Source organism: Cajanus cajan, chromosome 10 (assembly GCF_000230855.2).
Source record: "Cajanus cajan strain Asha chromosome 10, NIPB_CcT2T_4, whole genome shotgun sequence".
Taxonomy (NCBI): Eukaryota; Viridiplantae; Streptophyta; class Magnoliopsida; order Fabales; family Fabaceae; genus Cajanus; species Cajanus cajan.
The window spans coordinates 43,537,725-43,609,813 of NC_138526.1; the positions used below are offsets into that span (position 1 = coordinate 43,537,725).

At 29.6% G+C, this 72,089-nt stretch overlaps 6 protein-coding genes across 6 annotated transcripts in view; 4 read left to right on the forward strand and 2 right to left on the reverse strand.

The window, feature by feature from the left end:
• LOC109791578 (coumaroyl-CoA:anthocyanidin 3-O-glucoside-6''-O-coumaroyltransferase 1) overlaps window positions 1-1,586 on the forward strand; it is a 1,725-nt gene extending 139 nt beyond the window's left edge. Inside the window, exon 1 of the mRNA XM_020350885.3 lies at window positions 1-1,586. This exon is cut by the window's left edge and continues 139 nt beyond it. Within this exon, the coding sequence (XP_020206474.1) occupies window positions 28-1,437 (1,410 nt within the window). The 5' untranslated portion in view covers window positions 1-27 and the 3' untranslated portion in view covers window positions 1,438-1,586.
• A 19,979-nt stretch (window positions 1,587-21,565) lies between these two features.
• Window positions 21,566-23,218, forward strand: LOC109806589 (transcription factor MYB74). The gene is made up of 3 exons (XM_020369041.3): window positions 21,566-21,845; window positions 22,087-22,216; window positions 22,305-23,218. The coding sequence occupies exons 1-3, from the start codon at window positions 21,710-21,712 to the stop codon at window positions 23,014-23,016; spliced, it is 978 nt and encodes a 325-aa protein (XP_020224630.1). The 5' UTR covers window positions 21,566-21,709; the 3' UTR covers window positions 23,017-23,218.
• An 8,192-nt stretch (window positions 23,219-31,410) lies between these two features.
• LOC109806590 (putative GPI-anchored protein At4g28100) lies at window positions 31,411-32,912 on the forward strand. Its single transcript, XM_020369043.3, has 2 exons — window positions 31,411-32,157; window positions 32,414-32,912. The coding sequence occupies exons 1-2, from the start codon at window positions 31,579-31,581 to the stop codon at window positions 32,729-32,731; spliced, it is 897 nt and encodes a 298-aa protein (XP_020224632.1). The 5' UTR covers window positions 31,411-31,578; the 3' UTR covers window positions 32,732-32,912.
• A 6,156-nt stretch (window positions 32,913-39,068) lies between these two features.
• Window positions 39,069-42,105, reverse strand: LOC109806360 (equilibrative nucleotide transporter 3). The gene is made up of 9 exons (XM_020368733.3): window positions 41,942-42,105; window positions 41,748-41,852; window positions 41,425-41,580; window positions 41,196-41,339; window positions 41,005-41,110; window positions 40,278-40,450; window positions 40,019-40,179; window positions 39,578-39,836; window positions 39,069-39,436 (listed from the first exon to the last, which is right to left on the reverse strand). The coding sequence occupies exons 1-9, from the start codon at window positions 41,972-41,974 to the stop codon at window positions 39,329-39,331; spliced, it is 1,245 nt and encodes a 414-aa protein (XP_020224322.1). The 5' UTR covers window positions 41,975-42,105; the 3' UTR covers window positions 39,069-39,328.
• A 3,592-nt stretch (window positions 42,106-45,697) lies between these two features.
• Window positions 45,698-48,350, reverse strand: PETC (photosynthetic electron transfer C). The gene is made up of 5 exons (XM_020368389.3): window positions 48,191-48,350; window positions 47,851-48,092; window positions 46,839-46,956; window positions 46,180-46,362; window positions 45,698-46,002 (listed from the first exon to the last, which is right to left on the reverse strand). Exons 1-5 carry the CDS (start codon window positions 48,227-48,229, stop codon window positions 45,901-45,903), a joined length of 684 nt encoding a protein of 227 aa, XP_020223978.2. The 5' UTR covers window positions 48,230-48,350; the 3' UTR covers window positions 45,698-45,900.
• An 18,917-nt stretch (window positions 48,351-67,267) lies between these two features.
• CYCD6;1 (Cyclin D6;1) lies at window positions 67,268-69,580 on the forward strand. Its single transcript, XM_020368873.3, has 6 exons — window positions 67,268-67,586; window positions 67,676-67,756; window positions 68,066-68,161; window positions 68,260-68,476; window positions 68,591-68,721; window positions 68,886-69,580. The coding sequence occupies exons 1-6, from the start codon at window positions 67,410-67,412 to the stop codon at window positions 69,129-69,131; spliced, it is 948 nt and encodes a 315-aa protein (XP_020224462.1). The 5' UTR covers window positions 67,268-67,409; the 3' UTR covers window positions 69,132-69,580.
• The last annotated feature ends 2,509 nt before the right edge of the window (window positions 69,581-72,089 follow it).

Genomic DNA, 72,089 nt, shown 5'->3' on the forward strand with positions numbered 1-72,089 from the left:
CTGAAATATTATCGACTGAATTAATTAATGGCAGTTCTTAGAGAACACAAACTTGTTGAAACATGTCGGGTTGGTCCAGCAGTGACAACAACCACCTCTCTTCCCCTCACATTCCTGGATTTGCCTTTGGCAGCAGGTCCTGTTTATGTGAGACGCCAATTCTTCTATCACTTCCCTCATTCCACTCTCCATTTCTGTGAAACCACACTTCCTTCTCTCAAAACCTCACTCTCTCACACCCTTCAACACTTCTTCCCTCTAGCAGGAAACCTCCTCTGTCCTCCACCACCTCACAAACCCTTCATTCGCTGCACCGATCATGACTCTCTCACCTTAACCATCATCGAGTCCAAAGATGATTTCAACCATACATCTTCCAACCACCCCAAAACTCTCAAAGACTTGGATCACTTGGTTCCAAAGTTAACATACACATACACACATGATGACACGTTCACTTTCCCTTTGGTGGCCTTGCAAGCCACGGTTTTCCCCAACCATGGCCTTTGCATCGCGATCACGTATTGCCACGTGATGGATGATAGGTGTTGCAGCCATTTCATGAAGTCTTGGTCTTCCATTTGTCGAAGCCGTGGCGTTGACTTGACCCTTGTGGAGAAGTTTCCACCTTGCTTTGATAGGGAAGTGTTGAAGGACCCCAAGGGACTCGAGGCCATTTTCTTGAGAGACTATTTTGAAGACAGGTCAACATGGAAGGACAAACTCGTTGGTAAGAAAACCACTACTTCTGAGATTTCCACTGGAAATAACGAAGATTATGCCAAAGCAACGATTGTTTTCGGAAGAGATGACATTGAGGGGCTGAAAAGATGGGTGCTGAATGAGTGGAATAAAAGTGAGGAACTCAAAGCGCCACAATATGTATCGACATTTGTGGTGACGTGCGCTTTTGTGTGGTCTTGTTTGGTTAAAACAAGATGCAGAAATGATGATGGAGATAATGAGAAAGAGGAGTATTTTCGTTTTGCTGCAGATTGTAGAGATCGCCTTGAATATCCTGTGCCAGAAACATACTTTGGAAATTGCTTAACTTTTTGTTATTCAATGCTCAAAAGAGAGGACCTCAAGGGAGAGGGCGATTTTGTGAATGCGGTTAAGGTCATTGCAAGGGCAGTGACTGATATGAAAAGTAAACTCTTTAAAGATGCAGAAAATTGGAGGGAATCTTTCATGAAAATGTTTGTGTTGGGAAGTACGTTGGTGGTTACAGGGTCACCCAAATTCACTGTTTATGAGACTGATTTTGGGTTTGGAAGACCTAAAAAAGTGGAAATGATACATTCCTTTAAGGGTATGTCTCTAGCTGAAAGTGGAGACAGGGAAGGAGGACTTGAAGTTGGTTTGGTTTGCAGAACTGAAGAATTTGAATATTTATTTTCTGTCATTCAACAAGGACTTCATGTTTCAAAATCCTAATGTTATTTGTACGTTTTACATGAAAACCGAAGCTAAGGTTAATGGGAAAAAATTGATTCAACATGTGAGGGTTGATTTTAGCTTCCCCAATTGTAATATGGATCTTTGGATTTTATTTTTAGTATAATTTGGTGACTTATCTTGTTTCATTTCTAATGAATGAATTTTAAGAAGTGTTCCGGTATTAGAATACACACCTTGCTTATCATTGAATTATCATGATCTTGGTTCTTGGTCGACGTCTTCACATTCCGCTCTAGGTAGTCCGAGGAGGGGGGTGCTTGCAAAAACACTCTGACGCTCAAGTAAGTGATCAGCGTATTAAATGCAGTAGTTCAGAATCAATTATATGCCTTATTGAGGGTCTATTTATAATAGTTGCTGTTGGGCCGTGATTAGGGAATGAGCTCCGGAAAATTAAGGGATTAAACCGGTGTATTATGTAAATTAATCTCATCTTAACTCACCTGACCTAATTTCGTATCGTCGAGTATGTGGATCTTGTTGACCGAGTCGGTCGATCCCGATCTTACCGAGCCGACCGGGTCGACCGTAGTAGATGTACTCGGCCGGGTCGACTGCATTAGCTGTATTCGGCTGAGTCGACTACCTTCCAGTATAAGAAGTTTTCCTAAAGGGAATTATATTGATTGGTTAGTTAATTAGTTGCCACAAACATAATTTTTTTATATCACATCCCTCCGACCGCTCGTGTGCCTATTTGTATTTGGTTACTTGATAAACTTTGAATGAAGTGTATGTAAATTAATTAAATTCACAAATCTTATATATAATGTACCTTTTTTTAGAGAGAATGTGGTATTTAATCACTCACATTTTATATATATATATATCTTCGTCACTCACATCTTATACATTGCATCATTGTTTATGAACGAGGAAATCTTTGGACCCTCTATATATCCAAATTATTTTTTTACATGAAAAAGACAATTTTGTTAAATTGTGTTCTACTGTGTTTCCCACCTTTCTAGTAAAACAAAGTTCGTGGACATTTGCGTTTGGAGCTAAACCCCTACAATCAGTATCAACCACAGATTTGAAAATTAGAATAAATTGGCCGGTATTGTTCGGTCGAATTGGAAACTGATTTAGAAACCAGTCTGATAACTACCGAAAACAAGACAAAACCGGTCAAACATAACTAATTTGAATCGGTCTGCTTCAATTTTTTTTTTTATAAAATTTTTGAAATTTAATTTAGATTTTAATAAAAATAAAATACTAAAAACCTATTTTGGTCTCTTATAATAATTGTTTGTTTCAATTTAGTCTCACTTTTATTTTTTGTCTCAATTTGGTCCCAAATAAATTAATTGGTCTCAATTTGGTCCCTAATAAATTAATTGGTTTCAATTTGGGACTTCCGTCTAAATTATTTAAGAGAGTTGCTACTGTACCCCCGATAAATGAGGGTTTTGGTACTGTATCTAATGTGTATGTACACATTATTTAAATGTTATGTCAGCTTTTTAAGTAAGAATTATTTTTTATTTAAATTTTTATATTATTTATTTTTAAGTTTTTATTAATATTTTTATAATTATACGATGAGCACCGTGATCTCTCCTCTCCCCTCCGTCTCCCTCCTGTACTCACAATCGTCTCTCTGTAGTCTCTCTACTCAGTACTCACTTCCCCTCCTTCCTTCCTTCCTTCTCTCCCTCACTTTCACACTTCTCCTTCTTTTCCTTTCTAATCCAAACCCAAACTTCACTTTTATTCCCTTCTTTCTGCGTTGCAACTTTTACTCATCCCTGTTTGGCTTTTGCTCTTTTTCTCTCCCATCACCACTCTCCTCCCTCTTCCTCTTCTCTCTACCCATCGCATCTTCCTTTTGCTCTCACTGTATAACCATTTTTCATTCCCTTAGGGTTTCCAAAACACATTCTCCAATATCGCACTGCGCTACCCAACCCTGCCTTCTTCCACTTCCTCCTTTTCGCATCAAGGTCTCTTCTCTCTCGATTGCGGTATTCTATTCAACGCTTGAATCACCTCGCTTCCTATTCTTTATTATGCCCTGAAATCTCGCCGGCCCGCAAAGAGGGAAGAAACACGAAGCAAACATTCCGAAAAAAAATTAAAAAATGTGAACTTCATATTAACTGACGTGGATGTGAATTTTAAATAATTAAAAAATTATAAATGACTTGGATTTACACGTAAGTGACACATCATCAACAGTACCGATACCTTTTTTTTATAGAGGGTACCGTAGAAATTCTCATTATTTAAATGGAGTTAACTGTGTGGCCACGTGGATGCCACGTAGATGCATAGGTGGATGCCAATTTTTTTGAAAACACCTGGAACCAGAACGGCCCGTTCTGAAACCAGAATGAGACGTTCTGGTTACACTTTTGGTGTGTTAATTTTGCATCCGGTCGGAACGGCCCGTTCTAGGTGCAAAATTTACATACTAAAAGTGCAACCAGAACGGGCTGTTCTGGTTTCAGAACAGACCGTTCTGGTTTCAGAACAGGCCGTTCTGGTTTCAGAACAGGCCGTTCTGGTTCCAGACTGCTAAGCATAAACGATCAATGATTATAGTTCACAGTTGTGAATCATGGAAGGAAAAAGACCCAAGATACAAAGCATTTCAAACACTGAATTTGGAAATATTGTCAATGGAAATTGATAACTTCAATTGCTAAATAGTTAGGCTATATAGTGTATTATTAAGGACAATGCAATGTATCACTAAAGACAATGGTAGCAGATTTTATTTCATTTGAAACTAGAGTGAACCACTTACTACCAAATTGACACTATACAGTAAAGGATGAAATGACATAGTATATTTTCTTGAAGTCATTAACGATGTACCCCAACAACAACAACCTGTTCTTGAAGAGGTAGAACCTGAAGTAAAGGAAGAGGATACACAGGACTAACATTTCACAACAACCATATGCAGGGACATATCTAAGTTAATCATAGTAGGGACACTTGTTCCTACTAAAATTTTTTTCATTCTTTTTTTTATATATATAAAATAATAATAATTTTATAAAATATATATTATTAATTATATTTTAATTATGTTGTTATATCTAATATAATAAATATATTAATATTTTTTATTTTGTTTTATTGTTTAATTATTTTTTATTTTGTAGTAAAATTATCTTCATTTTTAATGAAGAAAAAATTTACTTACTTCAAGAGTAAGTCTTGATAGATTTATTCTATTTAATAATTAATGTTCTATATCAAATTTTTAAGAATTTAATTGTTAAATTAAAAAGTTTTTCATGTATAGATCAAATTTATAAAAAAAATTAAAAAATTAAAAATCATATGATACTTCGTTAAATTAATTCAAATTAACATATAAAATATTTTTATTTTAAATGAATGTAAAAACTTAGAGGAAACTAAAAGAAAATAAATTAATAATTTTATTATATTTATCCTATTAATTTTTATCATTTTATTCTTCTAATTTTAAATAAGTTGCAAAAAATTATAAAGTGACACTTAAATATTTCTTCAGACAGAAAGAGAAAAAGAAAAAGTTATTACTCTATTTATAAGACAATTGTATTTTATAAAAATAAATAATTTTAAAATTTTTACCATAAAAAAATATTTTTCAAAATTATTATATTTTTTAATAAAATTAATAAAGAATATTTTATTCTCAGTCTTGGAACGGGCCGTTCTGAATCCAGAACGGCCTGTGTTGCAACCAGAACGAGCCGTTTTGGTTTCAGAACGGGCCGTTCTGGTTCCAGGTATTTTCACAAAATTTGGCGTCTGCGTGGTATCCACGTATGCATCTACGTGGCATCCACGTGGCCAACAGTTAACTCCGTTTAAATAATTTGGATGGAAGTCCCAAATTGAAACCAATTAACTTATGAAGGACCAAATTGAGACCAAAAATAAAAGAGAGACTAAATTGAAACAAACAATTATTATAAGGACCAAAATAAATTTTTAGCCAATATTTAACGTACGTTGTTATAACTTAATAAAATTTAAACTTATATATAATATTATATTTAGTTGAGACTTTTATGTATACATTGAGTGTTAAAAAACTTATAAATAAACTATTTTAATTTTTAATATTATAAAATTATGATATTATATATTTAATATTACTTTCACATTAATAGTAATAATTATTATTATTTTATTAATATCGATTTAATCGCATGATTCAATCACAGTTGAACTATTGAACCTTAATTAGGGTCTAATTTTAAAAATATTAGTATTAATATATATCTGACCCAATATTAAAAATAACCAAGAAAAATATTAACATATTAATTGTATTTATATATTAAAATATTGAAAAGGTAATTAAAATATTATAAATAACAGTAACGCAATAAAATATGTTTAAAAATAATAAAAGAATGTTAATTAAATATCTTATACACTAATATTTTATTAGTTAATATTAATAAATAATCATAAACAACAACAACGGATTACTCCCTAATCCCTCTCCGTACTAAGCCTACTTGCATATATGTTTAAGGAACATCGTCCTATTAAAACCTTTTTGCCAGGATGTGGCCCTAATCTTTTTGGCCCAGTACAGCATGACAATTGACACCGTTATGAAGCAACACCACACACGTAGGTTGCAATGGAGGCCATGCAATAGCCCACGGGCTTACGGTTGTAGCAGCGGCCCAAGTTAGTCTCGTTAGCTTTAACTCTATATTAACATGAATAATAACTTCCATACCTATTCTTGTACCTACTATTTTTTCTTTTACTAGAAAAATGGTAGATAGAGGATAACACTTCCAAGACTATCATGTAGGAAATCAATGACATGCTACATTTTCAGACTAAGTGTTACTATCCACTTATGATTAAAGTTGAATAGTATTTAATTTAATTCGAAACTTTACTTAGTGAATTCGGGTCAACAGTGTTACCAAAGAATTTTTACCTCTAATAACAAACGAACTAAAATTTATCATTTAATAGATTTAATATCAGATAAAATTTAAACAATTTTAATTTTAAAAGCTATACATTTGAAACAACAATAATTATAAATCTTGTCAATAATATTTTAGAAGAAATATAAATATTTATAAAAATAATATAATTCTTATATATATATATAATATTTTGTATATTATTGAAATATGAATCATTTTTTAAAATTGAATTTACATACAACATTAGGGCATAATTGTTTAGCACAAACATCTAATAAAATTTGAAAATTTGACTATTTTATCGCATTTTTTTATTTATTAATATGATGTTGCAATATATAAATTATATAAATTCTTATTAAATATGAATATAAAAATATTTCACACTACTAATTTAAATAAATTATACTTTTATATTTTTATACTTCTTGCAATTTTATACAATTTTTACCATGTTTGTAACAATTTTTTATTTGATCTTCAATTACTTTCAATAGTTTTTATATAAGTGAATTTAATGAAAAGTTTCAAATTTTGGATTAGTCAAAAAATGATTAAAAATTATGTCTCAAAATTGAAAACAATATTTGTTTCAAAAGCATCAAATTAGTCCAAACTTGATAAATAATCAATCAAAAGTATTCAACAAGTCTTCTTATGTAAGAACTTGGAAAGATCTCTTTACAAAAGTCATTGACAAGTATAAAGTCTTAAAGATGATTTTCTGTATGAGGAGGAGACATTTTACACTCTTTTTTCCTTCATCATGATTTTGTCCCACTGGGTTTTTTTTACAAGATTTTTAATGAAGTAGTATATGATATTGTATTAAAGAATGGTGTACTCAAGGAACCTCAACAAATTTGTATTGATTGCATGAATGAGAATGATCAAAGAGATCCAATCTTGAAAAAAGAGCTCTTAGAGAACTACAAGGAGACTAGAGCTTATCCATGTAGATATTTATGGCCCAATTAAGTAAGAATCTAATAGAAAAACGAGGTATTTCATAAGTTTCTTTTATGAATTTAGTAGGAAAACTTGGGTTTATTTTGTTTAAGAAAAGTATGTTGCATTTGATTTGTTTAAAAGATTCAAAGCTCTAGTTAAAGAGAAATCAAGAAATTTTATTAAGTGTTTAAGAACTAATAGGGGAGATGAATTTAATAACTTCTTATGAATTTGATAAATTATGTGTCGATAGTGGAATAAAAAAACAACTTACTACTTGATAAGTGCTATGATTTCATTAAGTTTATGGCCTAGTTTGAAGCACTTATATCAATTTTCCTTGCTTTAGACTTTGTTTTTAACTCAAAACATATCTAAATTGTTAGGTGATCACATTTTGTTTTTGAATCATGTTTTTAGGTAACTTACAAGTATTTGGTTGTTGTTTTGTAGTTTAGGAGAAAGCTAGGAAAGAAGGAAGGAAGTCAACCACAAAGTGGTGAATTTGAAGTTGAAGAAATTTTTGGTAAGTCCCCAGGCTAAGCCCTAGATCTAGACTTAGCCTCAGCTTGACAGAGAGTCCCTGGAACAAAAATTCAATCCTCACGCTGAGCATGGAACTGAGGCTAAGCGTGGGAGTCCCAGAACCTCATTCCACTCCAAACCTATCCTCAAGCTTAGCGTGGCTTCTCACGCTTAGCGTGGATTGTGCTGACATGTCATTATTCACATAAGACAAAAGCTTTTATGACCTAAAACTGGGATTTTCGAGGAGGGAAGCAAGGATGATCATTCTTGGAGTTTGTGTGGAGGCTAAAGAGCTTTGGAACCTTCAAGATCAAGCTTCTCCCTTTCTTCATCATTTGTAGAGTTCTACATGTCTATGTGTAGCTAAACTCACCCTTGTTGGGGTTTGATGTAACTAAACCCATTCTCATGTGTAAACTCTAAGCTATCAATCTAAGTTGTTATTTAGTTTTATTGTTCTGTTTCTGTGCATAATGCTTGTTATGGCTTGATCACCCTTAACTTGAACTTGAGGTTTTTAAGAGATTGAGAAATGATTTTAAACCTTTGACTTGAAATGGAGCAGCTAATGGTGCTTATTGCTAGAGATAGAGTAAATGTCATTGGTCTTTCTTAAGCTCTGGTTTTTAAAGCTAGTTTCTTGTTTAAACTATGCAAGAGATTGATAGTTTAAGCTAGCAACTTAGATATGCCAACTTGTAAGAGATTAGGGTTGGTTACTTTTGAGAGTGATTGATAAATTCTAAATAATAACTATTGTGAGCTTAGTGATAAACATGAGAGGAAGGTTTAGTGAAGTCAAACCCCAACAATTTATTAATATTGCATTAGAATCAAGTTTTGCACTCTAAGTGTTTACCAAAATACCAAAAAGAATTGTTATTGCTTGTTTACATTATTTATTGCAGCAAATCAAACTCTTATTGCTTTTTGGTAGTTTAGTTAGTATAACATAAGTGAAATTGCAAAGTGTTACGCAAGTCCCTTGGGAGACGACACTCATACTTTCATTGAACTACTTATACGATTTGGTACACTTGCCAAACGAGATAACACTACTACCTACACTCCTTAGCAAAATGGAATAGCAAAAAGGAAGAATATGATTATAATGAATATGGTAAGAGGTATGATGTCAAGGAAGGATGTTGCTAAAGTATTTTGGCTTGAAGTTGTGACTTGGACCATCTATATATTAAATAGAAGTCCTACATTAGAAGTGAAGGATCTCACACCTAAGATGGAGTGGAGTCAAACCCTCTATATACCATTTTTGAATATTTGGTTGCATTGTGCATGCTCATGTTCTAGATGCATAAAGAAAGAAATTGGATAATAAAAGCATTAGATGTGTGTTCTTGGGAGTTAGTGAAGATTCCAAGGCATATAAGGTGTTTGGTCCTATCTAAAAAAGGTGATTGTTAGTAGGGATGTGGTATTTTCAAAAACAAAAAATTGATATTGGGAAAATGAAGGAAAAAAAATAATAAGGAGCAATTATATTTGATTTGGGTGACAACAATGAAGATATTGATAATGCAGGAAAAAAAATGGTAATAAAGAGTAGATAGATTCTACAATTGCAACATGTTGGAGCTCAAGTGTAAAGTGAGTTCCACATCGGTTATAGTTAGGCATGTTAAATATATATAAGTGAGAAAGACCTACCTACCTAATATTTTAAGTTTTTGGGTTAATTATGTTGGGTGTTAAGCTTACTTATATGGTTTACTCACTACCCATGGATCGAGTGTTTCCTAGTGCTTAAATCCTCGACCCAATAGTGGTATCAAAGCTAATGGTTCGACCAAGTGACTGATGGTCAACTAAGATGAGTATTGACTAATAGAATTGGTGATGGATCCAAGAGTGGGATCATCCCTTGGTTGAAAGTCTTCTTAGAGTGGGGAGGACGTGTTACATTAAAGTAAGCTAGCATTGATGCAAGTAGGTCACCGTTGAATACTCGTGGATGAAAAAGACTTCTGCTAGAGGGGGAGTATGAGCATGTGAAATAGATTCACAATTGTGTTGGAGTTCAAGTGTGAAGTATATCCCACATCGGTTAAAATGAACACGTTGAGTACGTAGTATATAAGTGATAAAGACCAACCTACTTAATGCCTTAAGATTTTGGATTATGTTGTGGTGTTGAACTCACTTATATGATTTACTCACTATCCATGGATTAAGTGCTTCCTAGTATTTAACTCCTCGACCAAACATAGTAGACAATGAACTAGGTATAGAACAAGGTGCAAGCACAACTACTAGTTCAAATCAGAATCATGGGAGAAATAAAAAATAACTTGCATGGATGAGTGATTTGTCATTGGTGATGAGGAAATTCATATGAAGATTTACTTAACTTGGCTATGTTTGGTTCTCCCAAAGGTCTTGCCATTCATGAAGAAGTAGTGAAGCATGAGGTGTGGAGAAAGGCCATGGATGTTTAGATTAATGCCATAGAAAGAAAAAAAAACATGGGAATTAATGTCATTTCCATCATGTGCAAAGAAATTTGGAGTGAAATGGGTACCGAAAGGGTATGCACAATAACATGAAATTGACTATAATGAAGTCTTTGCCCCTGTAGAAAGGTGGGATACTATAAGGTGCATTCTTGCTCTTTCTACTATAAAAGGTTAGTGTTCCAACTTAATATTAAGAGTGTTTTCGTACATGGAGAACTAAGCAAAGTAGTCTACATAGATCAACCACAAGGATACTTGAAGAAGGACAATGAAGACAAGGTGTACAAATTGAATACGGCTTTATATGGCTTGAAACAAGTCCCTCAAGCTTGGAATAGTGGAATAGAATGTTATTTCAGTATGGAAGGTTTTGAAAAATGTCCTCACAAGCACACCTTGTTTGTTAAGACAAGAAATGAGGGAAAATTATTGATTATTAGTCTATATGTTGATGACCTCATTTTAACATGAAATAATAAGGAAATGGTGGTAAATTTTAAAGAATCTATGAAGAAAGAATTTGATATGACAGATCTAGGGAGGATGAGACATTTTTTGGGTATAGAAGTAACTTAGTTTGATTAGGGGATATTCATTTGTCAACACAGATGTAACACCTCGATTTTCACAGATTATACGAAGGCTCAAAGCCCAATAAGAGTGATTTAGTAATCTAGAATGAGTCATTCCCAAACTGAAACGGGTCGTTCTAAACTACTAAAAAGACCTATTTTTGGTAGCCCAGAATGGACCGTTCCCAAAATGGAACGGGTCATTCCAAACTACTAAAAAGACCTATTTTTGGTAGCCCAGAACGGGTCGTTCCCAAATTAGAACGAGTCATTCCAAACTACTAAAAAGGCATATAACCCTAGTTGGGAACGAGTCATTCTGGTTTTAAGAACGGGACGTTCCAAACATGGCTGTTATGTGTTAAAATGCAACCCCAGAATGGGTTGTTCTGGTTTAAGAACGGGCCGTTCTAGATGTAAATTTTACACATGACGAATGAGTCCAAAATGGGCTGTTTTGGATCCAAAACGAGTCATTCTGGCCACTCTTGACATCTATAAATAACAGACTCTAGCACTATTTCTGGACACACTCTTTGAAGACTAAGGAGAACCAAGAGAAGGAGATCAACCAGATTCCGCTCTAGCTTCGTCTTCTGCTTATCCAGGTAAGGGGGGAGTGAGAAACCTCGCTCGGGGGTGTGGGAATAATTGTTGGGTAGTAGGATTGACTTTCAATCCCTTGCCTGATGCATGCTTCTAGGAACAGGAAAAATATGAATATTTTATGTTTTGCTTTCTAATTGTTCTGTTGTGTTCCTTGTTGGATGTGATGTGTGAATATGTGATTGATTTTGAGAATAAATATGTTTTGACATGATTTAGAGCGCTCTATGGGTTCCTATGGGAAACCCTATGAGAAATAGGAAAATTTTATATGTTTTTTGTTTTGACTTCTGAGTATTTTATTGTGTTTCTTGCTAAATGTTGAGCATGAATGTATATTTAATTTTGAATATGAACATGTTTTGATATGAAAGTGTTTTGTGGGTTCCTATGCGAAACCCTATGAGAAACAATTATGAATATGATTATGAGGCAATGTGAGAAGTGAATATGACATGATGATGATAAGAATCTCCAAATGATAATCTTATGGGTATGACTATGTGAAATATGAACAAATGACATGAGACATGATATGAATGACGTGCTATTGTGAGCACTATGACTATGAAAATGTGAAACGTGATGAAATGAGATAAGATATGAAATGCCATGACAAGTAAAGTGATGAGTCCATGAGTTTGTGAATGTGTGACATGCATCATATGCATCTATGTGAAGGGTACGATGTGGAGTATACCGTTAGAGAAGGCCCTCCTTGTGTAACAACTTGGGGGAGTCCTAGGGGATAGTGCGGTTTGGATGTTTCGATTATGCTCGTTTGTGAGCACAAGACGTAACTTGCGCAGTTTCACTATCCCGACCAAACCCTAGTAGTACATCCTTGTAGTTGAGAGTGTATGAGTAGCTCCCTACATGTACCCCTAGACTACCCTAGGTGTGTTGTTTAGGCAGCACATCAGTGATATATGATTATGAGACATGTGACTGGCGCCACATGCATACATTTATGAGTCGAGTCCATGACATCATTGCATGATGAATGATTATGTATGTGTTACTGTTATATGTGAAATTTGAATTTGCACATGATTAATGAGTAGCTATGACTGTGCTTGTATGATTTGTGTGTGTGTGTTGCCTAACTGTTATTTCTACACCTGGAATCGAGTGAGATGTTTCTCACTTCCTCGTTGTTATTTGTATATGTTTAAATTGTGTTGTAGGTAGGGATGGCAACGGGGCGGGGCGGGTACGGGTTTCATGATACCCGTCCTCGTCCCCGCGAGCCAAATTCATCCCCGTCCCCGTACCCGTACCTGTCGGGTATGTGATTTTCATCCCCATTCCTGTCCCCGTCGGGTATCGGGGTATACTTGTACCCGTACCCATACCCGTCAAATTTTTTATTTTTTATTTTTTCTAACAAATATAATATTTTTAAATTATTTTTTTAATTATATTATAATTATAATTAGGTTATTTTTTTATTTCATATTATAATAAATAATCACACATAAAAGTATATTAAAATTCTTTAATATAATTAAATTGAAAGTGGGTATTAAATTAAAAATGGGAACGAGGACGGGTACGAGTACGGGTAGGTACGGGGCGGGTAAGTACATACTCGTACCCGTACCCGTACCCGATTTAATATGTCGGGTTTTACCTGTACCCGTACCCATACCCGGTCAAACCGGGTATTCCCCGTCAAAGTCGGGACGGGTTCGGGTATTACCCGCGGGTACGAATATATTTGCCATCCCTAGTTGCAGGTGATCATCAGCATGAGAATGTTGGTGATGAGACTTAGGCTTCAGTTGGACATGCTATGATAGGATATGTGACATCAGGGCATAGTTAGGCTTATTTTAGGATGTTATTTCCATTAAACTATTTGAAAACTCAGTTTCATTTCTTTGTAATTTCGCTGACATGTAATTTGGATTAAGTTTATAAATGTGAACTCTTTACCCTTATGTGGTTGGAGATTTAGTTTTTAATGATGAAGAATTTTATTTTTATAATTATTGTATATGTATGTTGGAGTAGAGGGTGTCACAACAGATATACAGTGGGAGTTATGGAGAGATTTAGCATGGAAAAAAGCAACATGGTGACAAATCCTATTGTTCTAGGAAACAAACTGTCTAAACAAGGAGAATGAAAACTAGTTAATGTCACTACTTATAAGCAAATTGTTGGAAATTAAGCTTGATGTATTTGACTACAAGACAATGAGATTTTATGTTTTTAGTGAACTTGATAAGTAGATAAATGGAGAGACCCACTAAATTGCATTTAGCTATTGCAAATAGAATCCTCATATTTGTAAGGAGAACTCCAGATTATGGTATTTTATATAAGAAAGAGTTGAAACAAGAGCTAATTGTGTATTCAAATAGTGATTATGTTGGTGACTTGGATGATAGAAGAAGTACTTATTGATATGTTTTTATGCTAGGGTTTGGAGCTATTTATTGGTCATCTAATAAGAAACAACCGGTAGTTACTTTGTTAACTATTGAGTCCAAATTTATAGCTACAACCTCTTATGCATGCCAAGGTTTGTGGCTAAGAAGAATTTTGAACAGTTTGGGGCAAGAGCAAGTAATTTGCATGACAATTTTAGTTGATAACAATTTTGCTATATAATAAAATTGTCTATGAATCTAGTTTTGCATGGGAGTAGTGAATATATTGATGTAAGGTTTCACTTCATAAGAGATCTTTGTAAAGAAGCCGATACATTGTATCTCTCAGGAGCAATTATCTGATATCATGACCAAATTACTAAAGCGGGAGACATTTCAAGACTTAGAAGTCCATTGGAGATGTGCTCTTTGACTGAAATAAACTGATTGTAGTGTAATTCAATTTAAGAAAGAAAATGTTAGTTTTATTAATATTGTATCAATTTACTGTAACAAACTATTAGTTAGTGAAATTAGTTATAGCTATTCTTGACTCTTGTATTAGATATACGTACTGCATTGAGATGAATTGAATAAAGAATGCCTTTTCAAACTTTCACTTTATAAGATTAAAGTTTCACCGGTAAATAATGTACATGTACCGTTTTGGAAACAGTACAAGTAATATCCCGTTTCTAACTAAAAATTATTGTATTATGGGAACTTTGGGAAAGATCCACGTTTTTTTTTTTTTTGATGAGCTAGGCAATGATCGACAATACGTGTACATTATGTGAAGCGCCAACACTTAAGTTTTTATTATTAATCAAGTTCCGTATAGTTCCTAATTGATAAACATAAGCGCGTCATTATGTAATCTTGAAGCTCTATGTACCAGCGTGATCCTCCTACGTGTAGCTCTGCCATGCACTGCGAACCCCACCAACACAATACCAAATTAATATATTAACGAAACAAGACCATGCAAGAATCAAAGTTTGTTGGAGTTTTGAAAACTATACAACTAGCATAATAATATTCACATTGTAAACACATATATGTTATTCAATTAATTAAGACTTTAAAAGATGTTAGGTTACTGTTTAAGGTAAGGCATAGTCGTCACCCAATTTTCATTTGCGAAAGTAATTACCAAAAGCAGGTGTTCCGCGATCATCTATGTGGCTATGTCTATGATATGTAAAGTAAAATATTTTCCTCATCACCTTTTGACTAAGATTACGTGTGATGTGTTAATTAAAATAAATAAACTAAAGCGGTATATTAAAAACGTATATAAAGATATGGTGACGCATGGTTGTTATCCTGCTCTCCCACAACACTAAGATTCGGAATCGGATCATGCATCTAGTATAGATCTAGGCACCATGGATGAACATTCACGAAACGCAAAGGAAAACCTTGCTAAATTGCTAATATAATTAGCTTTTAAATCGCATTATAACTTTCATATTTTGTTGTTAAGAGAATGCAACTCTAGCTGCATCTATTGTTTCTTAATTTTGTTTAATGCAACTGACTGCAAAATAAATTAAATATATATGTCTTCAAGACATCAACCAAGGAGACAAGTCAGACAACAACTTCTATATCAACTTTATACTAAAAAATGTTGAAGTAAAAAGTGTCTAAGGTGAAGTACAAAGACTTCACAAATAACAAGCAACAACATTAAAGTGACATCAGTGTCAAGCTTTTCTCCTTCTGCAGGTTGTAACTTAACAAAACAGGAACCACAATAATCGTGTGATCTCCGAGGGATGTATAATAATATTTTCTAGGTAGAAAAAGTAAAAAACTAAGAGGAAAGAAGGAACTAAAATACCATTTGACTTATAAATCTCACGTTGTTAGATGGAAGGTTGATGAATTTTGGCACCTGATTTTCAATGGATTTTGAATATAAGGCTACGGATGCTAAAATGGATGAAGCAACATGCTGCAAATCACAAATGTCATGAACCTATGGCCTCATTGACTTCACTATTAGAGCAAAAATGGACAACTGTCATATAAGATGGTTAAAAAGCTCCCTGCCACAAAAATTTGGCCACACATAAGTAGACATGTGTCCAACAATTTGGGGTTGACCATTTGCTAAAAAGGTAAGAGTTGTAGTTGACACATCATCGAAGCCAATCAGTTTGCAAGAGTTTTAAATTTTAGAAAACAATATTAAACAATAAACACTAATTTTGTTAGGCTTATCAGAACAACCAAACACAATAATCAATAATTTATTATATTGTATTTAAATTTGTATAATATTTTTATTTTATTATTTTAATTATATTATTAATATTAAATATCTGTGAATTTTGACAATGATTAATCTCCGTAAAAAAATATTGAGAAATGATATTTAGTGGAATATCTTCACTAAGTCATGAGTTTAATTATTTTTTAATAATTTTTAACTTATTTATATTTAACATATAATTATACACAATTTTAATATTAATTTTAAATGAGATTTAATAACTTATATTATGTATAAATTATAATATATTTTTTTAATAATATATAATATATATTATATTTATAATATAACTAAAAGTGACTTTTAATAATAAATATTGTGTCATTAAAATATATATTACTATATAACATTTTTTAATGAAAAGACACATTTATTACTTAATTACTTTAAATGTAAACTTATTTTTAAAGTTTTCTTATCCAAAATTATAATGAGAGCCTCAGGCAAGTAGAGTAACATGACGAAAGAGTAGAACAAATTTTCTCCAAATATTGATAAGGGAACTGAACAACCATACCGCCCGATCATTCCCCATAATACACCTAAAGCTAAGGGTCAAACTCCAATTCAATGATCATCTTCTTACCGTGATCCCAACACAACAATTTTACAATTTCAACTCAAATAAAACAACCATACATTAGTTATTGACCACAAACTACTTGTTACTTTGATAATAACACTAAATTTGTTAATAATTTGTATTTTTCAAATTATCATTAAAATTATTGGACATAAAAGGACTTAGAAAAATTAATATAAAATAATTAAGGGTATTTTAATAAAAAAAATAATAAATAATTTTTAAAAAAGTCCTATAAAAAGAAATAAATAATTTTTTTTAAGAAAACGCCTTACATGTGGAGAGAGTATAAGTTTTTAACTAAGGTAAGAATAAAGAAAAAAAAAAAGGTAGCGTCTCAAACAAATTATTTTCCTTCAACCTAATGTACGTGGTGATTCATATAAATATACGGGTGGGACCAGAGTTCCAATCCACGTAAAAGTGTATGCAGTATATGTTTACATTGACAAATACAAATATCGGAGATTCTATTTATTCGTCTATTTACACAGTATATGCAGTATAAGCTGTGTGGACTAATAACATCCAATCCGAATTAATTATTAAATATGTTCGTTCATATTGGATCACTTAATTAAAAAAAATATCATAATTTTAAAAATTTCAATATTATTGTTTGCGGGAAAAATCGTTTATGGACTCTTTTTATTTAAATTAGCAAAGTTTCAATTGAGATATGTATAACGTAGTAAGTTCTTACAATTTTTTATGGATGAATCTCATACATATAAACTACTAGTGACTTTAGTGAAATAAGCAAGCTAGCTAGTTGGGGTCCAGTTCTATGTTATTTAGCATGCAAAGATTTTCAAGTGTTTATCGACAGTTATCACAAAATAAGATTTATGTATATAAATATTCAAATGAATCGAATGAATAGTGTATATGTTAATGATAGGAATCATAATTGGTTTGCTTCCATTAATTGTTGAATTACAATACATGAAGACTCAGAAGTAATAGAACTATAATATACTAACTAAAATAGACCTACTCTAAAAGATAAAGAAGAAAGGTGGTCAAGAAATTATACTCAATAGTCTCGTACACAAGAGTCATACACGTGAGTAATAAGTGTTGAGAAATTTCATAAGTATAATGTTTCTGACCCTCTAGATGAATAAGGTTTGTTTATTTATAGAAACGCGGGGAATGATGGTTACTTCGCATGATCTTAATGTGACGTATAACTGCTTTGCACATTAGGCATCGTGGGTCAACTTCTGTTAATCCACAATAACCTCTCGTAACCGTTCTTTTTGATTTATTGTTTAGTTTCACCTTCGAACCATCTCTGGGATTATCCATGTTAGTCGCTTCCTTGCTTGAGTAGAATTCGAGTACCTCCTCTTACTCTTCACTAGTAATATATATATTTCGATGTGCGTCCTAGTGCAATTGAAATTGAACTTCTCGAATAACATCTATAAAGGAGTCAAGATATTGAAAAGAACTATACAATTTTGTGAATTAATTTTGCTATAATATTATTGTAAAAATGTTTTTCAGATTACCATTAGTTCAATAATTAATTAAAATCTCTCAATGTTTTTGTTTTTTCAGTTAATGGTTTTGATGATGTTCCAACAAATGTAATAAGCATGAGGATTAATTCCTGGACCAAAATAAATGTAAGTTTTAGTCCCTAAAGATCTTGTTATGTGAATGTGTAGCTAATTAACATGGCTAATGGGAATAGACACCTGCAATTCAAGCTGATCCATTGTCTTCTTCCACCTTGGAAAGCCTGACATAGGTGCATGTGCATGTATATGTGTTCTATGCATATGCTCGTCTCCGTCGTTTTTATTCTCCATTAATGTGAAAGCTCTAAGTTATTGATAGTTCCAACTTCCAATCAGGTAATATGAGCCTCTTCAGGAGACATTTGTCTACAATGAAAACAAAAATATTTAGAGGATAATTTAACGTAATTTTTTTCATGGCTGCTCGATCAAAAACATTTATGAATACATGCAACTATATATATATATATATATATATATATATATATATATATATATATATATATATATATATATATATATATATATATATATATATATATATATATATATATATATATATATATATATAATTTAGATTATTTTTTGTAGTTAGAAAATCAAAACAAGGACTTGTTACTCAATTTTGTATTTTATTTTAGTTTTAATACCTATTTTAGCTTAGAAAATAATTTTTAATAAAATAAAATATTAGATTAAAATAAGACATCATTTAAAGTAATTTACATTATTCAATAAAATAAAATTAATGATTAAATATTGATTTTATATTCTATAGTTTTGATGTTAGTTAATTTCATTGGAAAGGAAAAGATTAATGTCTTAAAAAATAATTCCAATATCTATACTTTTAAAACTAATAAAATCATTTTATATTTAAAAATACTCCTACCGAAATAAACAATGAAGGAATTAAAAGCCCTTTTTTTTATACATTTCAATACTTTAGTCTTTAGCTTATGTTAAATTAAATACATTATTCAAACATACATAAAGAAACATATGAAATTGATTTTAAAATTTATTTTCTACTTGATTTATTATTTTATGAATAACTACAAAATTTTTACTTTACTAATATATATTTGGTAAGTATACCAATTGACATAGTAATAAAAAATGTACGGGTAGGGGCGTTCGGCCACTTCTGGTCGGCCGTCGAATGGCAGTACTTGGTGGCCGAACGGCAATCGGCCACCAGGATCGAACTATCATCACTCATTGCTCTTAACCCATGATTAGGGGTTAATCAGATGATTAAGGTGTATTACCTGATACGGTAAATACGTTGCAGGACCCATGGGATCAAGGGCCCATAAATGTCAGTATAAATAGCTTAAGTCAAAAGGTAACGTCACTGTTCATTAGTTATCCTAGATATTTGTGCTTGTCCTGACTTGAGCCTTGGAGTGCCTTCTGCAGGTACCAACCCCTCTAAGTATCGAATCCATAGAGACTTGAATTTATAATTATTTAATATAATATTCGTATCAAACAAGCAAATTATTAAGAAATTAAAATTATTCAAACAGAATTGTTTAAATGTAATAAAATAATAATGAAGTCGTAAATTATAATGAAATTTAATTAATAATAAAAGTAGTTAGAAATTGATTCATTAGTTATTCCTATGTAAAATCTTATTATTTTTCATTTAACATTGTAAGTATATAGTTAATTTGACAATTCACAATTTTATTTAAATCATAATTTCTTATGTGAGAAATTGTAGATTGTTTAAAGAAAATCTCAATTTTTCGGTAATTTTTATTAAATAATCTCGCATTAAGGTCAAGAACCAAAAGCTGACTAATGAGATTTATCTCAATTTCTTGATAATAAATGTCATCAATATTTTAGCTAGATTGTAATTTGAAAAAGGATTTTTACAACCTCAACTAAAAATTATAAAATTGTGATGAGGTTGATTGGACCACAACAAACATTATAAGTATAAGACTAAAATAATTAACTAAATAAATACTTTATTGAATAAAAATTGGGGAGAAAATTATATAGTTCAAGTAACTACCTCAATCCTCAACAATAAAGAAGTTAATCACTTATGATTAAGGATTACATCTTTAGATGAATCTTCAAACAATCTATGTTTATGGTGTTGATATTACAAAATCCTCTTTAATCTTTCTAAAATTGCACTAATAAAAATGTATTATAATATGAACTAATACATACACATATAAAAATCTTAATTTTATAATAACTTTTGATAGGCTTTAGAATTGGATTCGGTCACACAGAATGAATTTTTGGTAACTCTAAATAGTAATAATTTTGATTAAAACTTTTAGCTTTTCAGATTATTTTCTCTCTATGATATTTCAACAAAGAAAAATATAAAAAAAAAGATAATTAATATTTAAACAATTAAATTAAAATTAAAATTATCTGTTGACTAAGTATTTTGTAGGCAAAAATAATTTTAAAAGCATATTAATATTTGTCTAAATTAAATAAAATATAAATGCATATTTTACAATTATCATTTACTTTAGTGAAAGTTTGTAATTATTTATAAAAAAATATTAAGTATAATAATAGTAAGGGGTTGATTATTTTAAATTTATAATTAAAACTAAAACTTACTATTATCATTATAATTCTTATAAATAAAAAATAAATAAAAGATATATTAAAGAAAATTAAAAAAAAAGAAATATTTATAAATTAGTGAAAATAGATATATAAAAATAATAGTAGATCATGCAAATCATATATCATATAAAAAATCATAATATTTATTTTTTAATAATTAAAGGATAATTTTTCAAAATATTAAAATTTATTTAAATAATTTACCCCTAAAAGCAAAACCTCACTTAAATTATATAATAGCATAATATATATCATCTATAATTTTTCTCGTTGTCAAAACAGTTATCAATATTTTTTCATTAATAACTCTAATTTTTTAAAATTCGTAGAACTTTTTTTTAAAATCCTAATTCAATACAACTCAACAAAAAAATTAAAATAAGGTCCGAGGAAAAAGAGAAGTATCGCATATAATTAATTTCATCGAGTCTCAAGGATTTTTTTTTTTTTTTTATGAGTGATCAAGTCTCAAAGATGAGTATAATTTATCCTTTTCAATGCAGTATAGGTACACTTGTATGCATGTATTAGCCATATTACCGTGTATAATTATACGTAGAGTAGAATCACGTGTATACGTCTGCTGATAAATACATTGCAGAAGGGCGGCACCAAATCCTTTTGACTTCCAACAAACAGCCCCACTTTATTTTGCTATAAAGGTAGGGGTCGTCTTTGCATTGTATTAGATCCAACCAACGTTTACTTTCACCACAAACCTCTTCCTTTCTCTCTATCTTTCGTGTTTGAGTGCACTTTGCGGCTGCACTTTTAGAAATCATTCGCCCTATCACTGCACCACTCATCTGCTTCCAAAATGGGAAGAGCACCTTGCTGCGACAAGACTAATAGTCTCAAGAAAGGTCCATGGACACCCCAGGAGGATCTCTTGCTCACCAACTACATTCAGACTCATGGACCAGGAAATTGGAGAACCCTCCCCAAGAATGCTGGTATATATGCTATCTACCATTTTTATGTTGCCTTTCCCAACTCAGTAAATTTGGATACAACTTTAGAAGAGTTTTTCAAGACTTCTTTATCTGAAATAAAGTTTTTTTTTTTTAGACAAATTCTGGTAAACTTGCATCCAACTAGACTATTATCATAATTTTTGTGTGTTCATGTTCACTAATTGTTGAATATCAAGTTGTTAAAATATATTGGACTATTTTGAATGATTAAATATTACAGGTCTACAAAGATGTGGCAAGAGTTGCCGTCTTCGATGGACTAATTACCTTAGACCCGATATCAAGAGAGGGAGATTCTCATTTGAAGAAGAAGAGACAATCATTCAGCTCCACAGTGTCTTGGGAAACAAGTACGTGTTTGATTTCACTTCCTCAAAAATGTTTAAACTCTTTTTTTTTTTTTTGAAGAATCCTGTGCTTATATGCGTTCATATTTAGGTGGTCGGCTATAGCAGCTAGGTTGCCAGGGAGAACCGACAACGAAATAAAGAACTATTGGAACACCCACATTCGGAAGAGATTGCTTAGAATGGGAATTGACCCTGTTACTCACACTCCACGCCTTGATCTTCTTGACATGTCATCGATTCTCAGGTCAGCAATTGGAAACGTTAACCCATCGTTTCTGAATTTGCAAGGGTTATTGGGTGCCCAAGCGTTGATGAACGTTAACCCAGAGTTTTTAAAGCTTGCTGCCACTGCCACTTTGTTATCTTTGAAGAATGAAAACCCATCAAACTTTGTTACACAACAATTAAATTCTGGGAATTGCCAAGTACAAAGCCAAGTTGCTCCTAGTGATCAGTTTCATACACCAACTCAAAGCAACAACGTTAACGTGAATGGTTTATCAAGTTCCCCAGAGAATTCAACTCCTTCTAATTATCTTGGGGAGAATAATTACCTGATTGCTCAACAAAACCAAGTTGATAATTTGCTACATGATCCGGAATTGATGCATTATTTAAACAATGCAAACCAAAACATGGGCTATGAATCGGTTCTTTCTACGCCTTTATCGACTCCAACCCCATTGAATTCATCGTCAACGTATGTGAATAGCAGCACAGAGGAAGAGAGGGACACCTATTGCAGCGATGTGTTCAAGTTAGAAATTCCAGAGAGTCTGGACATTAGTGATTACTTGTAAATAATGTGTGTCAATGTGGTTGCGTGCGTTTGTAAACTGCTGTTTACTTTGCTTTTAATCATTTATTATTCTTGTTACAATTTAAATATTTGGGTCGAGCAGAATTTTGTAGTGGGGTTGGTTTCTTCTTTGTTGTCAATATTTCTGATATGATGACACCAAGTCTTTGTAATTTTTATCAGTATCTATCTTTTGAATGCTTTCTGTTGGAGTTTAGCAACTTAGCTGATTACACTCTCTAAACTTTAATTAGAAAAGAATGATTCGAGAATAATAATGAACTGAAAACATGCACTTAACAGATTGATTAAACTTTTGCTGATATATAGAAGAGTGAACTCAATGATAACCTTTAGAATTTAGTACAAAGCGGGCTATTAATTACTGATAGTGTTTTGATAATTTACGAAACATCATTAAGTTCATCAACACTATGTGCCGTCATATAGTATCAAAGAATACGAAGCTTCGTTAATTCTTTTTGGAATAATTTGATGTGTTAAATTTTCAAGATTCAACCTAATAATTTAAATGGTTAGATGAAGTGTAAATTGAGATTTGAGAGAGAGAGCGGAAAGATACCCTTGGAAGCAACCATTTTTTAGCTTAAAAAAAGAGAGGAAACCACATATTTATGTAGTACAACTATTAAGAAAAGACAAAAATTTAACTTAATTTTATAAAATTAATTTATAAGATAGATGATTTTATTTATAATTGATGTAAAATTTTTAATATATTACTCGTATCAAAATTTAAATATTTTAAACTTAAAATTTATAAAATTAAATATTTATAAATGATTTAACTGTGACTTAATATCATCTTTAAAAAAAATATATTAGAGTCTAATTTAATTTTATAAAACTGACTTATAAGGTGAAGATTATTTTTATTTTTTTATATTATTATAGTTTTATTTTTAGTAGTCATGAGATTCCCATAAATTAGTAAGAGAAAAAAAATTATAAAAAAATCATAAGAAAAAATTTGTACTACAAGTTTCAACAATAGAATTAGTCTTAGAAATTCGGTGCATATTTAGATTTTAATAAGAAGAGTTTAAAAGTATTTTTATTTATAATTATTTTCTCTTTTTTATTTTTTGTATTGGAATTTGAAATTCGACACTAAAATTCATAAGAAAACTTTTTCATAAGTTATCGAAGCGTAGTTTTAATTTGTACTACGAAATCATAAAGGTTATTTTATCTTTTTTTTAATATTTCCTTTGGACTATTTTATAAGACTTAACTAATTGAATATGATTAATCAAATTAATTAACTTGTAGCATTAATTTATTAAATTTATCTTAAATTGACATGTACATTTATAAATTATTTTTTCATTATTGTTGTTATTATTAACAATTTCACTATTATTTATCAATTAATAAAGTTGTCATCATTATTATTATCTTCAAAACTATTAAAATCATTATCACTATTGTGAATTTCTCTATTATTCATAATATTGTCACTACCATTATTATTATTTGCATTATCACTACTACCAACACTATTGTAACTATCACTAACCCTTCTAAAATTACCATCACTATACAAACATACTCTTAAATCAAATTTGATAGAATATGAGACTTTCAAAATAATTTAAAAATTAGAAGAAAAAATACTAAAACTAGAATTTTGTTGTATACGTAGTTTTTAAAATTTTAAAACTTGAAACTAAAAACAAGCCCTTTATTAAAAATAAAATGAGTTTATTATTATTTATTTTTAAGATTGAATTAGTAGATCAGATCATAAGAAAATGAGTTTATTGTTATTTAATTATTTTTAAGTTGTATTATTAAAAAAATGTTGTGGCCTATTAGCTCAATTGGTTAGAGCGTCGTGCTAATAACGCGAAGATCGATACATTGCAATTTTTTAATTTTTAAAAACTTGCATTGGAAGATATTAAAGAGAAGTAATGTAGATGGAAGATATAATTTTCTCATCACAAATCTCTCTTTTCTTTCTATTTTTCTCTTGATTTGAAAATATTGTTGTAAAAAGGAACTGTGTAAGAAGAACTATCATTTCGTAATTTCAAAGAATTTCAAAGTTGTAACTTAGAAAAGGAAAATGTTCGTGTGACACAAATTTGTATACAAAGCCAACTGTTTTTAATCTGTCAAAGTTCCAATGTTCTATATAACATGTAAACACGTGGATTGGGAACTGGCTTGTGCAAAACCCTTTGATGCCATTGCCATGTAATGTATAGCACGTGACCGCTTCGAAGAACATGATAATTGGTAGGGATATGCAAAAAATCTAAATTGATCCGAACCGATCCATAATCGATCTGATTCATATTGAAAAATTTGATCCATTTTGAAAAAAAATCCGAACCGAACCACTTTATAAAATCGGTTCAGTTATCCAATCCATTTTTACAAAGTGGATCGGTTCGGTTCGGTTTGGTTTTCTAGAAAAACCGATCCATATATGAGTAAAAAAGTGGATAACTGCACCGCACCGAACCGATCCAATTTTAAAAAAACCGATCCATATGTTAAAAAAACCAAATCAATCCACTTTATAAAAAAAGGATCGGTTAACCGATCCACTTTTATAAAACGGTTCGGTTCGGTTTGAATCGGTTTTTTGAAAAAAACAATCCATGAACACCCCTAATAATTGGACATACGAAAGCAAAGTAATTCCAACATAATGTTTTAATGAATCTATCCATCATCTTTGGGCTTATCTTATCGTATTCCCATTGTTGGCTATTCCTCTACTCAACACCGCCCATACAAAAGTGTTTGAACTTTGAACTAGAGAACCGCTAGCCACGTTTATCACCATGCTAAAAGAGAGACATATGCCATTTGATTAATGTTCATCTTTTCAGCGATCAAAAGTGCGTTCTTGTCCTTTTCTGTGATAGTGGGAAACCAAATGACGCGTTAATTATTCAACTCCAAGCTTTTAGATATGGTAGAAGTTGTTGTGGCTAATTTGTGTCCATACTTTACTTGGCATACAAAATGAGTTACTTTCATATTTTGATGAGACATAAGGTGCATTTGTTCCTTACGCACAACAGAAAATTCATCTTTACACTTACAAGGTTGAAATTACAAGTTTTACAAGTTATTTCCTCTGAAATTGCTGTTGGGGAGATTTCAAACACGGAAAGCATCTTCCACAAAAGTGGAAGCAAAACCCGTGTAATGCATGAACCAATTATCATCGCTTTTGTGCAAATTAATTATCCCTTGTGTGGCTTAATTTTCTAGAAAAGGAGAACACGTCATACATGCTACTGTTACGGTGCTAATCTGAATATCTTGGCTTATCTTTCTGTGTGTAATTTCTCTCCGAGTCCTAAAGCAAATTAACTTTTATATATATATCTTGACAATAATATAAACAAACTATAATGGAATCACATATATCCATCAGTTACAAAGAGATTAACCACTTTAAAGTACAAGCAGATTGGTGAATTTCCACGCATTTTTCTCAGGGAACAAAGACTTTGCGGAAATAAATGTTTTTCTTATACTAAGATATTGGTAAAAAGGAAAAAAAAAAAAAAAAAGTAATAAGCATAGATAGATTGAATGTTATATCATGTGAACCATATGACGCTTAGATAATTAAATTATAATAAATGGTCTATATATGTACTGTACTAACCATGTAAAGAAAAGTTACAAAGTCAGCTAATTATATGTTAAGTATCTTTGAGCGTAAAAATTAAACCATAAAATTTTGGACTCTAAAGGGACAGCTGGAAGTGTGGCGATGAACGGTTTGAACACGACATAATCTGCAACGTTTTTTTGTGTGTTTATGTAAAGTGCTTTTGGACTTGAAAGAAAAGTGGGCCATAGATTCTTTTCCGATTCCTTGTGGTTCATGACGCACCAAATACGGTACAATTACATCACCGCTTATGAGTTATGATATATATATATATATATATATATATATATATATATATATATATATATATATATATATATATATATATATATATATATATATATATATATCAGTTAATCATTCATATATTGTCAGTGTAAAAATTTTATACTGGTAATTAATTATATCTTTTAAATTATTTTATTTTATTTTTATTTGATTAAATAAGAAAATGATATGATACTATTAAAAAATATGATTGGTTGTCAGTGTAAAAACACTTTACACTAACAATGTATGAGTGGTTAACTATATATATATATATTCATTTATTCTATGAATAAGTTTATTTAGATTTATTTCGTTTAATAATTCATATTTTATATCAAATATCAACGATCTAATCATTGGATTTAAATTTCTTAATGCATATATCAAATCTGTAAATTTTTAAAAAATTTAAAAATTATTTGATACTACCTTTCATTAATACAAATTGACGGATAACATGTTTTATAATTATCCATCAATTTGAATTAATGAAACAAAGTGTCAAATGATTCTCAAATTTTTAAAAAATTTACAGATTTGATCTATATATTAAGAACTTTAAATTCAACGGTTGGATCGTTGATATTTGATATAAAATATGAGTTATTAAACGGAATAAGTAAACTTACTCCACGGATCACTCCTCATATATATATATATATATATATATATATATATATATATATATATATATATATATAAGATTATAATTACATCGGTGTAACTTTTACTAAGTGTTACACTGCTCAATAACTTTATATTAAATGTAAATTTTGCAAATCCAACCGTTAGATTGAAAGTTCATATCTCTTAGATCATATATACAAAATTTTATATTAATCCAAGATGATTTGATATTTTATTTTTATAAAACAAAATTGACGTAATATATTCATTTCAAAATACATTAAAATATGAACATTTTGATTACCTTCAAGTTGTTGTTCAATTTTAACAAAATTATATATATATATATATATATATATATATATATATTCCCCTTTTCTTTTCTTTTAAAAGTAAATTATTTTGATTTTAGTTGCAATTTGGAATAAGGCAGCCCAAGTTGATCCAATTTAGTTAGGAATGAAAAATAAAATGACTAGAAATAATTATTATAAGCTTTCAAAAAAGAAAAATAATTATTGTGTGGTTTAGAACAAAATTATACAACTAATTTGATGTGTTCGGAAACTCATTGATTGGGAAATAAGAAATGACATATAAGTATAACTACTAGTTTTTCAATAAACCTGACCAAACATGTTATTAGAATTTCATTATTTTTATATCCATTATTTTAAAATGAATAAATTATATTTCAATTGCATTTCCTTGAGCAAGAAATGATTGGTTTGAGAAAGTATTCATTTAACTTTTTCTTTTCTTTCTGGTTCTTCTATCGCCCACGCAAAAGGCTTGAGCTGTTTGAATTTGAAAGCTATGGTTTCACGCATGCTATTAAGAGCCCAAAAGTGCACCTTTGTCCTTGCTCTTGCTCACGCCACTTCTCTTAATTTGCTTAATAATCCCAATGTTCAATTTATCAACGAATTAGAGCACCATAAGAATTATATTCCACATGAGAGGTGCGAAAGAAACCTTCACCACGTTAGCCCCATCATAGCTTTCAAAAGCAGACGAAGTTGTTGACCCTTGTTTTGCAATTTGTTTGTGCGTAATTGAATGGCAACGTTTACTTTCAGTACATATTCCTTTACTTTTCTGTTTTTTCTCCATATTAATTATTATACAAAAAATATTTATACTAGTTATGTAATCCATGCATTGCAATCATGTGAGTTGTTCTATACTTCTATTGACACTCTCATTCTTGACAAGATGTGTAACACATGCATTGACAGATTTTCACCTAAAATAAAATCACTGACAGATGAAATTTTCATTTTATCAACAAAATCATTGACTTCACTCTGTTGCCTTTATGGAATTAGAAGCGCCGACGAATTTCAAACAAGGAAAAATTTAATGTCACTGACCAAAGAAAAAAATTATATTGATTTGTCGTGAACATGTTAAACAAATAAAAAACAATTAGCTATACTTGAGAAATTGTATAAAAACAATTAGCTATACTTGAGAAATTGTAGATTAAAAGACGACGAAACTCATATGTATATAGTACATACGTAAACCATAACTTCCGTAATAATCTTTTTCTCTCTAAAAATTCTCTTCAACAAATTTTCATGTGCAAATTTTATAGATTAAAATTATATTAATTAAAAAATATAATGACACATTAATATAAAAAATTGTAGAGAAAACATAAAACATTAATTATATTAGAAATATTTATCGTATATATTTTGTATTAATTTATATTTATATACATGAGTATATTTTAATAGTAATATAATAGATAATTGTATCATATATATTTTAATTTGTATGTTTTTCTTTATTTAGAAGAGTTCTAAAATTACCTTATGAAACTCTATTTTAAGAATTTTTTAAGTTGTGTTTTAGAATCTTCATATTTTTCTTTATATTTTTAATTGAACAAAACAAAAATATTTTGATCGTCATTGTAGGTACGTAATTGTTGGTAGTATTTATTCAAAAACATTTTAAGTGGGTTTTCAAGTTTCATCCATGAGATTTATGAGTAAAAGATTTTCAAGTTTCACCTCAAAACTTGAAGAGAGAATTTTCAAATACAAATATAGTACTTTTTTAGATAATGAATACCCTTATGGATGTATGCATGAGAGGTTGAATCATGTTAAAATAAAATTTTGTGTGGTGATGTTTTTAATGTATTTCTCATCATTCTTGCATGTAAAAAGGAATAGAGCTTTTTTTTCTTCCAACAATGATACTAAAGTTCATGGTTCGTACAATATGTTGACCTGTCTTTTGAGTATTGAAGATTGACACAAGGCGATTCAAATATTCACATAATGGAGATAAGAAATATTGTAAAATAAAATTATGGTTGAAGATGATTGTGATGATCATTCAAGACAATAAGAAGATAAAGTTTGAAAATTTTAATTGAAGGATGAATTGTTGAAAAAAAAAATCAAATTTTCAAAATTGAAATATCTAAGATACTGTTTAGATTTTAAAAGATTTTAATTATTTTAGGATATTGTTTAGAATTAAAATTATTTAGAGCAACACAATAAAAAGAGAAAAAATGTTTTTAGATTGTTAGAAAATATTATTAGAAAAATAAAATGAAAGAGAGTACTATGTTGTAACACTAATTACTACTGACTTAAAAACAAATTCTTATGGATTTTCAATGCAACACAAAATTCTATTTTTCATCACAAGGTTAACACATTGACATGTCTAAACATATGTATTCGAGGTGAAATATGTTAGAGTATCTGTAATGGAGCTGCTTATAAGCAATTCCTGTGCCACATCACTGTCACATCAGCTCTGATCCACTTTGTGAGTTGCTTAAATTTTAGCAGACTTAAATTTTAGCAAAGTTGGTTGTAGAAGCAACTCTGCTAAAATTTAAACAACCCATAAAGTGAGTCAGAGTTGATTTGACAGTGATGTGGCACATGAGGTTGCTTATAAGCGACCTCCATTTGAGATGCTCTTAGAACCTTATAAACAATACCTATAAAAAATATAAAGAGAAAAGATGGAGTGTATAGATTATAGAATAATTATTATATGTAAAATGTGATCCTTGTACCTTTTATAGTGCAAAATATCTTATTGTAGGCAATCAATTAAGGATAGTTAAATGTTATCAAAATCAATATTGCGTCTGCATGCTCTTAAATGTATTAAAACTACAGACAAAGAATTAATGTAAATCAAATGTTGCCAACAATCATAAATTTGATATAATGAAAAAAATGAAATTAAAGGTCAATGAAAGAAAAATTAAATATCATTACACTAATTATAATAATAATAATAATAATACAAATACTTAATATATTAAAATCTATTAATTTAATTTAATATAAACAAATTAAAAATATATATTATCTCCACTTTTCTTTTACTTCTCTCTTATTAAATAATATATTTTTTAAAGGTTTAGGATTTGATCAGAAAAGAGAAGGTTTGTCATGTCAGGCCTTTTGTGGACTAGACCACAGGCCTTCAATAGGTAATCTGGCATATTCCTACTCCTATTGTTTCATAGTAGGTTGGTTAGTTAACCTTTCAAAAACAAAAAAGACAGAGAAAATAGAATACCTCGATGAATTAACTAAACAATAATAAAATAATAAAAAATTAAAAATTACTTAAAAGACATTTCTTATCACTCATTTGTTAAAATTATGACTAAAAATAAAATAAAAAATAATTAAATAGCATCCTCTATATATGCAACAAAATAAGATGCACATATTTCAGTTATCTGCACATTTTAAAAAAATATAAAATAAAATTTGAAATGTGTAAACCATAATAGAAAGTGCAGGTCAGGGACCATCCTATAATAACTTAAAATGTCATTCTTCTTACAATAATATTTTTATACATTTATCCTAAAATTACACCTTTCTTATCCATTGGCACACAAAAGTTTCCACTTCCCTCAACTACGTTACGACTTTCTCAGAACACCAAAGCAAAAGCAGTACACTCCAGAACTTCCAACACTTAACCTCAAAAGCCAAAATGCAATCATTCACTCCCTTTCTAGGGTCCGTCTTTTTCTTGGCGTTAATATCAAACACTCTTCCTTCCTCCAACACCGTCCCTTCCTACCCGACCCAAACGCCGACCCAGATATGCCGCCTCGACCTCTCCAACGAGCTCTTCGGCGGCGTCAACCACGCCTGCGGCACCACCCTCGACCGCAGCCGCTGCTGCCCCGTCCTCGCCGCCTGGCTCTTCGCGGCCCACGCTCGAACTGCCCTAGAAGTCTCCGCCCCGGCGCCGCCTCCCTCCGGCGACCTGCCCATGATGCCGGATGACTCCCAAAAGTGCGTCAACTCCCTCCAAGACTCACTTCGGAATCGGAGCATCCGAATCCCACAACCGAACGCCACCTGCGACGCCATTCTCTGCTTCTGCGGCATCAGGCTCCACCAAATAACCTCCCTCAGCTGCCCCAACGCGTTTAACGTCACCGCGTTTCGCAACGTCTCCGGCACCCACAACGCCACCCCCACCGCCGTCGTTCGCAGTTTGGAAAAGAATTGCCGCAACGCTTCCTACGCCGGCTGCACCCAATGCCTCAATGCCTTACAAAAGGTTGCACTTACACTTCTTTTATCCTCTCCCTTTATAAACATTGAATTTAGTTTACCTTTCGTCGGTGTGGGACTATCGAGTATCGTTCATTGAATCATAATGCAGCGTTGATTTTTTTGCTTGTCGTAGTAATTAATTTTGGGTTGACCTGCGAAAATGACACTGCCATGTGCATACGGCCTAGGTTTAGCATTAAGTCTTACATGGTCTACAAGGCAATGTTTGGTTATTGTAACTTTGATTGGTTTTGACGCAGATAAAAGGGTGTAAGAAGGAGAATGAGAGTGAGAGTGAGAGTGAGAGGGCGAAGAAGATGTTTAAGCGGGACTGTCAACTCATGGCGCTGACGTGGCTGCTTGGAAGGAACAAAACGGCGTACATACCCACCGTTTCGGCGGTGTTGCGAGCGGTGATGTACAGTGCGCATCCACACGAATCCAAGTGTAGTCCCGACCAGGAGAACATGCCCTTGGCCGTTGATTCCCTGCAATTTGAGACGAGCAAGGGTTCATCTTCGCTGTTGAGGTTGTCTTCGATTATGCTTGTCATCGTTACAGTTGTTTTCTGCTTCTGATTGAAGGGTCTATTTGTTGCGCATTGCGAGGGTCCTCGTGTATTCGGGATGTCACGTGAAGCTATTACTATTAGACAAAAAATGTGCAACCAAGTCTGTCTTTTCTCACTGTAAATTTCGGATTCCATTCCCTTATTAATTTTTGTACATATCTATCCATTTATTATTATTATTATTATTATTATTAAAAAAAGTTCCATTAAAACACTTTTAAACATGATCTTTTGAATGTGTATTTATTTATTTATTAGTTGAATTTATTAAAAATCATGAAAATTTATAAGTCTTCAAGAATCATAATTTATAAGTAGCAAGTTAGCTAGATAGTGGTATAGTGTAGTACTGTTTTAGGTCGTTCCTAGTCTCTCTTATTCTTTATTTTTCTCCTCCAATCCAAGGTTGGATGTACCTCGAGGCTCGCCGAAGGGTACAGGCTTGGTTACCACTTACCCTAACCTATTTGTCTTTTACATCAGAACACGGGGCATGTCACATGTGTGACCTGTAGTGCGATGCGATTGTGCTATTGTCTTATTTAAGTTCTAGTTTTTCTTGTTATTCCTTTTTATTTTTGTCAACTAGATTACCTTTTATATTCCTTTTACAAATTGTTTTGGTCCACAAAATGTACTATGCATAATTTAGCTTATTATTTAAAGTTAAAAAATTCAAAGATGTATTTTGTCTATTTTTATCTTAGAATTAAGATTTTATATTTGATTATTATGATTTTACGAGTCTCGAAAATTTTAAATTTTTATATGATCTTTACTCATTATTGGATATTTTATGTTGATGTGTGATCATAGTAATTTAAGGTAAGATTTTGTCCTAGATAAAGGGTCAAACTAATTCCAAATGGGCTTGGGAGGGGCTTGATCGATTGCATGCTAGATACAAGGCACAAAATAATTTGGATTGGCCCTAGGATTGGCTTGACCAGTTATATGTTGTAGATAGGGGTGTTCAAAAAACTATATTAAACTAAACTATTGTAAAAATTAAACTAAACTAGACTATAAAAAATTAAACTAATTTTTATAAAAACTAAATTAAACTATATTTTAAGCTTTAGTTCTAAAAACTAAACTATTATAAAAAGTAGTTTAGTGCACTATAATTCTAAATAAATAATTAATTTATAGGATTAAAAAAATAATTTTTATTTATTAATTGAATAAAAATTTATATACTTTTCGTAATTATTACTCTTTCAATATTTTTAATATAAATATTAAAAAAATTAAAAAAATGTATTATATATATTTATATACAAACTTATCTATTTATTATCCAAATAATTTTATTTTTGATGGTAAAAAATATTATTATTTTAATAAAAATAATTTACAGATATTTCCTATAAATCTTTTTATGAAAAATAATCTACAAGAAATTTTTGCAAATTTTGCTATAATTTTAATGATCATAGAAAATTTTTTCCATGGTCAAAATTTACAGAAAATATTATAAGAATTTTATTTTGTTTCTTGCAAATTTTCTTGAAAAAATAAATTTGCAAGTAATGTTTACTAAATGATAGAAAAATTTTGCAGGTAACTTTTCCTACGGATTTTCCTGTCAATTTTAATCTGCAAGAAAAATCAAAAAAATATTTAAATTTATATGTTTAATATTTTAAAAAAACTTCAAGTCTCACATCAATTGAAAATATAACAATTAAAGAATATATAAGTTGGGGCAACACTTACCTTATAAGTTGATTTGTATGATTAAGTGTTAGGCTTATAATTTACAATCTTAGAATTTAAAAGATTATATATCACATGTTGGGGCGTGAAAACAAATGCTTCGGATAAATTCATTGTGATCATTAGTGATTTCTTTAATTTTTTTCGTAAAAAATATTCTTACAGAATTTCTTGCAAAAAAATTCGCAGGAAACTTTCTTACGAATTTTTTTTGTAGGAAACTTTTCTGCGATTTTTTTTTTGCAGGAAACCTTCCTGCGATTTTTTTTGCAAGAAATTTCGCTGGAAAATTTCTTGCAAATTTTAAAATTCGCAAAAACATATTATCCACGAAGTTATTACCTGTAGATAAAATTTCGCAAAAAAAATTGTAGGAACAACGTTTCCTACAAATTTTTATGAAAAATTCGCAGGAAAAATCGCATGTAATAAAAAAAATTATAGTAGTGTTAATTCATAATTAATATCAATGATTTGGTAACTCAATTTAAAAATGTTGATTTTAAACTTTTTTTTTTAACGTAGTTCAATTTAGTTTATAGTTAATAATAGTTTTATTTAGTTGATATTATAGTTTAGTTTAAACTCCTAGAACTATAGTGCACTAAAGTAGATAATAGTTTAGTTTAGTTTAGTCAATATTTATTTTAGTTCAATTTAGTTTGATGAACTATTTATTATAGTTTTGTTTAGTTTTCTTCTAGTTTAGTTCAATTTAGCAATTTGAACACCCCTAGTTGTAGACTATCCTAACTCGTTATAACCCTATCAAAAGCATATTTAGGAGGATACACTTGTTTACCAGTCTTGAGCCTAAAAGATGTAGGGGTTAGGCCGATGCATCTTCTACATAGATGATGTGCTCGACCACGTCAGTATGACCCGATTGGAAAATATCAAAAAGGGGATAGTTGTTGCTAAGTGTGACCCTCTTAGTAAATATTTGGGATGGTACATTTGTCCACTAGTCTCGAGCCTGAAAGGCACAAGGATTAGGTCAACATAGCCTTTGAATTAAGTGAATTTTGAACCAAATATATTAGACATGATCGTCTCAGTAAAAGACAGGGAGGATACAAAAATAAAAGTATATGATTAAAAAGAAAAGTAAGAGATTAAAAAGAATATTAAGATGTTGGGATTTTGTAATAAGCATACCAAGTTTGTTGTAATATAAGTTTTTTTGAGTATGGGTCAATCCACAGGAACTTGAAAGATATTTTATAATCCCTAATATCCTAATGAAAACTTGTCATAGAAAGATTTACAAATTAATATAAACATTTTATTGTGTATTTTTAATATTAAATTTATAAGAAAACAACAATAGAAAGCAAATGTAAATTTGAGAAATAAGAGTGAGATAAACTATTGGAATTAAATTTCACTTATCCTACTCCTATGTCCTTCTAAGAGTATCTATATACGATTTCTATCACTCAATATTATTGAATTCTTTAATATCATTCTGAATCAATTCCTTACCTTTAGAGATTCTAAAGATCCAAGTTTCAAACTAATTTCTTAGTTTATCAAATCAAAGTCCTTGCATTAAGTATAAAAAAAATTAGCTAACGACTCTAAATTTATTCCTAACCTTTAGAATCATTAGGTGATTTGATTCAAAACAAATTTAAAACATGTTTTCCAACAAAAATATAAATCAAAAATCAAAATGTGAGTGATCAATTTACCTCAAACATTAAGAATATGATCAAATCATTAACACTAAATAATAGAACATCATATATAAAAATCAAAAGGATTACATTAGACTTTGATAGATTACACTCAATCCCTACAAAAAAGATAGAATTATGTGCCCATGGTAATTAATTAGAGCAATCTCAATGTACAAAAAAATAATATAGAAAGAAAAGATTGAACCTAAGATCTTTGTCTCCAAATGATCTCAAAGCTTTCTTCCTTCTTCAAAGCTTTCTTCTCTCTCTATTTATATTCTAATGATGTTCATTTTCTCTCTCTAATCCTCTATATATGTCCAAGAAAATAAAACAGAGTGTGTTATAAATAAATAAATAATCAATTCAGTCTTTTGTAAATAATTGAGCAAAATTTTAAATTCTTCATAGTGAGAAACAAGTAAGTCTTCAATAGTCATTCTTGTTTTTCAGTTTGGATGACAATTAAATTGTGAATATTTTTATTTTATTTTATTTTCTCCTCTCAAAAAGAAGGGACAAGGACACCCAAAAATCAGACTAACCCCTAACTAAACGGGAACGGGGAGTGGGCAAGTGGGAACCCAACAGCGTCCTAAAACAAACAAAAAGTAACACGCATCCAAACAGTGGAGCTAGTTGTTGTAGGAATGACCATTTCCCACCCTCTCTTTAAAAAAAAAAGAGTAAAAAGTATGCACAAAACTTCAACCACTAATCTTAGCTAAGCCACATGTGGATGTGAATCATTTGAGTTATACTCCAGTATGGACGAGTCATGTCATTGGACAACAACCTTAGAGACGCACTCAATGTTGTTTGTTTGTTTTTAAAACAAGCTACTCAAACCTTTTTAATTTTAAAAAAATAAAAATAACAAAAACAAAGAGTTCTCATCAAAGGGTGAATAATTTCCAAAAGCGTGCGTCGGGCTCAAAATTTACAAGAGTTTGTAATGCATCTTCTTATGAAACGTGATTATATTAGAAAAATCGATTAAATCAGTATAAATCTTATATGTCGTCTCTTTTACCACTTAATAACTCTTTAAAGTTTAACCTAATATATTTGGCCTTTTTTGTGCATTTGTTGCATCCACCTGTAATCGTTCTCTCTTTTTTAAAAACTTGTGAGACGACTTGTTAATCCATTCTTTTCAAGATAAATAATTTCACTGAAATAAAAAATAAAAAAAAACCGTCCACTAGTCTTCTAATTTCTAAAGTTTCAAAACCGCTTGATAACTTTGTGGGAATAGATATATATTAACTGAGAGCGACTTATTAGACAAATTTGATTAAATTTCTTAATAAATATTTATAAGAGAAAAAAATTAATATTTTTTCCATAAGTTAAAATTAACTTATGCATTTTTTTTTTGTTTGTAAAAAAGTATAATATATGAAGACTCATTTTTTTTCGCTTCAACCTTTATATAACTCTAAATGAAAGTTTATTTCTTCATTTTTTATCCTATAGACTCCTTTGTAACATTTGAATCATGATTGAGGTTATAAATATTTGAATGAACCTAGTATCTTTGTATAATGCACTTTGTCAAAATCACAAGTATCATATACTCGAGGAAAAGAGTCATTTTAAGTAAGGGTTTACTTTAATTAAATAAGCTTCATTTATTTATTCAATTTAAGACAAACTTGATATATCATTTTTAAGGACTAACTAGCCATTTCTAAAATTAATTTGACTTAGAAAGTTTATTTAAAAATTATTTTATGTTTTTTTTAAATAAACAAACAAATTTACTTCTAAATAGATTAGTACTCATTGAAATCATTATGCAAATCAACAATATTATTATTGTTGTTTACTTAAATATGTTGACTTGATTTATTAAATTTAAAAGACTTTATAGATAACTTTAAGTCTGATCCTTTTAATTAAATAAACTTTGACTTACCTTATTCAATAAATAGACATCATGACCTTATATGGTAAATTATGTTAAGTCCCTTACGAATCATTTCACATCTTTTCTCTCTTACATAAGATATGAGCTCGAATATTCCCCTTTGATGAAAGCATATTTTGAACAAAATTTATATTAAATTATTTATATTAATTCTTACTCTCATGTTCCTCCCTTTATATGGCGATACATGGAATTCTTTTCCTAATCATAAATACATTCTATTGAATATATATCATAAATTTTTAAATAAATATTTACATGTCACCGTTTAAATGGAGAACTTCATGGTAAGAACGTAACGAACTTGATCTAAGTTTTTGTTTTTCTCCTATTTTATGTCCTCAATGTAGGGTTTGAAACTCACAAGAAGCAACTAATGGTTAGGCCCAAGGTAACATTGAAAAAAGATATATCTGGAAAGTGGAAATACATTTTTAGGCGTAGTTGGTGAAACCAATTGGATTAGACGCAAATAGGAAAACCCAAATTGAAGTTGTACAATTGGGCTTGTTTTATTTTAAAGGTTATGCACTGAAACAAATTTGTACTGAATATACTGAAGAAACAGGCTGAATTGGATGACGTGTCTTTATAATATTGCTGCAATTTGCAGATATGATATAGACATCGACCTGGTTAAATTGAAATTACATTTTTCTGGTCTAATAATAGACCTTATGAGACAGGGAAAGAGGAAAATGAAATCAGTTTTAACCGATGACGAAAAAGAACATATAATTTCTCAAATTGTCAAATGATAATGGATCATATTAACAATAGAGGTAAATATTTTGAAATATGGTATTATTTTGAAACAAATTACAGATTACTTGAGACTTGATCCTTCTCTCACCTTAAAACATGGAAAAGAAATGCTAATTTGGTGGCATATTCATTAGCTGAAAATTGTATCTTTTTCATAAAGATAATATCTTCAATGTAATCCTTGATTATATCCACAATATCATTTTAATGAAAAGAATGTGATTATGATGTTGTAAAAAAAATAATAAAATAAACATAATTTCTATTGTGAAATTAAATAAGGTGGAGCCTCAACCCAGCCCTGTGCAAGAACATTGGTAAAACTGTTACAGAGAGAATGTCATTTTATCAGATGTTGAATGTGGTTGGCTCTCATTGATATATATCAAATGTTGGATTACAAGTTTATGACGAACCAAGCACCCAAATTAACCTATAAACACTTATCAATGTTTTACTAGGAACACCTCACAACCATTTCTATAATCTGGTCTAGAATGAGATGTCACCACCCTTTACCTATTAACCAAAGCCAATCAAGTGTTACCCCTGCAAAAATACCTCCAAGAAGAAACAACACCAATAGGTTTCCCAAGGCATTTTGTTCTGGGCCCTACAATAAGTCAAACACACAAAATTAATGTGTCTCAAATTTTAAAGGGTTAAATAATTTTTTTAGTCATGTAAATACGATAATGTTCATTTTTAGTCAATGAACAATTCTGGCAGTGTGTAACACTTAACACAGACTCACCTTGTATCCTTTGGGTGCAGATGTTAGAACACAGACAGTGAGGTAACCATTGGATAGCCCCAAGAAGGACGTTAACATTATCATCCAACCTTGGTCACCATACTTTGCTGTGAAATAAAATGCTGGAACAAGTAAAAAACGGCTAAGAATGGCGATTGTGATCAACTTTCGGGACTCCAACTTCAAGCATTTCAAGAGTGGAATGTATCTTCCAATCAGATCCCATACATTATACATGGCAATTAAAACGAGAGCATACCTGAAACAATGGGATATATCAACTGTTACAATGGTACATATAATCTTAGAATACATATCTTGGTCTAATGTTTTGCGTCTAGTCATAAAGGAACAAAAGAGCTTTTACGTGTAGAGATCTAGAAGCTAAAACAAGTAAAGAAAATAAACTAAGTTGTAAATTGTAATGAATAATGAACATACCATGTGCCTAAACTATGTGATCCAGTATCTTCTGACAGGAATCCAGGGAAAATAGACAGGGTTAGCGTATAGATTAAGAACATATCAAGTGCATAGTCAATGTTTTCCAATAACAATTGCTTGTTTCCCTTCCGTTCTGTATCTTTTGTATATTCATTGGCCTGAAAAAAATAATTATTGCATAAGCTGAAATGGTGAACTTTGAACAACGAAAGTTTTGGGATGCATTGAAAAGTAAAAGAAACTAAAGAAACAGTACTTCTCCAGGTAATGTCCGAATGCCTCCAGCTGCAAGGTCAGATGAAACAGTTTTGGATCCTTCTGATGCTGCCTTTGAGCGGAAGTACTTCACAATTGGTATTTTAGGGAAAATAAATGCGTAGAGAACAACACAAAGGAGCTCAAAGAATGTTGAAATGGCAAAGAAAAGAACTGCATGAACAGTGTAACATGACAAGTGATTAGTAGCTAAATATACAATGATCATAAATTCATAACTAATATATATATATATATATATATATATATATATATATATGTATATATATATATATATATATATATATAAATGTTCAATGTGAGAAGTAACTAAAACTTAACTAACTGCATATCTAATAACAATCTCCCTTAAAAGCAATGACAGAGGACTATTATTTTACTAAAACAAAAGGAATTGTTCTGCTACCTCATATTTGTTGCTGATAAAACAATTATAAATCTTCAATAAACCACAAAAGTATAAATATGTTCATGGACTTAAATATTAGATTAAAGGATCAATTTCCAGACTTATTCCTGACAAAATTGACTACACACAACTCAAAGCGATTTCAATAAAATTTTGTTAGTTAGAACCACTGTCATGTCAAACATCAAGGAAATCAAAAGTAGAAATATTAGTGAGACTATAGAAGTATTTATTCATATTCAATTTGGAAACAAAAGAGAAACAATCGATTTCTCAGGTATTGGAGAGTTGAACCTACTGGCTCCTTTGCGAAGACCATCCCCAGAATTATCAAATGCTGCTTTTGTAATTAACCTCAAAGCAGAGGTTAATGCACCAGATGCTGCCAAACCAGCAAGGAAAGACTGTAACAATAAAACCATATTAAATAAATTAATAATCTGAAGGTATATTTAATAACTTGGTAATAATTATATCACTGATGCTGACCTGAATGAATTCTGGTTTCATGTAGGACAAGTCTCCCACCATTCCACCTTGAACATGAGCATCTGCAACTCCAAAAGCACCACTAAGTGCACATATACCGATGAAAGTTCCAATCCCTCCTTTACCAGATGTTGCTAAATTTAACTACAGCAGATTGGTAGGAAAAATAAAATAAAAACCATCCTAAAGAGAACTAATGCAAGTTCACAAACAAATTAATAGGACTTACAATTAACACCAACAAAGTGCTAATGAAAAAAAGTATATATCCAAACAGATTCCGTGTTCGTGTATTGAGTTTTGCCTCATTATACGTCAGTATTGCAAGTGTTCCAACTGCAAATGGCTGATAAACAAGAGTAAGCACCCTAGATGGGTGGTATTTCTGCACAAGGGGACAAAAAGAAATTAAACTATGTCTAAGTTTCTATACCAGGACAATTCTGTTATAAAACAATTAGCATATAATATATTGATAAAAAGGTCTCTAAAACATTGCATAAATTTGAATGAGAGGTAAGATAATTAATCAGAAAAATATATTTCACTTACGGGAAATAAGTATCCGTAGTAATCTTCTATTGTCAGCATACTATTCCATGAGAAAAGGCATCCATTGCCAAGGAGCCAGCAAACCACTATTGCAGCATATTTTCCCTATTCCAAATTATAGAAATTAAAAGATAATTCAGCTTGCGTTTCTAAGCTATAGAGTAATAGATAGATCCAGGCACAATTGCACAAACCTCAAGACGTGTTGGAACCTCACTGTTGACCATGCCTTCCGTGGATGCTTCTTTTCAATCAAGTTCTGTAAGATAGTAAATTGATTACCTCAAGGCTTCAAAGTGTATATATAATCTATTACCTCAAGACGCCCCAGGTACCACCTATGACTTTATAAAGTAAAATAGAAACGGTAGAATTTAATATGAATTTTAAAAAAAAATATAGTATTTGTTCCTTAAATCAATGACAAAACCAGGTGTATTTCTTGTTCTTATTAAATATGAACAAATACTACTTGAAAAGTGAGAAGAATCTTATAATAATAGTAAGAGTCGGTGGAAATATTCTTAAATATAGAAAAATAAATTAGTTTTTATAGGAATTTTCTATTTATGTTTTATTAAATTTAATTTGTTTAGATTATTTTAAAATTTATTTTTTATTTTTAGAATAAGATATAAATATTAGATTCTTGTATTACAATTTTTCTTTATATATAAAGAGCTTATGAATAAAATTAGGTCATACCCTTCTAATAAAAATATATATTTACAAAATACCAATAACATAACGTAAGTTATATTTGATGATAACTAATAAGTTATAATAAAAAAATAATAAATAATATAATAATATATAAAGATAAATTATGTTAAATGAAAGATCAAGTCCTTTGTTTAAGGGAACTATTATTAGAATACAAATAAGGTTTTATATAATTATGAGTTACAAACAAGATTTTATATAATTAATAAAATACAAAAAATGTTTAATATTGATAAAATAATAAGAAAAATAAGAATTTATAAAGTACATATATTCTAATAGTTAAAAGACATAATCAAAAATAGAATTGTGAGAGTTTAGACGAAAACAAATAATATCTTACAATTATGTAATTATGTGTAAAATAATCTAATAAAAAAATCAAATAACAAATATAAATACCCTTTCAAAAAAATGCTAAATAAAAAAATAATAAAATTATAACCCTCCTCTTCTCTTTATGATATAGATAAATATCGAATAAAACAATAAACCTAACAAGAGTAATATTAGTATTGGAATCTATATACTGTAGTTGATAAAAGTCAAATGTGTCATATTCATATGTGATAACGACACCTACAATATTCGTCATTATATATATAATAGTTCCGGCGCAGCGCAGGCATTGCAATTAACAGTATTTGGCAATTTGCAGCCATCGCTTTAGTTTCAACTTCAAAATGATGATTAATGAACAAGCTTTTAGCTAGGCAATGTGAAAGGGAAAGAAAGACCAAAAATGCATGTTTGAACCATATACAGAAAATTATTACATAGCATTACCCATTAAGAAAACAAAATAAGCATCAATTGTGTAAAAATAAAAAATAAAAAAATAGTGAAAAACATAATGGAAAAAAAATGAAGGGACGCAACACAACATAGCATGAAAACTACATGAATGGAAAATGAAGAAAATATTGAAGGCTTACTATCGTTGTAGATTACTGCTAGAGAAAGAAAAAGAGAAGTGGCTGAAAGGAAGTTGATGAAGCAGAATATTGAAACTGATGGAGGGAACATGGCAGCTATAAGTCAAAGGTGAAACTTGAGATGTGTAATCATTTGACCAAAAGTGTCTGGTGTGGCACACCGTCACAAATAGATGTGCTTCAATGAATTTATCTAATGGTACTTATGTAGGGCTGCGCAAAAAATTTAAATTGATCTGAATCATATTAAAAAATTCGATCTATTTTAAAAAAAAATCCGAACCAAATTACTTTATAAAACCGATTCAATTATCCAATCTATTTTTACAAGGTGGATCGGTTCGGTTTGGTTTGATTTTTTAAAAAAACCGATCTATATATGAATAAAAAGTAGATAACTGCACTGCACCGAACCGATCCAATTTCAAAAAAATTGATCCATATTTTAAAAAAAACCAAACCGATCCACTCTATAAAAAATGGATCGGTTAACCGATCTACTTTTATAAAACGGTTCGATTCAGTTTAGATCAATTTTTAAAAAAAATCGATCCATGAACACCCGCATGTATTCTCCTTTACGTTGATGATCATGCTTTAAAATCTGAATTCAACTTCTCATGTTTTGTGTTCATACAGTGCCCTTCCCGGGGTTGAATATGTCACAATGCTGACGCGAAATCTTCTGTCTTCACATTGATATTGGCTAGTGCATGTATTTAAATTTCAAACCACGCGCATTCTTACTAATGTTACACAATTTATTTTATTTCTGTTTTATAATAAAGTTTGTCTAGTTGACCAGTGTTTTAAAATCAAGTAAATATGAGTGTGCTTACTCTTTGTGCACGTGCTTAAAGGGATTAATTTATAAAATCAGCTCGTATATTTGTAAGGATGCGAATTTTTATATAAAATAAATTATGAAAAATATTTATTTTATATATGTTCACAATTTTTTAATAAAAATTAATTGCTACTTTAATGATGAATATTTTATATTAATAATAATAATTAGCAACACGAAACACTTCACACCTCTTTATATTTTATCTTAGAATTAAAAATAACTCATCTATTAAATTAATTTATTTATTGATATAAATAATTTTACATTGTTTATATGATTATTTTTATCATTATTTATTGTTGAAATGCATAATAATTACATAATAATAATAATAATAATAATAATAATAATTTATCTAAATTATACATTATATCAAAGTTATCCAAATAATTAATTTATTATTTTTATCAATATCTAATTTTAAATCCTTTTATTTAGAATCGGGACATTTGATTTCTTCCTTTTAAAAATATGAAAATTTAAGTTTACAACCAATTTAACATTTATTAATCATTAATTTTATAACATTAATCTATTACGTGTAACAACCTAGAGATTTTGTCATAATATTTAAAGATAAAAAAAAAAAAAAACACATACAAATGAAATTTAGTAATAAAATAAATGTAAATCATCCATAAGAAAAAACACTTATATCTTTTTTACCTCTTATTACATCACTTATTACTAATCAAATTTGTCAATTTATCTCTGTTTTTCAATTTCTTAATTCCCTCTACGTGTACCTTAAAATTTGGGAATACCTTCATAATAAGTCTTTAAAGTAATTTGCAGGTCAATTTAAAATATTTTTTTTAAATATTTTCTTTAAATGATAGCTATTTATTTTTTATTAAAAATATCCATATGCACAAGTGATTGGCGTCCTCAAAAATGCATGGACCATGATTTTTTTGCTTGATCCATGACCTGGATTATTTGGAACTAGCCTACAGATTGTGAACCGTATAGCTCATAGATCTTCAACAAGTTGCAGGTGCTTTACGGGGCCATTTGGTTGTAAGAGGGAAAAAAAAATTAGAGTGGCTTAAAACAAAGGAGGTGAATGGAAATTAATGAGATATAGAATGAAAATAACTAGAACTTCATAGTCCTATATAAATCAAGAATGATCCGTTATGTGAGTGCATCTTCACCACATCTTAACCTTGTTTGCACTATAGAAAAACTTGATAAAAGGTATGGCAAGGATACCTAAGGTTCAATATTTGGCAGCACTAAGCAATGCTTTGCATTAAATGAAGAAAATAAGAACAGAGAAAAGGCTCACGAGAAATTATTAGATGATCTGGATCACTACGTGGCAAATATCCCAGTCAATCCTTTATGTGACATATAAGGTTTCTGATTTACCAACAAAAATTAATAAAACTTGATTATGTGTTGAGTGGATATGAATTGGAACCATTGCAGTCCAGGACTTGGTAATAGTCAATTTTCCCGTGGGAGAGTATGATGAAAAATTACATGGGAAAAAGAAGCCTGTTCAGGTTCCTTTCCATCTTAGCTTCAGTTCACAAAATATCAACATGATTACAAAATATATTTATGCATTAATACAAAACAGAATGTTTGAATTTCATATTTAAATATATATGACAACAGAGGGACGGCTTTAAGATGTCTAAGCCCACCATGGAGCATCACCTGTTCTGAAATCTGTTTCAACCCAAGGAACAAACACGACCTTCCCCTCATCTATATCACAATGCGCCAATGCCAGAGACTGTCCAACAACAAAAACATTCATCATTGTTCAGGCAACAGATAAGTGGAACAAAGATTGAAAATTGAACAATTCCGGGGTTGTGATGAAACTAATCATAAGGAAGTTTGGATACCATCCTTCTAAAGTCCAAGTACCATGAATTTCTCAAAAGACATGTTTTTCGTATTTACTTACCAATGGAGCAGGTCCTCTCACAACTCTTCCTTGGTCATTGTACTGAGATCCATGGCAGGGGCAGATGAACTTGTTCTCGGCTTGATTCCACGGCACGACGCATCCGAGGTGAGTGCACACGGCATTAATTGCATATGTTGCAAGGGTTCTGTCTTTCTCCACCACAAGATAGGTAGGATCTCCCTGTAAATAAAGAGGGTGTGATTCAAATTGTGGATTTATGAAAAAGTTAGCACAAAACTTATTTGTAGTTCATTATGTGCTTTTAGTGTTGTTGAAAATTTATCTCGATAATCTACATAATAAGTTTTGCATTAAAGATGAATAAAGGTCACTCAGGCAAAACTCCAATTGTGATTGGAGAATCACACCAAAAGTACTGCATCTAAGTTTTGTCTAAAAAGTTTTTATGGTTGGAAGCTGAGAAGGAAATCATTTTCACTTCTAGGCCAAACCTTTGGTTTATGTAGCTAGAACTATAGTTTATATTTCACTTTCACTCTATAAAATTGGCAGTGTTTGCAAGATAAATTTGTTGAGGAAAGAAAAGAGCTCCAAGAATTGAAGAAAAGATGCAATGAGAAACGACACCGAATTGAGGCATCTGCAACTTGTTGAAGATCAATAAGAACACAAACACTAAGCAGCTGTACACTCACCTTCAATCCTTGTGTAAGTGTTCGGTCACCAGGTCCATGTGCCTTGAGCCATTGCTCTGCAACTACATCATTTCCGACAGCATCCTTGGCAACAGTACCACCAGCTGAAGACCCTGAACTGTAATTTTTTTTCTCATTCGTGTTAATGGTTTGTATAGATGAAGAAACTTGGATTGAATAATCAAAAGCAGTACATTGGAAGATTAATAGTTAATTATCAAACTTCTTTTGGCCTTGCTACATGTATCCGCCAACTCACTGGACCAGAAACTAGTTATCAAACTTTTGGATACTAAATACTAAAGAATTGAGGCAAAATTGCAAACAGAAAGAAATACAATTCAGTACTCCTCCCCCAATATTATGAATGTGCAAATTTTTAACTTCCATCTCTTCTTTCCCTCCCACTACAAAAATCATCACAATTATAATCACACCAATTAAAAGCATGATTTACAAATTAGCTTCAAGTAATAATACAATTATTGAAGAAGAGGCTGCGCATCCAACAAAGCAGAAGCTAATTATTCAAGGTTTGAGAAAACTCTCTCATCGAATTACCATCAAATAAAAGGTGATAGGTTGTATTTTGGTATTTGTTTGTTGGGAGATATTTTCATCAGAGGAGTTATGATATCTTATTTGTACAAAAGAATTATCAGCAAATGCTATTTTATATTTTGAGAAGTACATATACTAGAGTAAACTCTCAACTTAGTTCTCCAAAGTTACACACGACACCACATTAGTCCTAAAATATTCGTTACTAAATTAGCTCCTTATTGATTTAAAATGTCACCATATTCACCCTTAAGCAAGACTAAAGCGATGAAGTACAAAATAAAATTAAAGAAACAAATTAAACCCTTAACAAAGTAATTTGATGACAAAATCTTTCAAGGATTAAGGAAACATGTTGCATCAGTTAGGGACTAATTTGACAACAAAAAATTGTAAATAATTAATGTGATGAGAAATACAATTGTGAGGCTAACCAAGAAGAGAAAGTTACCCTGGAGGAACGAAGAAGTAGGTGTAGGGAATAAGCATTCCAGCACTGGGGAGTGAAATGGCACCAAGAAGAAGCAGATTCATGAGCTGTCTTTTTCCCATGTCAGGGACTCTATCAGCAGGAATGCTCGTGGCTTGGCATGCAATTCTCATTCCCTTGCTCTTCCCCATCATTTGCTTCCTCACTGGTTTCACAAGAAGTGCTTGTGAGGGACTGAAAATTCCACTCTTTCCGGAGCATAGCTGAAATCACAAAACATAAAGACCCTTGTTAATTCAGAAGCACCAAGCATATGTATGCTATACATTATAGAGAAAAAGTAACATTTTACTTTGAATACCTGAGATGGGGTTGTAGGAGATAGAGTGGTGGATGCCATGGTTGCACAAACACTCGTTGATGATGAAGATTGAGAGATAGAGAGATTGTGAAGTGAAGATTTCAGGTTAAAAATGTCCACAACTGTCAACACAACAGTTTTTGCTGGATAAGGCCACGTAGGTGCCACATAGCCACATGTTCTTCACCCAATCAACACATTATCTTTCTTTTTATTTTATTTTTATTTTTTGTCCAGCAACTTGTTTTTTGGTCGTCATGGACATGATCCAGATCCAGCATAAATAGCAGCTTGTTTTTCAATTTTTTATTTTTTGTCATGCAATTTGGGCTTGTTTTGGATTGGGTTTACCCCCTGTTTAGGGTTCCTGGGCTTATCTTAAGTGTAACAAGGCGGGCCCATATGATTTTTAGGCCTTGTTCCCACGATATCTTTGGGCATGGCAGAAAATACCCGTTAGAAAATGGACTCGTATGATGTCTAAATGCAATTCAAATATCAGAATGTTATATGAATTGAAATGATTTTAAGACCCATGTTCAAAGAAAAAGAAAATGATTTTAAGACCTTTGTGTTCATGCTAAATAAGGACTGATTTTGCATTTTTATGTGTTAGATACTCATTTAAATCTCACTACTTTACCAACAAAACTGGATAGAATGAATAAATAGTTTGAATCCTTTAAGCATATTGGTAAGAAGAAGATTATTTATAGTTCTATGTTTGAAAAATACTTTATTATGTCTGGTAAAAAAAACTCACTGTAGTACGTAATCTAGCTTTGTGTCTGAAAGGGTTTCATATCTCTAAAAACTCACTGTAGTACGTAATCTAGCTTTGTGTCTGAAAGGGTTTCCTAAATCAATAGTACTAAAAGGTGCATTTAAGGAAATATAGTGTCATAATTATTATTAATTTACATTTTTAAAAAGAAACTAAAGAACAAATTATAAATTATTTATATCGTCAATTATAACTTTAATTTACTCCTTAGTTGATATATATGAAGAACAATTTAATTAGTTACACTTCAGATAATATTCAGAAAAGATGATACTTGTAGTCAATGCATACCAAAAGTAAGAGTGGGTTTTTACTTCATCTTGACGTTGAAGGGAGGCAAAATGCAAAACTCCTGGAACTTGCATAACTTTTGGCTACAGTCTTGAGTGAAAAATGGCAAAAAGAAAGAATGATCAAACCTATGCCTACAAGTTCTTTCTCTCCTAGTCCTAGGTACATTACAATGGCAATGCCCTTCCCAAAAAAACGTAAATAATTGATGTATGTTTTTTAGTTTGTCCCAAGTAGCTAGGTAATGGTCCACTTCTTTGTCTACGCCCTCTATTGCAAACATAAAGCATAGAATGATGCTGTTATCTGCATGGGAGGTATGGCGTGCCACATGCACTCACCAAAATCATCATGTGCTTCTCCATCTCTCACTGTGCACTGCCCTTGTGTGTTTATATTATTTGCTTCATCTTTTGGTTGATAAAGTATTTTCATTGGAAGCGTGCAATCTCTTTTTTATGTAAAAATTACAATTTATAGGAATTGAAAGTAACATCCAAAATTAAGATGAAGTAAAAAAAAATGAAAAATAAATTACAGGTATAAAAGATGGTTATTCCAACTCAATCATGATAAGCTAGATTACTAATTTCTAAGCTAGAATCTTACCCGATCTATTTTTTAATTTTTTTTAAATTTTAAATGAAAATAAAATAAAATAAAATTGGACAATTTGACTCAACTCCACGAGCCATGGCAGATTGATCCATTATAAATTACACTTTAATCTCCTATGATACTAAATTTGCGTTATTGATCTCTTAATTTTTAACTTCGTAATTTTATAAAATTTATATTTTTTATTTAATTATTAAATATTCATTTATTGTTGGTTAAATTTTTAGCATTGATAATAACTTTACACTAAGTAAATAACATAATTATTAATATATAATAATATTTAAAATAATTAATAATTTTATTCTCATTTTTGCAAAATATAAGCTATAAAAAGAGAAAATGCAATATAGTTTAAATATTATCAAATATTTATTATTACATCATTTACTTAAATATTAAGTCATTTTCAATTTTAAAATTTAATCGACAATGGATGAACATTTAACATATCAAATATCACATTATTTATAATTTTAGCCTAAAATATTAATAAAATATAATTTAACCTAAATATTATTAAATATTAATTTTCATATCATTTACTTCATATCAAATCAAAGTCAATATTATAATTTTAATGATTAACATATGAATAACAATTAGATCCAAATTGCACAATTTACAAAATTTAAAAATTAAAGTTGTAGAATTAAAAATTAAGAGACTAAAGTTATAGATTAAATATTATAAAAAGGGTAAAAGTGAAATTAAAAAAAGGATGAAAATAAAAGCTACTCTATTATAAGAACTAAAATATTATTTAAATCATTACGAGTTTGAAAAGAAGGTATCAAGTGAGATATAAGAGCATGAGAGAAATACATATAGCCCTATATAATTTATTTTTTTTAACTATCCATGTCTTATTATATATAATTACTTTTAGTACTAAGTTTGATTCTTATAGATAAAAAAAAGGTGAACATTGTTTGTACATAAGAAAAAAAGAACTATAATTGAATCATACAACTACAAATAAATAATATTAAAAGTTATTTAACAATTACATAACTATTTAAAAAAAAAAAAAAAAAAAAAAACTATTTTTAAAAAATAATACTAACATTTTATTCTATGATTATGATTCATTTTTTTCATTCTCTTATATTAAAAAAATAATATTAACCTTTTATTTTACGATTATGATTCATCTTTCTCAACCTCATATTAAAAGAACACACAAACATGAAAAACATGTATAAGGATAGATCGATTTATATTTGATATATAACTTTTATAACAATTACATCATCAATATCTTTGTATAAAAAGTAAATTTTGTCAACTTAATTGTTGAATTATAATTTATATTATCTTTAATATATTAATGTTAAATCTTGTTAAAATACAACAATAAAGATAGTCAAGTTATATATATTTTAATATATTTTGAACATTATATTACATTGATTTTAATTTATATAAATGAGATATTAAATTTTTTTTATTAATACAAAATTTTGCATATATAATCCAAGTACAAGGAATTTTCAATTTAATAGTGTGTTTAATTTGAGAAAATATAATTCAATTAAAAATTATTAATCATTGTAATATTCAATAAAAATTGCATAGATATAATTTGATTGTTTCATATATATACACACTAAAGGTATGAATATTTGTATTCAATCATGTAATTATTTGATTTTTTGATAATTATATGTATTAATATTGAATTAGTTAATTGTGTCGTACTACATTAAAATTAAAGAAAGAACTCATAAAATTGAAGGTAAAAGAAGGAAAAGTGAAAAGGAAAGGATAACCACTACAGTTCTCCAAGAAGAGAAAAACTAATGGGTGTCTTTACGCTTTCTCTTGCATCAAGGCAGTGAAAGAGAATCTGTCGTTAATTTTCGTCAAAGAAGAAAACAGCCAACAAAGAAAGAAGAGGCACCACTACTCAACAAAATTATATATGTACATTTTGTACCCCAAGACATGGAACTTTCTTCCATGTGGCGTTTCCATTTCTAAGTCATGAAATCAAACACTTTGAAAAGCCATGTTGCATTTTTTTAATGTCCCCAACCTTTTTGCCTCACTACAGCTCAATTAACACATTAATAGTAAAATGATTTTTTTTAGCATCAACTCGTAAAAGCTTATTTCATGTAATTACAAAAATGATCAAATATGGAAATAGTTATTAAATAAAAAATACTTTAAGAGTTTATATATATTGACAAAATTCATTATTAAAACTTTGGTGGAGCGCTAGGCCAAGTTAACTAGAGTAATCAAATACAAAGACTTTACATGTTCAAGGTCAAATTAAAATTAATTTTGAAGAATTTTATTTTATTTTACTTTGCTTTTTAACTTATATGCAAAGTTTTACTCTGCGACAACCCTCTCACGCACAAAGAGGTTTTGCTGAGCTCTGCCCACTTTTACTCGCATTTCTATGCTTAATTTGATTATGATTTATTGATGGCAGATAGTTCTCATATATTCATATTACACGCTAATAATATAAATTCTCTCTGGTTCTCTCTTTGCATTATCAATTGCGTTTTCTCATTGCAGAGTACGTGCTCTTGCACTTGAATTTTTAACTTCATGAATCCCAATCTTTAAAATAAAGTTTACAGATTAAATTATATTAATTAAAATGAATAAAAGTTAAAAAAAAAAAAATTATATATCATTGTATTTAAAACTGAATGACACTGCAATTCCTTTTGAACTGCATGTGATCCTAATCCTCCCATCTCACTTAAAAACTGCATTACAAATTAAGTTTTCTTTTTAGGAGAGAACAGGATATGTGTCCCATTACACTAAAAAAAAAGAGTAAATATGTTATTATTGTCACTTACAAGTGAAATTATTAGTTGAGCCTTGTAAATAAATAAAATGTAATTAATTTTTTTCATTAAATATAACTATCCAAATTCTCTTACAAATATTAATTATCAACATTTTCGGGCCTGTATAACTACATAAATAAAAATACCATCTTATATATCCTTATTATTTCAATTAATTATCACATGTCACTCCAAGTTAATGATAAAAGTTTCTTCACCAAGTCAACATATTAAACACGTTGCTGTTCATCATGATGTCAGACTCTACATGGTGCCAACTTTTATGTCATGGCGCTACACCCTTGGCTACTTTATCATGTAAGTATCTCAAATTATTAAGACTAATACTCTCTAACGTTACTACAACATTTTCTTCCTTTCACATAAACCCAATCAATTATTGAGTTATCAATCAAAGAAAATAAAAGCTATTGCAAGAAAATAGTTTCATGAAACTTCTAAAGAATTCATTATCCCAAATTCCTAATCTAACTCTCGTAAGTCCTAACACAATGAAGTTCTAATCAGAGAGAAAATAAAAAAAGACCGAGTCAAGATCCCAAAGTCTTAAACTATCTACTTTTCCTGCATCTTAATGAGGCATGTCCCACAGACAGACTAACCAAAATCCAAAAATTAACCTCAATGATATATGTTCCTTTGACCAATATAAGGCACACACAAGACAGGTATCTTTGTTTTGCTTAGATCGATAAATCAATGACATAAAGTCCAAGAGGGCACGTACGTTTTTAATTCCCAACCGTCAGATATGTATTTCTTTAGTGATGACAGATATGTTTCTAAATTGTCTCTTGTTGCTCAAGATGTAGTAATTAGGAGTAAAGTTTTATGATTTTTATTTTTTGTATTATTGCTGTCCCTCGCAGAAGAGTGACTAAAAGGAACTGCGTGCCACCATGTGGTTTCAGGTCTGCCCAAAAGCGATGGGGCAATGTTATAAATATATGAATGGATTCAGTTGGTTGGTGCAATTGATTATAGAACCGTAGTAGGTTGTGTAGTGCCATTTTTTTTAATTTCCCTTAACGATGACTAGACTATATGATCGTTTTTGCGCTCCAGGGTTCAGAGTGGGACTTCATGTTTGCTTTCCCCAACCCCCTTTTACCACAATATCTTGAGTGAAAAAGAACGAAACACAGACCCCACGAAATTAAAATAGTCCTTTAAAACTAGGGTTTCCAATTTTTTTTAATCAAATTGGGTTATTTTATAAAAACAGTTTGGTTATTTAATTTATAAAGTGGATTGGTTTCATATTTTTTCTAAGAAAAAAATTGATTTTTTAAATTGCATGCATCGATTTGAGTAAAAAAATTGGTTCGATTCAATATAATTTGGTTATCTACTTTATATTTATGAGTTTTTTTTTTTATAATATTGATCTAAATTGAATTGATTCATTTTATACAAAACAGTTTAGTTTATTAAGTGTAACGATTCTTTTTTATTTTTCTTCTTCAAAATGTATCAATTTTTATAATCTAGATAAGTTCGATTTTAGGCCCATTCAATTTAGGTTTTTTTACTCTTATTTAAAAAATATTTTGTGAGCTCCATACTGAAATAATAATTCAAATTTTTAATATTAATTATTATTTAAGATATTGTTTACATATAAAAAATAATTATTTTCTCTATAGTATGTTATTTAGAATTGAAAATATATTATTTATTTTAGGACTTTTTTTAATGTTATAATTAATATTAAAATGCAAGGTCACTAAATACAGATTTTTTAGATGAACCCTAATTGGAAGAGAAAAGAGAAAAGTCATGTAAACGAAGAGTTTTAAAGTTCACAGAAAAATTATAAAGAAGTTTGAGATAATTAATGAATATTAGTTGAAATATATTGCTATAGACAAGGACATGAAGAAGCAAACTGCATCAAGTAAATTTGTGTGGTTTCTTCTTCTTCTTCTACTTTTTATGATATTTCTTTTATGTGTTCTCTCATAACTAATCACCGTAAAATATGAGTTTTTGTTTCCAACATTTCCTAGTTAAGAGCAAGAGACTACTCTTCATTAATCTAAAGTAATGAGATTTGCTTTAGAGATCAACTCAATTCTCTCAACTAACGCGAGAATATGTTTAAAGAGTATATTTATATGTTAACTATATGGTGTGGGTTCGTCAAAACCAAATAGACTAAGGTTTCTTTAATTTTTTATTAATTAGCTGGAAAACTTTATTTTGAAGTTGCATTTTTTGTCCCTTCTCTCAATGAGCGCAAGTTATGCGTATATAATGGATACCTCGAAAATCAATGTATCTATCTATATTATTATACCCCATAAATCTAGAGGCACATGTAATATGTGTGTTGATGCATGAATTAGAGTAATTAAGTTGGCATGCATCACGTACATAAAAAGACATGTACGTCGTATCCGTTGGACAAGTAGGTTAAGGCTCTTACAGGATGGTCCCATGTTTCATGGTTGGGTTAAAATGGGGTTAGTAATTTAAAGTTTGTACAGCTGTAATCTAAGTATCACGGCACTGTAGCAGTTGCACTTATTTATAGAAATCTACCGAACTATTTAATGCCTATTTAATGGTGTGGGTACATATATATGTTATTACGAACCTAGGATAAGAAACATGATCTCTTTAATTCTTACCTATTCTTTATCACTTTCACACACGTATGTGGTTGAAAACATGCAAGGAAAGATTTCAAACCTTATCTCTCTTACTATTACTCATATTCATCGTCAAAGTGTAGATGTAGATTATGTTTTGTTTAAAACTTTTAATAATACTCATATTGCAAAAATGTTATATATAATATTATATGAAAAATATATCACTATAAATATATATATATATATATATATATTTAAATTTTTTTAACATATATAATGATATATAATTTTAATAATAATTTTAAATGAGATTCAACAATTATTTATATTTATATTTTTTAATAATATATAAATATATATTATATTTATAGTATAAATAAAATAATTTTTATTGATAAATATTATATTATTATAAAGTGTGTTATTATATGACAACTTTTTTAATAATATTAACCGATTTCAATCACATGTTTATATGTTTGATAAAATAAAATTTTCATTCCATTGAGTATAAAATACAAACAATCTTCGATTGAATTAAATGTTAGGAGGTTGATTTTTTTAAGTTGATTTAAAAAGTTAAATTCAATTTTCTTAAACTTTTAACTAAAGTTCAAACATAAACGTAAATTTCAAATCAAATGAAAGTTGAAATAGTACACGAATAAAATCATGCATATATTCTAATATCAGTGTAACCATATGGTAAAAAAAAAAAATGCATGACATATAACCCTGTTCTCGTGTATGTTAGTCAATTAAGTTAGGAGATGTGAATAATCATAAAATTGAAGGTGCAACTTAATTGAGAAGGTGCATGGGGGAGTTACATGTCATGTCTGGACATTGTGAACTTCAGTAACACATGATATATATATAATTTAGTTAAGTATCAAATATCCATAATTGAATTGGCAAAATCAATCCTTTCAATTAATTAAAAAACAGACTCTTTTTTTCTTCTTCTTTTATCTCTTTACAGAATAAACCGTGTGAATCGTAATTATGATACAAGTTGGCGCACAGGCCTGAGGCTAAGTGACAAAAGAAAAAATCCGAAATGGAATAATTCATACACATAGACTTACTCTCATCCAATTTATATAATAGTTCTCCCATTTCCTTTTGAACGAAAAAGATATCCAATTGCTTTCCAATTAATTAATTAAAGCGGAAGCACTGAAACTATTTTAATTAAACTTTTTTTTTGTTTATAATATCTATTAATTAATACATGAGCGAGATATATAGTTAAGGCTGTGGCCCTGCAGTCCTCTTAATGTTGTTTATATTAATGATTGTAGCCATTTAGTTGAGAGAAAGGCAAGGCTTATTTGAAGTAACATGATTTGAAGAGGAATGCAGCATTTCAAAACTTGTCACTATTTACATTTGTGAAAATATAATGTACGCTGAAGGACCATGTCAACCCCACTCTCAGTCATATATTTTTAAGAATTAATTTAGTTTTTTTTAGCAAAAAATTGGAGGTAATATTGGTTATAAAAGATATCATACAGTTATTTGAGTTTGCATTTTCGGTGAATGTTATTATTTTCACTAAAGTCAATCGCTACATTCGGGACTAAGGCCAAAAAGAGTCAAATTAAGCTTAAAACTAGTTTACTTCGATTCAATTATATATAACTTAATTTTTAATATTTTATTTTAATTCAAACTTAATTCAATTCAAGTTTATTAATAATTCAATTTAATTTGTTAGCTCGAAATATATAATTTGAGTCAATTTCTTTCTTGAATTTTCTATATTTCAAAATTTTTTAATTTTTAATAAATCTTAAATAAAATGATTATTTATTTTTTTAAGATACATCATAATTTATTTTTTTAATTTTTCAAGATTATAAAGTATGACTCCAAAGAAACATAATTACAATCAAAAGCTATATAAATAAAAATTACTCTATCTTGTATAAAAAAAAAATTCAATTAATAACCATAAAATTTTAAAGTGTTCATTTATGTTATTGTTATTAATAACTTATAACTAAATTTTAAAAATTCTCTCAAATTTTAATAAACTAAAATTGAATAAAAAGTTAATTATATAAATTAATTATATATTTATATGTTGTTACATTGATTCATGAATGAAAGGAATGAAGTTATATGTAAAGTTATATGGAAGTTAGGTTTAACTTATTTATTGAACTTAATATTTAACTTAAATTTAATTTATTTATTTTATGAATCAAACTTAACCGATTAATTATTCAATTAGATTTTAAACTATCTTTAAATTGATTGGCTTCATTGTGATTCTAAATTACACGTGAACTTTTAGGATCGGTGGAAAATTGAATTCTCAAAATTTAGTAATTCTAAGTTAGTTACATTGCTTTTCAGATATAAGAGCAAACCTAAGAAAAAATGTTACTTAACTCGTGAATTGTGATGGATGTAATCAGTTAACTAACATTGTGGAATAACAAACATGTCTCTTTAGATGATAGAGAAATGTTGTTAAAATCAGCCTTATTGTCACAATTTATTTTTAAGACTCCAAAATGTATTATTTTCAGTGTTTTAAAACCCGGACCGACCCGGCCGGTCGGACCGGGAACCGGTGGTCCAGCCGGTTCGAATCTGAAGTTGGATCGGTTATGCAGTCGACCCGTTTCAAACCGGATTGAACCGGTCAATTTTCCGGTTCAACAGGTGAACCGGTGGGTCAAACCGGTTTAACCATTTTTTTTTCTTATTTTTTTTTAAATTTTTTTAAGGGACTATAAATCACAAAAATAATAATGAAAATTGAATCTCTTAATGAAAAAACAAGGAGTCTTATTAAATATAACAATGACTACTTGTTCTAATATATTTGTTTGCAATATATACAACTTAAATAACTTTTATAGTATATTATTAATTTTAAATTATATATTTAATAATGCAATATCTATGTAAATATTACATATATTATTTTGTGATATTAATTGCAAGCACATTATATATGTACATATTATTTATATTTTTAATTTGTATTAATATACCGTTTAACATGTAATTTTTTTATGTATTTTTTTACAAAATAAAAATAAAAATAATTTTAAATAAGATAGAAAAATTGAAATTTAAAATAAGATATGAATTTATTAAAAATTTTAAGTATAAAATATATTTAATATAAATATTTTTTAATAAAAATCGAGTCATGCGGTTCAACTAGTAACCCACCGATTCAACCTTTGACCCACTGACCCAGTACCTTAACCGGTTCGATGACCGGTCCGATTTTTAAAACTATGATTATTTCTCTACTTTAAATTTCATTTAAAAAAATTGTACAAGATAATATGAATATTTTTTTTGTTTGATAAAAAAGCATAACTTCTACTTACTGAATTAATTTCTGTTAAAGTAAAGTAGTATCTCCAATGGTGACTTTTCAATACGAGAATTAAACTCTGATTCTTAAATTAAGAATATAAATATTAAACCATTTAAATTAACGACTTTTAATTGTATCAATTATATACTTATATACAAAAACTATAAAGGCACAACTAACTTAAACTAAAACTGAAATACAATTTGTCCAAAAAAACCTAATTAAATAAAAATAAGCATTTCTATAATTAATTAATTATTGACTATATTTGAAATTTCTTTAGTCTCGTAATAAATATCATCTTAGATTATTTTAGATAACAAAAAAATTAATAAATAAATGAATAAAAATAATATTTTTACAAAATTAACCTTGTGATTATCTTTCTTTTGTTAGAAACAATACAATATAATAATAATTTTTAAAGAATATTAAGGGAGTATTAATAAAAAATAGTAATTATTAATACATTAAAAAGTTAATATAACACTTATTTTAAGACATATTTTTTTTAAAAATACAATACTTATTATGAGACAATAAAAGTATATTAATATTATAAGGGTCTCAGTCTCTTAAAAAAATTATATTGGAAAACATGGGAACAAGTGACCATCTCCAATAAGAATTTTGAAGAGAGTTCTTAAATATAAGATCAAATTCTTACAAATTTTACCACTAGAATAAAATAATATCAATGTCACATGTAAAAATTATTTTTATATAAGAACTTTTAAGTCTCTAATAAGAGTTTTTAACATGGTTCTTAAATTTAAAAACCGGTTCTTTTAAACTTTACCATTAGAAGTAAGATAATATAGATACAACATGTAAAGAACATTCATATATAAAAACTTTCAAAAATTTATTCTTAAACAATAAAATAGTTTTAAATAAAAAAAAATGTCCATCCATTATGTAAACCACATCTAAAATCTTTAGTGACATTTAAAAAACACTAAAATAGTATATTAAGAACCCAAAATAATTTTTATTACTAGAGATGCTCTTAAAAATCTGTTCCTAAATGATAAAAAAATTATTTTTTATTCTGTTAATAAAATAGTTTTAAATAAAAAATAAGAGGTTGTTTATGAAACACACATGAAGTGAGTTAAGAACAAATTAAATTCTCCATTGAAACAAGAATAAAAAAAAGAAATTCTAAAATCTTACGTGACATTAAGAGTAAAAATAATAATTAAAAACTAAAAATGAAGTTATGCAATGGAAGATGCTCCACAACGATTAGGAGTCAAAATAGAATTTTTTTAAATTTCGGATAAAAATACAAACCGGTATAGTAACTAGGGATGACAAATATACCCGTAATCGCGGATAATACTCGAACCCGTCCCAATTTTGACGGGAAATACCCGGTTTGACCGAGTACGGGTACGGGTAAAACCCGATAATTTAAATCAGATACGGGTACGGGTACGGGTATGTACTTACCTGCTTCGTACCGTACCCGTTCCCGTTTCTATTTTTAATTTAATACCTACTTTCAATTTAATTATATTAAAAAAATTTAATATTTTTTTATGTGTGATTGTTTATTATAATATGAAATAGAAAAATAACTTAATTATAATTATAATATAATAAAAATAATTTAAAAATATATTTTTTTTATAAAAAATAAAAAATAAAAATTTTGACTGGTACGGGTACGGGTACGAGTATACTCGATACCCGACAGGAACGAGAATGAGGATGAAAATCACATACTCGACGGATACGGGTATGAGAACGGAGATAAGTTTAACTCGCAGGAATAAGGATGAGTATCATAAATCTCGTACCCGACCCAACCCGTCCCGTTGTCATTCCTAATAGTAATGATGACTTGGTCCTATAAAGACTAAGCTAAAACAAAACAAAACATGTCTACCATATCATAAGTTTTTGACTTATTATCTGTTGAATACCAGAATCACTCGTATCTACTCCTTACGTAGAAATTTAATGTTTCATTACTTGTAATAATTGAAATGCAAATTTCATTACTTGTAAGTGTCATTGCACCGATATTTGACTTTCGAGGGCTATATTCCGATGCTGAACGACTACGCCACCACCAGCCAAAATAGAACGAATGTACCAAAATAAAAATAAAAATTAATATTTTTAATATGCCATTTTTTAATTAATTAAAAATTTTATTTTTTATATTGAGGTAATTAATATAATTATTTTCCAATAAAAACTAATTTAATTTATTAATAGAGGATGAGTCTAGCTAGTAGAAGGAATATCTCTCAAAAATAATTAATTAATTTGGTTTTGAAGCACATGTAAATGTGTAATGTTCAACTTTATGAATAAAAAAAATGTAATGATAACCTTTAAATAGAGTTAGCATTTTAATCCTCACAAATGTACACGTAAATATTTCTCAATTTAATTAAAATGTACTGATAATAAAAAAAATCACATTACTCAATCACGTATTTTAATGAATTGTAAGTTTATTAAATTTTATAATTATTTTAAAATTCTATTGTTAGTCTTTTTATTGATCAGTAATATAATTTTTTAAAAAAAATTATGAAAATTAAACTCATATTTTATATATGTTTTATTAATATGTATAGCAAAAAATTAATTGTATAATTTAAAAATTATTATACTGTATTTTCTCTATGAATCTTATAAAAATATAAAAAAAATAATATTAATTTTGATTTAAATTTGAAAATAATTGCATAATTATAATTAATATATATATATATATATATATATATATATATATATTGTAGATAATATATAAAGGATTTTTTAAAACTCAAAATGTTAAAAACTTGAATGAAATTATATTTAATTTGAATTTAAAGACAATATATAGTATACTTATAATCACAATAATTAATATAAATTTAACTAATACTAGAAATTGTTTTAATTAAATTAAATTAGTTTTTTAGTTTATACAATGTACATTATAAATGTTTATTGTGTATAACTATAGTTTACAAATATAAATTATATTATATTAAAATTTTTAATAAATATTTTTAACATATAAATTATGTTTTAAAGTTATAATCAACAAGTTAGATCGTAATACAATGCTATTTTTTAATTATTGATAAATTTTAAAAATATTGAAATTTAATATCCACTACTAGATTTTAATCTTTTAGCAACATTTTCTTATTTACATTTGTTAAAATGTTACTATATATTAAATAAATGTTATTTTGTAACATTTTTTTTTTTTAAAATGTCATTATAGATAGAGTAACATTTTTTATTTCAATAATATTCTTTCTAATTGTTTTCAAAATCAAAGTCCCATATCGAGTAAAATTTTTTTACATAAGTTATTTTGCAACATTTTCTTGAAAAATGTTACTATAATTGTTTCTAAAATCAAAGTCCCACATCGAGTCAAAAAAAAATATTTCTCTTATATCTAATTGTAACTCATAAAAATGTTTTTCCTTAAAAACTTAAGGAACTCTTAGAAGTTTAGGAGACATAAAAATATAATAATTAATAGTAATATTTAAATTAAAATTAATTATTATTTTATAAGATTAACAAAATATTGACAACATCATTAAAATTTTACAAAAATACTATTTTAGTAACATTTAAAAAATGTTACCTAATTATGCAAAAATATTATTAAAAGTCTTTAGCAACATGGACTATATACAACATTTGATAATATGTTGCTAAAACAAATTAGTAACATTTATACATAATTAAGTAACATTTTTCAAATGTTGCTAAATACCATTTGTATTGTAGTGATCCCATCTGATTCTTTATATAAAAACATAATTAGGTATATATATTTTTTCTTAACTACAGGAAATAAATGTATATTTTAAGATGTATTAATTATTAATTTTTTTTTATACTCACATGTAAGTGGATGTATTTATTGATGTATTAACATTATAAGTTATCCTCATTAGAAAAAAAATTCTCTCTGAATTAAATATATGATCATTTAATGAAATCGCTGTTTAAGTTAATAAATTCAAAAACTGCTTCTAAAATAAAATTTAATTTTATGATATTATTAATGATGTTATTTCTTTCTTATATAAAGGAATAGGAATAATAAAACTAAAAATAAAAAATAAAAAATAAAAAAAATAAACATGAGAAAATTCTTAAAATCACTTTTGTTGAAGAAAGACAAAAGAAACACTGTTGATGAAGAAGAGTTCCAAAACCACTCTCCTATAATATAGTATTCTAATTTATATATGAAGAAAGATAAAATTAAATTCAAACTTAAAGATAAATATATACTCAAAATTAAAATAATTTAAATTTGAAAATATAAACATTTAAAATCAATATCTCTTGCATAAATTGTCAATTGTGTGTGAACATTACTGCATAATGAGAGAAGAAAATATAAAAGAACAAAACTTAGGAATCAAAAACCTATAAGCTATAAGATAGAAACTAAAAATTTATAAGCTATAAACTAGTTAGGAATTAAAAGATTATAAGTTAATTACTTGAATTTAAGATTAATTAATAAATTAATTGATTAATATAAAATGATATATTTATTTATTTAATTATAAGAATAAAATGATAACAAAATAGGCGGGGAGGTTTCTAAATTAAAATGGTAAAAAAACACAGTTTTAGTAAATTGATGAGAATAATTAAAAAAAAAACACTAAAATCTTATAAACTACGTACGAGTTATTTCAATTAATTTATAAAAGTAAACTATAAACTCTTGAAACAAACTTTAATATTAGACAAGTTTATTTTAAAAAAACTAATTCAGCAATCAATTAAAAGAGTTTATAAACTTTTCAAATACTTTGTTAAACACACTCTTTTTTTAAAAAAATAAATAAAGAAAATAACACTCACTCTATCATATACTTAAATTTATAATCACTAACATATAGTAACATACAGAAAGTATCACTATAGGTACAATATATGTAAGTATATGTCTATTTGACATATAGTTACACACAATTTTAGTGTTAATTTTGAATGAGATTTAATAACATATTTTATGTGTCACTATAGCTTATAACTACACTTTTTAATAATATACTAACATATATTGTAGTTTTTGTGTGTGGATAAAAATAATTTTTAGTGACATATATAGTGTCACTATAGGGTGTGTGTTACTATATGACAATTTTTTTGTAGTGAATGTACGAACCAACTATTTTTATAAAAACTTAATTAATTGGTTAACTAAAAAGTAACTTGAATTTAATTTGATATATTATCTGGTGTTAATATATTTTAATTTAATATACTACCACATTATTGAATATATTTATTGATCATAATTCACTATTTAATGTTATTTTTATGTCATTATGAGAATGAATTCTCTCTATTAAATTTTTACTTGAATTTTCTATATTGAAAATTTTCACCGTCAATGTAACACCCAGTTTTTTTTTAAAAGATGGCATTTTCGTAATTATTGATGACATTTTCGTAATTTTAATAAAGTTATAGGGGTATTTTGGGTTCCAGAACGGGCCGTTCCAAAAGTGGAACGGGCCGTTCCAAATGTTGAAAACGTGTTGTTTTTGTTGTCCCAGAACGGGCCTGGAACGGACCGTTCTGCAAGGGAGAACGGGCCGTTTCGATTTTGGAACGGGCCGTTCCAGTTGAAAATTTTGCCCACGTTTGAAGGATCCGGAACGGGCCGTTCCGAAATCAGTACGGTCGTTCCAGGTGCGTCAGATGCCTATAAATAGGAGGCAGGGGGTGAAAATTTTATACTGAAGTGAGAAGTGAAATTTTAGAGAGAGAAAGAGAAGAGAGACAGAGAGAGAGAGAGAGGGGGAGAGAAAGAAAGAAAGAGAAAGAGAGAGAGAGAAAGGAAGAGGGAATCCAGAGGAGGAGGCTCTGCCCAAGTTTCAACTGCGCTTATCCAGGTAAGGGGGGAGTGAGAACCTCGCTGAGGGGTGTGGGGATAATTGTGGGATAGTTATTTGTTGGATTGGCCCCCAATCCTTTGCTGTTGTGCTGTCTTATTTTCTATTTGCTTTACTTTATTTCTTGTTGGAAATAATAAATGATTATGTAATCCCAATCCCTTGCCGTTGTTCTGTCCGATTTTCTATTTATTCTACTTTGTTCTTTGTTGAAAGTAATAAATGAGTATGAAATTAATGTTAATAATAAATGGGTTTTAATATGAAAAAGAATGCTCTCTGGATCTCTGTGAATTCCTATGCGGACCTTATAAGAAGTATTTATGACATGACTTTGTGAAATATGGACAAATGACATGAGACATATGAATGGACTATTGAGACATGATATGATTATGAGACTATGACAAATGATGACATGATGTACTAAACGAAATTAAGTAATAAGTCAAATGTTGAGTTAATGAAATAATGAATGTATGACATGCATCATATGCATATATTATTCCAGGTGTGCCGCTGAGGCCGCACACCAGTGATGTAACTTGCTAACGAGGTGTACCTTAGGGTCACCAGTGATGTAACTTGCTAACGAGGTGTACCTTAGGGTCACCAGTGATGTAACTTGTTAACGAGGTGTACCTTGGGGTCACCAGTGATGTAACTTGCTAACGAGGTGTACCTTTGGGTCACCAGCGATGTAACTTGCTAACCAGGTGTACCTTCGGGTCACCAGTGATGTAACCATGTGTACCTTAGGGTCACCAGTGATGTAACCAGGTGTACCTTTGGGTCACCAGTGATGAAATGTGAAGTTTCCTTATGGCACCATATGCATGCATTTATGAGTTGAGTCCATGACATCATAAGCATGATAAATGAGTATATATATGTGATATTGACTATTTATGTGTATTGTTTACATGTGACTTATATATGTTATGTGTGTGTGTGCTATCTAGCAGTTATTTCTGCACCTGAAACTGAGTGAGATGTTTCTCACTCCCTTGTTGTTTTTGTATATGTTTAAATCATGTTGCAGGTGATTAGCATCATGAGGATGTTGGTCATGAGGCTTAAGGCTTCAGTTGGGCATGCTTTGATAGGATGTGACATCGGGCATAGCTAGGCTTATTTTAACATGTTATTATTTTAAAAGCTTTAATTTTCTCTTCCTTTGTAATTTTGAACGTTCTTGAGAAAAGACCAAAATATACATCTTTATCATATTATTTTTATTATATGAATTGAAAATTAATTCCTAACTAGGAGGCACTGCCACCTTTGCTGGAATTAAGTTTATATTTTCTTTTATATGACTTTTTAAGTTTTGATATTTATATGTTGACTTTTTATGATTGATGAGTTACGAATGTGAATCTTCTACCTTATGAGATTTGAAACAATTGTTTTATACATGAAAGATGTTATTAAACTATGAAAGATTTTATTTACTCAAAAAGAAAAATAAATTATTGTTTACATTTATTTTGTCGTTACGTTGGGGTAGAGGGTGTCACAGTCAAAACTCTATGGATCTTTTTTTCTATTTAAAATCTTCACTTTGTACATTTCATATATTAAATTTATATTATATATAACTAAATTTTATAATAAATTATATATCTAAATAAATATTATATTTGAATATATAAATTATACTTAAAAGTTAAATAAATAAATATTTTAAACATTTAAATTATACTTTTATTTAAAATAAATAACTTATATTATGACAAAGAAAATATTTTTATTTTAAAAATATTAAATTTTAATTCATAAATAAATTTAAATAAATAAAAATTAAATTTGATAAGAAATTAAATTCTTTTTAAAAATACTTCTATCAAAAAATAACTTCTAAAAATACTTTAATATATACTTTTGTGCAAGATAACCATTCACATTTTAATATATAAGGATTGATTATAAGAAAAAATTTTATTATATAGAAATAAGAAAATTAAACCCTTTTCATTATAACAATTAGTTTTATATATTTTCTTTTTTTATTTTAAAACTAATTGTATGTATAAATTTAGAAAAATAATAATAATATTTTTTATATATTTTTAATTAGTTAAAAATTTATTAAAACTTATAAAAAAATGTCTTTGAAGTCTTTTTAATAATATATTTTTTAATTTTAATAAATTTTAATTAAAAATAAAGAATGTATTAACACTTCTTATAAATTTGTTGTATAAAAATTAAAAATTCCTTACAATTGACAGACAGTTCCCCAAGAGATGGGGTACTTCCTTCTCACAAAAATAGAAAAAGTCTTTTATTATAATTAAATATAAAAAAAAGAGGAAGTTTTGAATATGAATCCTGGATAAACTGAACTTTTGGTTATTAACTATTCTTAAGATTTATTCTGCCATAGGATTAGCTTAGCAGCATCCTCACCTCTCATGCATCCCTCAGCAATGCACTCAACAGGTGATGGACCAAACCAACTACCTCCTCTTCTATTTCCCAATCACAGACAAAGGGCCAAGAGAGACTATCTGTCATATGTGTGCCCAAATACATTAATAACTATACTAATATAAAACTCTTCTAACTTGACTTATTATTTATAACTGTCTTAAATAAACTATTTTGTCATAATAGTCCTGTTTAGATGCAATAATATTCAAGAAAAAAAAAAAAGAAGAAAAACCTCCAAAGCTTTCATTTAAAGAAAGCAACAAACTGTGAGTAGTGAGCACCTTTTACCTCATCATTCCCTCTCTCTCTCTTTTTCTCTTTTATTTACAATGCTTCCTCTGCTTCTTGTTACTCATCACCACCACTAAGAACAACTTGACAACAAAAAGACTTGTCACTTGTCGATGGATTTTGACCTCGAAAACCCTCTTGGAAACTTCCACGACCTTCCCTGCGACGCTGTCCCTTCCCTCTTCCTCCTCGAATCCGACCACATCCCACCACCCAATTACTGTCACAGTCTCAAAGCCAGCGACTTCGACATCTCCGTTAGAAGAGACGTCGTCTCTTTCATCTCACAGGTAAATTAAGACAAAACCTCCAACCTTGTTCTTTCAAAATCTTGTCTTTTCTCTCTCTCAACGTCCCTTCCTTCTTTCCTTCTCTTCAGTTGTCCTGCACCTTCGATCCGGTTCTACCTTACTTAGCTATCAACTACTTGGATCGCTTCCTCGCTAACCAAGGAATATTGGTAAGTAGTAAGTAGTAAGTACTAACTAAACAAATCAAACCAAACACCACCTTCATAATTTACCTCACTTTCTTTCATACTTAGTATCAAGGTTCTAAAAGATGGATTTTGAAAGCAATGTTAAGGTTTTTCAACTCTTTACAATCTTAATTGCAATCACATTTACACTAATTTCTCTTAATATCGAGGATTATGAGAAAATTGTTTTAAGTTAAATAATTGATGAGTAGTGTTGTCTAAATAATATTAACAATCAATGAAAAATGCTTCCTTGAGATCTAACCAACTTAAATTGGGTATTTGAAACAGCAATCAAAGCCATGGGCAAACAAGCTTCTTGCAATCTCTTGCTTTTCTCTAGCTGCCAAGATGTTGAAAACAGAGTACTCTGCCACTGATGTCCAGGTAAAGTGTTTGTGCCTTCTAAGTAATGTGCTTGAATAAAAAAAAAGGTTTGGAAAGAGGGATTGGTATTCATTTGAAGGAGTATTCATTTTGATTAGGTTCTTCTGAATCATGGTGATGGCGGTGCCATTTTTGAGGCACAAACAATACAAAGAATGGAAGGTATTGTCTTGGGGGCTCTCCAGTGGCGAATGCGTTCGATCACACCCTTCTCTTTCATTCCCTTCTTCATCAATTTGTTCAGGCTCAGAGACCCTGCATTGAGGCAGGTTCTGAAGGATCGAGCTTCTGAAATTATACTAAAGTCACAAAGAGGTATAGTTAATGCTTAATTGGCTTGATCATTGGATATTAAATCACTTAATTTGATTGCCAATCTAGGATCACAGTTAAATATTAACTATTATTTTTTATTTTATTTTTCTTCAGAGATAAAGGTCTTGGAATTCAAGCCATCAACAGTTGCTGCGTCAGCCCTTCTGTATGCTTCACATGAGTTGTTTCCCTTTCAATATCCGTGTTTCTTAAGAGCAATATCCGATTGTTCATTTGTTAATAAAGTACATATTCTTTCATTCTTTTTTCTTTTTTCCCTTCTTTTTTTTCTCAAAGTTAAAGAATTATCTCGGGTAAAATGAGTGGTGTAAAAAAAGTTATTATTATTATTATTATTATTATTATATGGATATGAAAAATAATGAAGGGTACGATAATTTTACTGCAGGAAACTGTGGTGCATTGTTATAATGTGATACAAGACATAACCAGAGAGGAGTACGAATCTGAATCTGCGTTGAATATAATTTCAACTTCAGACACACCAGTTAATGTTTTAGACGAACATTTTGTGAGCTTGGAAAGTGAGAAAACCAACATTATGATACAAGAGCAGGACTTCAAGAGAAGGAAAATCACCACCGATTATGGTAACAAACGCACGGTCCCGTTTTCTCATTTTCATCAATGCTGAAGTACCAGAACACAAGAAGACCACATTTAATCCTATGGTCCATTATCATCTTGTGGCGGTTTACCTAAAAAAAATGTGGAGAAAACACAGTAATAGGAGGAAATAGTGATGGACTGAGAATGTGAAGAGAAGAAATGGATCAATAGTTAATGGGCAAAATCACTGTAACGTGATCCTTGTACGGCCTTCATTAAATTTGTTGGTTGAGCAAAGGAGCAGAAGATAAGATGGGATTTTTTTTTTTGTTTCCTAAGAGAGCAAACAAAAAGACAAAACGTGACTTTGAATTGTAGGGTTGAATTTTATTTTTATTTTTATTTTTATTTTTTGGTTTTTTTGTAGTCAAGTGTTGTTCTGTCTCTTAGCTTCTGGCAAAGGAATAATCACAATAGTAATAGTGAAGCATGAAACCAATTTTCTTGGAAAATAAAATAAAGTACTTTTATGTATTACAACATTAGCCACCCATGTATGTGTTCTACGTTGCTTCTTTCTTAAGTGAGTTCAGGTCAGCGCAAACCAAGAATAGCGGAAATAATTTCGTTACAACTTTGCATATACTTGTCTTTTTTTTTTTTTTTCTTTTTTTTTTATCTAGATATAGTAATGCAATAATGCATATTTCGTATGAGAGATTCGGTATAATTAAATATGTTGAGGCAAAAAAACCGTTATGGTAGTATTTGGCATCTAAGAATAGTGTCTTTTCTTCCTTTTTTTATTTTTTTCTTGTTTCATCTGTCTGTCATGTTCTTTAATTTTTTTAAGTCAGTCGCTACAAAACTCGTGATCGTTTAATTTGTGAGAATTTAGCGAATGGGTGGTATTTTAATTGTTGAAAGGTCCCAAATTCCCAACGGATCAGACTTCTTTATCAAAGATATTTGTTTGGACCCATTTTTGAGATGTCTGTTCTTGTACCTGGGAATTGATTGCTACTTCACAGAGGGAATAGGGACCACTGTGGTTGTTTTCTTTTAAAAATAATAATAATCTTTGCCCTTTTATAAAGTTTTGTTCTCTGTTGTTTTGTTTCTCCTAGCATTTTTCGTGTTTATTATAATGGGGACACAGGAGTGGCGTTTTCAGTCGTATATGGTCACTTGTATAGCAACATTTTCAATTGAAATGATAAGCATTTAACATTAAACTAAACCTGCTTCTGAAGACTCTTGAAGTAATAAAATTTCTTACCCGTTTCTTAATTAGGTGCCCTGCCATGGAAAAGTTTGATGATGCCGTGCTTTTTTTACTTTTGAATGGGTTGTCAGATTCCTAACACGAAAGCACCGTTTGTTGAAATTCTTGTTTGACTCGAGATAAAGTTGTGGATGGAGCATGTGTCAAACACTTGCCTTAGAACAACTTTATTTTTGTTTATCATTTACTATTTTTTTCTCTCTTACTTATAAAGGAGCGGATATATTGATTGTAAGATTTCGAAAGAAAGACCTATAAATAAATAGTCAAGAGTTTGGTATGTTATTTGTATATATGCACCCTTTATCTTAAAACCTTGTTTATATTATGGTTCGGTAGTGAAATTTCCCCTCATGCAGTAATTTCAACCAGAGGTGAAGTTTCTGTGGATAAAATTACCTTGCATGCTAAACCTTTTATCGATCTCATTGATGAAGATTTTTGCAATCTCTCCACTTCGCAAGCGGACCAAGTTTCGATGTAGTATTTAAGTATCGTCCTCAGAAATATGAGAATTTAGTAATTCTTACTCTAATGATCCAATAAAAGACATTGATATGATTGAAAGTAAATTAATGTGAAGTAAAATAAAACGATAATGTAAAATTTATAAGAACAATTATAAGAAGCGAGAATTGGACTCAGGAATACTTGTTAAATCTTAAATCTTCTTAAAATAAATATGATTTCAATTTCATGACTTCCACGTTCATTTAGTAATTCAACAAGATCTCTCAAAGTTGAATCCTAAAGTGATTAATCTAAAACATGATTCCTCTATGTTTTGAAATTAACACTTTGCATTAAGAACAATGGCTTGAACAAGGTGACTAAACAAATCAAGTCTATTTCTAGAGCAAAAGATGTTTAGGTGCAAGATTCAGTTCGGGTTTTTAAAAACGTTTTCCAACTGGATTCAAAAACCAAAAATCATACAACGGGTGATCAAGCCGATATAAGCATTAAGAGAAGAATCAAACACAAGTAATGAAAATGAAATGCATATATATATTTAAGAAGAAGAAGAGTTAGTAGTTACATCCAGACCAATCCTCAAAGATTTAGCCCCTCATGGCCATTCACAAGATCAAAAGTGTGGAAGAAGAAATTATAAAGGAAGAGATGAAGAAAAGGAGTTGATCCTCGTTCCCAAGTGATCCAGCCTCCAAATCTTCGTTCTCACTCTGTTCTTTCTTCCTCCTGTGCTCCCAACTCTTGTTTTTCTCTTTGTTTTCGTCTCCCCCCTTCCTTTTCTCTCTCCCCTGCCCTTTTATAAGTGCTAAAATTAAAACAGAGTAGGCAGGAAAGAGAAGAATCCGCTCAGCGCCTTGAAACGACTGAGCGGTTTGAATAATTCTTCACCATGAAGTAATCTGAAGGGCTGAGCCGTTCAAATCCGCTGAGCACCTAAGAGATTCTTCACTGTTAAGCAAGCACAAGGGGCTGGGCGCTTCTTATCCGCTGAGCGCCTAGGAGGCAGAGAGCACTCCTTCTTCCAGGGCCAAAACCGCTCAGCGCCTTAGAGTGGTTGAGCGCCTCTCCTTTGTTGCATTTGTTGAGCTCTCTGGCTTGAAAGCGCTCAGCCGTTTCAAGGCGCTCAGCCGTTTGCCTCCAGATTTCAAAAACTACAAAATAAGAGGAAAATCTGATCAAAAACTCATCACTCCATGTAATAATGTAAATTAAGAGTCCCTCTTTGATTCTAAGTATATATAGACCAAAATTATATCAATATGTACAAAAAGTGTGCTAGATAAG

Excerpts from the sequence above, each read along its gene's own strand:
- LOC109806589 (XM_020369041.3), top strand. The coding sequence starts at position 21,710 with ATGGGAAGAGCACCTTGCTGCGACAAGACTAATAGTCTCAAGAAAGGT. Across the intron at positions 21,846-22,086 it reads AACCCTCCCCAAGAATGCTG|GTCTACAAAGATGTGGCAAG; the intron begins GTATATATGCTA and ends TAAATATTACAG. Across the intron at positions 22,217-22,304 it reads CACAGTGTCTTGGGAAACAA|GTGGTCGGCTATAGCAGCTA; the intron begins GTACGTGTTTGA and ends GTTCATATTTAG.
- LOC109806590 (XM_020369043.3), top strand. The coding sequence starts at position 31,579 with ATGCAATCATTCACTCCCTTTCTAGGGTCCGTCTTTTTCTTGGCGTTA. Across the intron at positions 32,158-32,413 it reads GCCTCAATGCCTTACAAAAG|ATAAAAGGGTGTAAGAAGGA; the intron begins GTTGCACTTACA and ends GTTTTGACGCAG.
- LOC109806360 (XM_020368733.3), bottom strand. The coding sequence starts at position 41,974 with ATGGTCAACAGTGAGGTTCCAACACGTCTTGAG. Across the intron at positions 40,451-41,004 it reads TGGTCTTCGCAAAGGAGCCA|TTCTTTTCTTTGCCATTTCA; the intron begins GTAGGTTCAACT and ends CTGTTCATGCAG. Across the intron at positions 40,180-40,277 it reads TTCGGACATTACCTGGAGAA|GCCAATGAATATACAAAAGA; the intron begins GTACTGTTTCTT and ends TATTTTTTTCAG.
- PETC (XM_020368389.3), bottom strand. The coding sequence starts at position 48,229 with ATGGCATCCACCACTCTATCTCCTACAACCCCATCTCAG. Across the intron at positions 48,093-48,190 it reads CTCCTACAACCCCATCTCAG|CTATGCTCCGGAAAGAGTGG; the intron begins GTATTCAAAGTA and ends TTGTGATTTCAG. Across the intron at positions 46,957-47,850 it reads TACTTCTTCGTTCCTCCAGG|TTCAGGGTCTTCAGCTGGTG; the intron begins GTAACTTTCTCT and ends AAAAAATTACAG.